The sequence below is a fragment of the Sorghum bicolor genome, chromosome 3 (genome assembly GCF_000003195.3).
Source record: "Sorghum bicolor cultivar BTx623 chromosome 3, Sorghum_bicolor_NCBIv3, whole genome shotgun sequence".
NCBI lineage: Eukaryota > Viridiplantae > Streptophyta > Magnoliopsida > Poales > Poaceae > Sorghum > Sorghum bicolor.
The window spans coordinates 70,277,446-70,347,075 of NC_012872.2; the positions used below are offsets into that span (position 1 = coordinate 70,277,446).

The window sequence follows — 69,630 nt, forward strand, 5'->3', positions numbered from 1 at the left end:
ATCAAGTCCACAGAATCTAGTCCGATGGCTGCAAATGATGGCAGATCATTTAAGCACTTAAACTCTCCCACCAATCCCACGCTAATCTTTTTTTTTTTTTGCAAAACACCGCCAGCAGCCCACCGTCTCCGTTAAGTTGCGACTCTCATTACGTCACGCCGCCCCCGAGCCCCGACTCTTGATCGACGCTCGCCGCCGACTCCCGATCGACGCTCGCCTACGCTCGCGATCTCCACTGGGCGCCCCTCCTCGGACTCTGTCGCGACCTTCACGCAGGGAGCTGATCGACGCCCAGCACATAGGGAGACGATCCCCTGCTGCGATGGACTCGGTGACTGTGATGCTCACCGCTGTAATGATCAAAGTCTGGTAGGCAGAATCAAGAGACGAACGAACATGACTGAACGTAGGTCCTAGAGCCATGAACAGGACCATGCATGTACAATTGCACACAGTCTCCATGCGCCAGCTGCAGTCTCCATGACAGAGGTGTCATAGGTTGGCGCGCGGGGACCAGGAAGCCCTGCTCTGCCTCCTGCGTTGCCTTCCAATGCAGCAGCGACGGTCTCCATGGGGGTGGCGGTGTTGGACACGATCGGGACGAGGGGCTGTGCATGACCATGAGTCCAGTCGCGGGCAGCGACAGGGTCCATGTCGGACAGACTCTAGTCGTGACGATTGACCGTTGACGAGGGGTGGGGCGGGATCGCGACGGAGACGAGGGATGGCAGCGGGTTTTATCACACGAAGAACAACGTGATCTCGGCCACGAGCGAGACAGAACGGAACACCCACGACGGAACGATTGCATGAGTGGGGGGTTTAAGTGTTAAATTACTCCATCTTAACCTCTAGCCATCAGATTAGAAAGATGTGGTCTTGATTGGAGTTTTTATAATTTGCACACAAAGCTAGTTTTTATAGCATACACTGCCAAGTTAAAAATAGTTGACTTCTCAGAAGTTAAGAATTACTGAGGAAGTATACAATTCTTTTCTTGTCATGGCAGACTAGAGGTGGACTTAAAGTAATTCCTATGTATCTCCCCAAATAATGCCAAACTTCTATGAAAAGAAAAGAGTATACATCGTACTAGTTTAATGCCCGTGCTAACGCTACGGCTTCATCTTATGAATGTATCTTAAAACAATAAAATTATTTTTACGTAGTCTAATTTTTATACAATTGTATTTGAGTCTATTTTTAGGCTAAACTCTCTGATTTTTATGTGATTTTAATTGGCTCTAAACTGGTCCACTCTGTCCTTCCAATTCTCAACGTAGTCCACTAGACCATATCAAGTTTATTAAAACCCACATGAATTTGTTGGCACCACATAAATCGGAGCATGGGTGGCTCATCTGCACATCGACAAGTATTAGGTGCTAATGGTATGATGAAAGTTTTTTCCCCCGTATAACCATCTCCTATAAAGCACTAATTACGTATGTTGTTGTAAGATCATGTATTTAAAACTCGGATATCAACAGAGAGGTCGGCATAGCCCTGCTACAACGAGCTTTTTTTTTTGACAAGAAACTTCATTCATTGATTAACAACAAGAAGCTGTTAGAACCATTACAGACTTAATGGTTATATACTGGAGTGCCACAAATAATAGACACTCTTGAACATATTCCGGATTAGAACAAATACCTGATAACAAACAACGAGCTTTGAGTTTGTATCTCGGGTCAGGACGATGAAACATTTCTGCCTTTCTGGTTCTCAAGGTAAAATCGTTGCCAAATGCGTGCTAGCCAATGGTATATTTTTTTAGGGTCCGTTTAGATTTGAAATTTTTTATCTTAAAGATTTTTTTTTTAGAATTGGAGTCTGAGAACTAAACGGAGCTAAAAAAATTTAAGGCCAAAATTTTAGGCTGCAACTGTGCGCGCACTCTCATAAAAGCCCACCAATGACAACTGCAACTGCATGTTGTCATTGGTGGGCTTCTATGGGAGTGCGTGCACAGTTGCAGCACAAAATTTTGGCCCCAAAATTTTTTGGCCCCGTTTAGTTCTCAGGCCCCAATTTCACAAAAAAAAAAATTTTAGACCAAAAAGTTTCAATTCTAAACGGGCCCTTAGATAATGGATAGAAAACATCTGGTCTCTACATCCAAGGATGTATATAGCCAATTATTACAAAGTTTGGGATTAACAAAGGATGGAAAAAGCAAACCATGGTCTCATACAATGACCAGGACTCTGAAGTAAACAGTAAAATATGTTTCCATCTTTTATTAGAAACCTCTAAAGCAATTGTTTCTAATATCCTGCTCATCGAAGATAGGATGTCTTTGAAATGGTGGTGAGTAATGTTGCTGTAATTCTTCTCTTTTTACCACCTGAATCCATACCACCAATCAAACAATTTCATCACGTGAATTTACTTCTCTTAAGGGGGTGTTTGGGACTGCTCTGCTCCACGTTTTTCAGCTTCGCTCCACGTTTTTTAGCCAAACAGTTTCAGCTCCACGCAATCAGTTCGAGAAAAAAGAGTGGAGTTGTGAGAGCACCTAAAGAGGTACTCCACGAACTCTAGTTTTTTGTGAAGCTGCTCCACGGTGGAGTTTATGGAGCAGAGTTCGTGGAGTAGTCCCAAACATCCCCTAAGTAGCAAGTGTCATGATAAATCCAAATCTCAAAAAGTGCATAAGAGCAGGCAGCGTGCTCGCTAGCTGTTCCATGACACGAACGTCGTCTATGGCCTTGTTTAGTTTGCAAAAATTTTTGTTTTTGGCTACTGTAGCATTTTGTTTTTACTTGACAAACATTGTCCAATCACGGAGTAACTAGGCTCAAAAGATTCATCTCACAAATTACAGGTAAACTGTACAGTTAGTTTTTATTTTTATCTATATTTAATGCTTCATGCATGCGACCAAAGATTCGATGTGACGGAGAATCTTGAAAATTTTTGCGAACTACACAAGGCCTATGTCAAGGGTTTATCTGAATCCAGCCTTTAATAAGTGACTCATATGTTTTGTTTATGACGGATGATTGGCAGTCATAACGAGGGGCGCCATCAGCCTATACAGCCGCCGTTTCCTCACGTTAACTGCGTGTTCTAGATATCTGTGAATAATAATATTTGATTGACAGAAGGTTCAAAAAGAAAGAAAAGTGAGAGAAACAGGAAAAGAAATCTTTGTAACGATGATTTTGTTAAAAAAAAGTAATTCTGTTTATTTGGCTCATAATCCACGATAAAAAAGTAATGTTCGCTGACGAAGAGTGGCAGATTCACCTCCTGAGGCCTTGTTTTGATGTGAAATTATTTTAGATTTTACTAGTGTAGCGTTTTCGTTTGTTTGTGATAAATATTATCTAATTATAGACTAATTAGGATTAAAAGATTCATCTCGTGATTTTACAGATAAACTGTGCAATTAGTTTTTATTTTTATCTATATTTAATATTTTATATATGTGCCGCAAGATTCGATGTTTTAAAAAATCTTAAAAACTTTTTGATTTTTGGATATACTATCTAAACAAGGCCTAAACAAGTGAATAGAATTACTCGGACCAGCCCAGGCCCCACCACATCTGCGAGCTGGCGACACTAGTCCCGCCCGGGCCAGGACTGTACTCGGCCACGTCTCGCTGCGTCCTCTTCCCTCCTCCTGGCCCTCCGTTAAAGTACTCACCCTCACCCCCCATCCGGCCATCGTACCCAACTACCCCTCCCATCCCCGGCGGCCCCGGCCACTCCAACTGCGCAGCAGCGCCGCGCCAGCGCCCAGCGCTCCACAACAATTTTCGCACGCCCAATAATCCCAACAATCCCAAACCGATCCGCAGCGTCTCTCCCGCATCCGCCATGGCCGAGCCGTGCCCGCCCGGTGGGATCGACCCGCGCAGCGGCTTCTGCGCCGCGACGCGGACCTTCCACAGCCTGCGCCCGTCCACCGAGCTCCCGCCGGACTCGCTCCCGGCCACCGCGGCCGCCTACGCCTTCTCCAGCCTCTCGTCCCCGCTCCCCGACCGCCCCGCCCTCGTCGACGCCGCCACCGGCATTGCCGTCTCCTACCCCTCCTTCCTCGCCGCCGTCCGCTCCCTCGCGGGGGGCCTCTGGTCCGTCCTCGGCCTTCGCCCCGGGGACGTCGCCCTCGTCGTCTCCCCTTCCCGCATCGACGTCCCCGTCATAGACTTCGCGCTCATGTCCATCGGCGCTGTCGTCTCGCCTGCCAACCCGGCGTCCACCGCCGACGAGTACGCGCACATGGTCGCGCTCTCCAGACCGGTCGTCGCGCTCGCGGCCCCCGAGGTGGCCGCTAAGCTGCCGAGGAACCTCAGGTGTGTCGTCATCGGCTCGGATGAGTACAAGGGCCTCTCCTCCGCCGGCGGCGCGGCGCCTCCCCCGCCGGTGGCGGTGAAGCAGTCCGACACGGCGGCCGTGCTGTACTCGTCGGGCACTACGGGCCGGGTCAAGGCCGCCGCGGTCTCGCACCGCAACCTCATCGCCCTGCTCTGCGCGCACAGGGACATCCGGGCTATGGTGGACAAGGAGGCTGCCGAGGCCGGCGAGGAGCCGCCCCCGCCTACGGTGACGCTGTTCCCTCTCCCGCTCTTCCACGTGTTCGGCTTCATGATGATGCTGAGGTCCGTGGCCATGGGGGAGACCGCCGTCCTCATGGACCGCTTCGACTTCGTCGCCGCGCTGCGCGCCATCGAGCGGTACCGAGTCACCCTGCTGCCCGCGGCGCCCCCGGTGCTGGTGGCCATGATCAAGTCCGAGGAGGCGCGCCGCCGCGACCTCTCCTCCCTCATCGTCATCGGGATCGGCGGCGCGCCACTCGGCCGCGAGGTCGCCGAGCGCTTCGCCGCCATCTTCCCCAACATCGAACTCGTCCAGGTTCAATGCAATCTGCACGATCATAATCAGTTAACGCAGGCCGCACTGCAGATTCCATTCTGAATCTATGTTCTTGTTCCCACTTTCCAGGGCTACGGTCTGACGGAGTCATCTGGCTCCGTGGCTTCGACGGTCGGGCCAGATGAGTGCAAAGCGTACGGTTCGGTCGGGAAGCTGGCATCGCACTTGGAGGCGAAGATCGTCGATCCCTCCACCGGCGAGGCGCTGGGGCCTGGGCAGCGCGGCGAGCTCTGGGTCCGGGGACCAGTTGTCATGAAAGGCAAGTAGAGCAACTGCTTCTTTGACTATCCAGTGGTTAGAAGACCATTGTTACTACGATGATAGCTTTGTTTATTGGCTGAACTTTGCATGCGAAGGTTCTTCCCATGATGCTTCTCGGAGGACTTTCTGTTTCTGTCATATATAGGAGTACTGATCACACGGTTGGATTGTACAGTTTGGTTTTTCTGAGTGATTGAGCTGTCATGTGGAAGTTATGCATTGATCAGGCGAGCTTTCTTAATTCTGAAGCAGCATGGTTTGCCCACCATGTTTTTAATGGGGCTTTTGGTCATGCTGCTTAAACATTTGTCCCAACCAAACACATGTGGTCAGTGCAGTACCTTTAAGGATTAGTTAATAGCTGTAACTACAGATCTGCATCACGGACAATGCATGGCTGCTTGTTCTGTTCCTAATGAATAGCAATGCCTCTCTGCCACTGATATGTTTATTGCAATCGTATCTTACCAGCAAGCCATGTGTTCATGGTGTTTTATATCTGAAAACCAGAGCACCTTACTTATGCTTTCGTGCAACGTAGACTGTTAGCTGGTCTGGAACGATCAACTTGTTTGAAGGTTTGCTAGTAGCAGTCCTTTTCTTGAGGATACTGCCACAATCAGATATCCATGGGAACTCTTATTTGTTCACACTTCATAAAACATAATGAATTGGCACATTTATTTTGAAGGCAAAATATGTTCCCAGAGAATTTTGGTATTTTAGATATTTCCCTTGAATCTTAGAGCATGTCTTTTTTGGGGGGTGCAACAACATGAGCCTTATGATGATTTTTTCAGGTTATGTGGGTGACGACGAGGCTACTGCAGCAACAGTTGATTCAGAAGGCTGGTTGAAAACTGGTGACCTATGCTACTTCAATGAGGATGGGTTTCTCTACATTGTTGATCGGTTGAAAGAGTTGATAAAATACAAGGGATATCAGGTGCTGCACAACCGTTGAAAACTGCATTAACATTAAAATTGGAGAATTTATCTCACGAGTTTTTGTTTGTGTTTGTGTCGTACTGACATATATCTTGCTCCAGGTACCTCCAGCCGAACTGGAGCATATCCTGAATTCTCATCCTGATATCATGGATGCAGCAGTTATTCCGTAAGTACCTTGCTGAAAACCTTGGAAACTAAGGACCATTGATTCAAATTAATGCTGCTGTAAGATTCTCATCCTGATATCTGAAATGTCCCTTCTGTATGCACTATGCAGGTACCCAGACGAAGATGTCGGGCAACTACCAATGGCTTTTATAGTGAGGAAACCAGGCTCAAACCTTACCAAGCAACAAGTCATGGATTTCGTGGCTAAACAGGTACATTGTCATTTGATTGTATTCTGCTCCAATTAATAATTTAATAATCGACTCAATGTGTCCTGTCAGAATCAGTGTCGTTCTACCTTTTCCTAAACAAACTATGCAAGTTGCCAAGTTGAGTTGAAGTTCTTGCTAAACAAACTATTTCAGCATGTTTATTAGTTCCCTGGTTCGTTTGCTGATAAAGATAATGACATCCTTTGCCCAGATGCAAAAGGTAACACTGATATGCTGTTTGGTTGTCATGTAGCATATTGGTGCATATAGCTATGGATAGCAACCTAACTTTCCACTTTCTAATAGCCATGGAAGCATGGCATTGGTCCTTCCCTTTATGCTGGACATTGTTGGCTATTGGTTACTGTAGACTGTAGATTGGGACCTGATTTTATCTTATTTTGTGACAGGTCGCACCGTACAAGAAAGTCCGTCGAGTGGCCTTTGTTTCTGCAATTCCCAAATCGCCTGCTGGGAAGATCTTGCGGCGGGAGCTTGTAGAGCAGGCCGTGTCCATGGTTACCTCCAAGCTTTGAAGTTTATTACTGACTTGGAAATCTAGGGGATTTCTTTTGTATAATACTCGACCCGGGATACTATGCACGTACTATGCTGCGGTGGTTTTCAGATTGCTCAGATATTCAGATCGATGGTTGTACCTCCGCATGCTTCTTTCATGTAACCACGGGATAATTTCTGCGCAGAACAAGCAAGACAGGAAGAAAGTGGCATCCATTGTACAATTAGTTGCGGTCTTGCGGAATACTCACTGTGTGTCTAAAAAAGAATGCAACTATAAGTTGTGTGCCGGTTGACTAAGGTGATCCTCAATGTGGGTTTTATGATCTAGTTTCTAACGCATTCATATTTTATAAACCGTGTAGAAGAGTGTTACATTAGCATATTTAAAATGTCTATAAAACACCATTAAGACTGAACTAAAATTTTATTGAATGGTATCTAGAATTATTGCTCCAAATACATTTCATAATTAATCTAATGGTATTTATTTGACATTAAAAGTATTGATATCTTTTATCTATAATTTGTCAAACTTAATAAAATACTAAGACATGATATAGTGCTAAAATTGTATGCTTTCATGTCTATGGTTGGCGGGTATGGTACTTCTAGTTTAACTGAATGTCGGCGGGCCCTGTTCGCTTCCTAGAGAATGACCCAAGAAACAATTCCGGCCGGATTTGTTAGCTGTTTGGGAGTCCGATGCATACACGCTCGTTGGATTTCTATCAACGCCTCCACCTCCCAATAGCCAACACAGATTCCTCGGCCGGGGATTCCGATCCTCGGACGCACACGCATATCCACCCCAAGCCCCTGCCAAATTCTTTTCGGTTGCTCCACGCGTACGTACCCGTGACACACCCACGCCGGACACACCTGCTGCACGTTCGCGCCGGCCCCGCTGCTACACGTCCTGCCGAGACTACGACGTCCGAGTTCACCTGCTCCTTTTGGATAGCCCAACTTCCTACTCCTTTCGGATAGCCCAACCTCCTACTCCTTTCGGCCCACTAGCTATCAGGACATAACAGGGGGAAAAAAAAAGGAAATTCTCCCTTGGATATGGGATACCTTTGGGTGGATGTGGGTCTTTAGTCTCTGATGATTCATTACTTCGACTAGTTGACTGCAAGCTTATATCTGAATGGTAGTCGAATGGGCAACTTATGTTTGCCTGATGATTTTGTTTATGTTTTGTTTTTGCATTGTAGGTGTTGTGAGTGTCTACGTTGTACCGTGTAATTCTCCAAAAAAAAGTTGGTAATGGTGGGATTATCTTGGTTCTTTTTGAGACGCCATCTGGCTTTGTAATTTTCTCTTATGACGGTGTCATTCTCTCCTCCAGCCAAATGCAATCTAGGTATATATTTGTCTTTACCAATGCATTTGTCTTAATCACATGGTTGCTTGTTTGTTGTAGTCGCCTTTGGCATCGGCCTAATCATACTCTTGCAGGATATCTGGGCAGACTTCACTAGCGGTCGCAAAGCAAAATTAGTTTGTGCCTTTCTCCTTCTGATGGTTGTCTTTATTACATATTTATATATGTTCATGTGTTTGAAAAGTATGAACTGTGTTTACTACCTTGAGAATATGCCAGCCATTCACATCAGCCAATGGTACGGGTTAGTGGATCTATTTGGAGGATCCAATTAGACAACATGCCTTTTCTTTTAAATTCATAACTAAGAGTACTACTGTATTGTATTGTATTGTATTGTATTGTATTGTGCATGCATGTGCACAACGGTTTACTAAAATATATATCAACTATATATAGTTTTGTTTTGTGCATATCCGTGTCTATTGTTTCAAATTGTAAAATACAATAGTTAGGTGAAGGAGTTACCTTAGTTATATGTCATATTGATACGAGACTAGTGACAAGTGAGGCATGTATACCTACTGACCTGTGATTCCCTATTGATTTTGTATTAGATTGCTTCGCTAAGAGAATTTCAAACTTTTGAGGACAAGACCAGCGCCATTAACCATGTTACTGGTGTTAACGAACAACTTGCTAAAATGATCTGGGATAACATCGTTCCTGATCAGAAGCTAGATGTTGGAAGCCTGAATATAAAGAAATCATTGAAGACTGGTCAGTGTTAACCCTCTTGTTTGCTTACTCTGAACAATTTGAGCATTAATTTTTTGATGTGGCTTTCTTCAGGAAATACCATGTCTGTTTGATAGTATTGTAATGGAGTTAATGTGGGGATTGAATAATTGCATACGGTATTTAGTGCCCGGAGAAAAATTGAAGCTGACTAGAGAGGACTGTCTTCAAATGAGTGAAGGAATGGAAATTGTATGTTGAAGTCGAACCAAAGATTGTAAGTTTATCCCCTCCTTCCCAATGTACGTATCTATTATTTTCTACTTTGTTACTATACCTCAGTATATTGTTTTATGCACTGTGTACAGAATCAGTGAAGTGCTAGAGTGCATCAGTATATATGTCTGTATGCACTGTGACTGCTACTTCTGTGCACTGTGACTGCTACTTCTATGCACTGTGTACAGAATTTACCTCTATCAATGTGTGTCAGCTGTTAAGTATTGGGTCAAGATGATATTTATCTCTATGAAATGTTCGTTTTGGCTGCAAATTTCTGTGATCAAGTGTTTGCTGTTTATTATTGCCATATTGGTGATGTTCATCTCAAATATTGCTGTTCAGATTCAGTCAGCGGTAAAGTTGTTGGCAATACCGATGCTTCAGGCTCTATTTTCTTCAGTTCCTTTTGGCTCTGTTCTTTAGTTTTCCATGTTCTCTTCTTCAATTCGTTGCTGCCAATAACCGGGAACAGATGGGGGTGGGGGGGTGGGGGGTGGGGGGCTTCCTGCTTATATACATAGGCGCCTGACGCAGACAAGACCCGTAACAAGTTGATTTGAGACCCAAAATAAAAAGTTTAAGGACTGGAATTGGACTTTACTCTTGTTTTTATGTGTACCAAGTGTCCTTAATTTTAAGTGATCAAAATATTTTGATTCTTTATTTATGAGTTTTTTTTTCAATTTCTACTGTGATGTTGAAATGCTCTCTCTAATTACAGGTCAATCAAGATATTATTGAGGCTGCATCTGATATATATTGTTGTGATCGTGTTGTGGATAGACACTCTGACAACCCTAAGAGCTGCTGGAAAGCATCTTGAGCCAGGCATTGACACTCAGGATTGGAATGTAGTAAAACTTGCGGGTGCTCTCAAGTTAATGTTCTATCATTAAGAGGAGTTTCCTGCTGCTGGATAGGTATATCATGAATACTTCGTTGATTTATTCTTGCCTTTTTTATTTCTTTCAGATTTTTTCAGATGTGTATTCCAGGTTGGTGAAAGATGGGCCTTTATACAAGGGAAAAATCTTCAAAATGCCATGCAAAATAATATTTGATGAAATTTTTTAGGACCGTTGCTTTAGAAATGAGTTAATAAATCTGTTGCATTATGAGGTGAAAGAAGGCAAAAAGAAGCATACATCAGAGGTGACTGCTGAGCTTTGAAGCTGCTAGCTGGATATTAGAATTACTCAGTAATAGATTGCACTAGTCATACTAGCACGTACGTGTTAGCAGGGACGAAGCCAGGAAAAGTGCTATTTAGCTCTACTATAACCTTTCACAATAAAAAAATATATTAGTTTGAAGTAGTCTCATGTTAAAAACATCAATCAATGATAAAATTTACAAAATATATCTAAAAAATAAAGATATCAGCACAAAGAAAAGCACTATAGGAGCTCTACTCATCCAACAGCGGTAGGAGGGGCTGGAGCCCACCGCTGGCTTCGTCTCTACATGTTAGCAGCGTTGAATGACTTTTGTCTGTAAAATAGTACTTACTCTTTGAGCATGTGACTATGAGATGATGCTCAGGCTTTGTTTAGTTCACCCAAAAAATCAAAAGCTGTTCAAAATTTTTCATCACATCGAATCTTGCGGCACATGTATAAAGCATTAGATATAGACGAAAATAAAAACTAAATTGCACAGTTTGCCTGTAAATCGCGAGATGAATCTTTTAAGCCTAGTTAGTCCACGATTGGATATTATTTGTCAAATAAAAACGAAAATGCTACCATATCAAAATTCAAAATATTTTCAGAACTAAACAAGGCCTTACTCTTTGTGGGATGTGACTATGAGATGCTAATGCAGGAAGAGGATGCATGTCACGGACGAACCGTTTTAGGCTTACATTTGCGTGGAACTGTTTCGCTCTCCTTCCCTGAGCACAACGATGCAAATCCTCAGCTTAGGACACGAAACCCAGGTCTGAGTGTCTGACTACTCAAGGGGGCAACCAGAATCGGTATCAGTCTATGCCTGAACTCTGTCATATGCACTAGTAGAATCTCAAATTAGCTAGTTGATGATGAGAACTTGCCGCACCGTACTACCAAATCGGATGTAGTTTTCTGATCAGATAACGACTCTATCCTTAAAGTCCTAACCGATGCGGATTCGTTCTCAGAAGACCCTGTCTCATCTCGTCACCATCTATTTTAATGAGCAGATCCCTAAGCCTATTAGATCATAATCGGCCATATATCACAAGTATATGATATCACAGGAGATCGAGATAGTAAGCATCTACACGATCATGTCACCACAGCACATGTCGCCCATGCTAGACCTGCCCTGCATTGCCTTCCACGATTACGACCACCGCTCCACGGTGCTATTCAGCATCTCCGAGCATAAGCACATCGTCCATGGCGACGCGGACGAGGTTCTAAGGAACAAGATCATCTGCCCGACCGCGCAAGGGCTGCTACTAGTTCGTGACCCTGACACCATGGCCACCTTCCTCTGGAACCCTCTGAGGAGCGACGACGACAAGGTCCAGCTTCCACCCCTGCGAGGAGTCGACGACGCCGTGCTGATCCACAGCCACTGCGCCTCCTCTCCGACGCGCCCGCCGCCTCGAGCTGCGTCGTGATCTTGGTCGAGGGCTGCAACGACACCTTCATCTGGTACTGCCGTCCCGGAGCCGGAGATGACCACTGGGAGAAGTACGAGTACGACATCGGGTCTCACGTACTGCGGTACCCGGACGGAGAAGAGGACCAGATTCAGAAGGACGTAATCTGCTCCATCGCGGCGCACGGCGGAAAATTTTACTTCGACAATGCAGCGTTGACAGAGCTCTGCGTGATCGACTTCGGCACCGGCGCCAGCAGCCCCGAGCCGACGCTCACTACCGTCGCCGTTGACGACACGGTTACGGCCGACGGCGGCGACTACGGGCATGGAAGGCATCGTCCATGCCGAGTGTTCCTCGTCGAGTCCGGCGGCGACCTCTACATGGTGCGCCTGCTCTTTCGCTTGCCCGACCGAGGCGGGGACGAGATCGATAGGTGCTGCGTCAATAGGATGGATTTCTCGACACTGAAGTGGTGCAATGTGCGTGATCTTGGCGGGCGCGCGTTCCTCCTGTCCCGGTTCTACTTCGGAGCATCGTGCTCTGCCGGCGGCGACCATGGCGGGCTGCTGCCGGACCGTGTCTACTTCGTGCTTGATCGGAACAAGACCCTGCAGGTTTTCGACGTGCAAGATGGGAGTTATCAACTTCAGAAACTCGATGGAGATCCGAAAGTGGTGGACAAAGCGTTTTGGTTGCTTCCGATTAATCCGTAGTGGGGATTCTATGTAACAATTTGACGGCGTCTTCTTTGTAACAGTTTCGTTTCTTATTGTTTCACAGTGAACTCTTGTTATTTGTCCCTTTATTATGAGATACTTAATGGGTGTTCAAGGGATGAACGTGCTTTCATGTATTGTGATTCGCAAAAGGGGGAAAAAAAACATGGCTATAACGAGAACCGACAATACAGAGAACGGCGGCGTTACAAAACTTTGTCAATTTAATAATTAAATTATAATTTAACATCGACGCGAATCCCCAATGGAACCGGCAGGAAGCAACCAAAATGCCTTATCAGCTGTCGGAGCTTCATCAAGCTCGCGCAAGCAATTAGTCCCCTCCTTTACATCGAAAATCTGCATCGCCTTCTTCCGCGGGTAGACAATGTAGACGCAGTCCTGTCGCAACCGCTGCTCACCGTCGCTGTCGGTGCCCGGACATGAAGCACCAAAGTAGAACAGGGACAGAAGGAACGTGCGGCCTCCAAGGTCCTCCACGCTGTGCCACCTCAGCTCCGAGAAATCCCACTTGTCGACGAACCCGCCGTCGATCTCACGGCCATACGATGTGGAAGTGGAATACAGCAAAGTAACCTTGTGAAGCTCGTTGCCAGACTCCACCAAGAACACCGCCTCTCCATGATTTACAGCTTCCTCGTCCTCATCCTCGTCCTCCTCCGGCTCATGGCTTCCACCACCGCTCACGTCGTCGTCGTCGTCGTCCACCACAACGATGCTAAACACCGGGTTTGGGCTGAACTCAAGCACGCCCAGCTCTGTTGTGCTGGCGTTGAAGTAGAACTTGCCTCGGCATGCCGCTATGGGGGCAGATCGGTGTCTTCTCGTACCGCTCCTCCTCGTCTGGTTGGGAACATACCTGGGTTCCTATGTCGTAATCGTGCTTGACCCAAGTGTCGTCTCCGGGGCGGCAGTACCATAGGAAGGTGCTATCGCACCCTCCTTCAACCAAGAGCACGACGCATCCGGGGGCGGATGGCTCGTCGGAGAGGAGGCAGTGGCTGTGCATCAGCGCCGCATCTTCGAGCCCTTGGAGCGGCGGGAGGTGGACACGGTCTCCGTCCTGAGGGTTCCACAGGAACGTTGCCAGTGTGCCGGGGTCCCGGACGAGCAGCAGGCCGCGCGCCGTCGGACAGATAGTCTTGTTCTGCAGATGCTTGCCCGTGTCGCCGTCGCCGACGATGAGCTTCTCTTTGGAAGCGCTGAATAGCGCCGTCGAGTGGTCGCGGCAGTGCAGGGCGAGGCAGGGAAGCTCCATCATGCTGTGCGGCGGCAGGCGACTCGACGACACGGCCGCGTTTGGTGCTAGCTTTCTGATCCCGGACGACGGTCGGTACGGCCTGTTGTTCTCTGTGTTCCAAGGTCCTTCGATCCCTCTGTTTTTTTATGTGGATTTGAATTAGGATCCTCCTCTCTTAAATAAACGGAAAAAGTCTACGTAACCCCCAAACTATCTAAGGTGGAATAATTTACCCCCCAAAGTATAAAACCGGATATTTTACCCCCTGAACTTTCAAAACTGGTCAAATAACCCCCTCGAGTGGTTTTAGAGGGTGGTTTTGTATTTTTCTTTTTTATTTATTTCTGCTGAATCTTTGAAAAATCATAATAAATCACAGAAAAATCATAAAATGAAAAGTTCAATTTTGTTGGACTTCTGATGAGTAGATCTACACAATGAATATATAATATGGTATACTTTAGTACAAAGTTTTGGTTGTAGATTTAAATCTATGTTTTTCTATAATTAAAAAGAATAATTCATATATGTAGTTCCAATGGTTCAATTGTGGTAAATTTTTTATGGTGGACTCATTATTGTATGCTTGAACTATGGTAAAAGTTTCGTATCCATTGGATCAAGTAAAATTTAGTTATAGATTTATTTAGCTTTATTCTTGTTAAATCTATGCTTTATCTATAACTAAGTTATATGTGATCCAATGAGTATGAAATTTTTACCATAGTTCAAGCATACAATAATGAGCCTACCATAAAAATTTTACCACAATTGGACCATAGAAACTACATATATGAATTATTCTAATTAATTACAGGAAAACATAGATTTAAAGCTACAGAAAAAACTTTGTACTAAAGTATATCATATTATATATTCACTATGTAGATCTAGTCATCAGGAGTCCAACAAAATTGAATTTTTTATTTTATGATTTTTCTGTGATTTATTATGATTTTTCAAAGAATCAGCGGAAATAAATAAAAAAGAAAAAGACAAAACCACCCTCTAAAACCACTCGAGGGGGTTATTTGACCGGTTTTGAAAGTTCAGGGGTAAAATATCTGGTTTTATACTTTGGGGGGTAAAGTATTCCACCTTAGATAGTTTGGGGGGTTATGTAGACTTTTTCCTTAAATAAACCCATCTGTGAACACAGTCGCAACCGGAATCGGTAGCAAAAAAGAATTTCTGAGAATTCCTTCCTTCCGTACGTATGTGTATGTATACGTGTATCCGAATCCGAGTTCATGCCGTATCGGTACCCCCGGGGTTAGGCACCAGGCACCAGCTGCACAGGACGATGGAGCTGCCCTGCCTCGCCTTCCACCGCTGCGGCCGCTCCACGCAACTTTTCAGCGCATCTGAACACAAGCGCGTCGTCAACGCCGGCGGCGACATCGATATGGACGACATGGACGAGGTTCTGACTGGCAAGATCGTCTGTCCGACCGCGCAGGGTCACCTTCTCGTCCGCGACTGAACTGGCCAAATTGGTGGCGCCTAGGGAGCTTTCAGTATTGTGTTTGTTTGATCAACCATCTCCTTTTTTATGTTGTTGCATGGTCTTCTCAGTTTGCTTCATTGCCATGAGCCCATGAATGGGCATGATAGATTTTCACCCTGTAACCAGAGCTCAAATTAGTGGCGCCTAGCCTAGGTTGTCGCATGACATGTTAGGAGTGATCATCATCGACACAGCCCACCCGATTGGTGTCAGTAAAAACTCTCTTAAGGGAAGAACTGAACTTTCTATTCCTCAAGCCTTGATCAATGGCCCCTTTAACATATGGCAGAATTTGCTTCACAGCCCCACACTGAACATCAATGAATTGAGATTGGAACTGACAAAGGAAATGTCCAGCCGTGTCAAGATTAGATACTGAAGGGCTCTGTGCCTCTGCCAGCACTCCCATACAGAAAAGCATCAGAGTAACTTAGAGCATGACCAAGGTCATGAGACAATTTATCTTCTGTATGTATGCAATGGTGTAGAAAATACAGTAGGCTTAATTATGAGATAAAGCTCCCATCTTCTATTGTGATTATGTTACTGGCAATCTGCTATGAGAAGTGTCTAGACCATTTAGTTGCGCAGTTATTCTGGGTTTGCTTCAGAATTTACACAAAGCATAGTGGAAACTAGAGTAAGATTAATCCTTGTTTCGTACATCATGCAGTATTGATTTTAAATATAAATACTGAAGAAAAAAATTCAGTTCCTCATGGGAAATTAGAGTAAGATTAATCCTTGTTTTGTACAACATGCAGTATGATTTTTAAATATAAATACTGAAGAAAAGGACAGCTCCTCATGGAGTCAATGAATTATGACAACGAATTAGTGGTCACAAATCATCACTGTTCTAATCACATTTTAGATTTCATCAATCATAACCATGACATTATCGAACAAATGTTCTGTACAACAATCCTGTGCACATCACCTTGACATATAATCACCTTCCATCAGAACTTACAACATTCAACAACACTACAGCACCAAGTTGCAAATCTTACCAATATCTAAAGTAGCAGAACACTAGAGAAACTTCTTCTCAAGTCTCCACGAAACAAATGCTACAACATTTCTGCTGCACCTTAGGAGTTCAAACGAATAATTGTCCTGCTGTGGCTATCGTACACCCAAGCAAAGCGCCAGCAATCACCTGGACCAGTTCGGCACCCAAGAAATTAGAAACTCATAAAAATCGTAATTCATAAATGTATGCCACAAGAAGATAGTGGCACTGACGAAGCTGCATGATGTTGATAGTAGATAAGGGCATGCCCAACGCGGGCAGTCAAATTTGTTAGCCCCATGCAAAAGTATCAGTCCATGTAGACTTGAGTAATTTGGGGCTACTATTCACTCAACCCAAGCTATAGTTTATGGTCCTGTGAATCACTATTTTATCTGTCTGTTTCTGACAACCTACACTAGTTTTTTCATTGTCTTTATACGTCACAAGAGTGTGTTTGAGCTTCTCAACACTGGATACAGCGAGTGCCTCAAACTTTTGTCAGATGGGGAAGCTGTAGCCTCTGCAAGCACATATGACATTCTGCGAGGCCATCAATCGCTACGACGTGGATGGTTGACTCCGACGTGGCCTCTGGGGCAGCACGCCAGAGTGTCGCGTTGGGCACGCCCTAAGCATATCTACATATGTTGCCAAGTAAAATGAGGGCATTGTGATGTGGGGTCGGCCAGTTTGAGGTTCACTTGGTATCCACATAACCATAATGCCAATAAGCCATCGCTTTCATTTTGCCAACAACAACAAAATGCACTCTCTTGAAAAAAAACAATAAAAAAGGACATTTGAACAAACCTGGGTTGGTGTATGGCCTAAAAGTTCTCGCAGTGGTCTTGTTTCGGACAAGGGATGTTCAGAAGGAAGTTCACAAACTATTTGATTCAATACCTAAAAATTGGAGAAAACAAAATTAAGTTCAACATAAGCACAACACTAATGTCATCATAATACATACGTAGAGATCTATCACAAGGTAGTAACAATATAGAAAGGCTATTGAACCAACAGTACAGATGGCATGCAAAGAATTATTACATACCGCTGCTTGCTTTCCAGCATGCAATCTGATACCAGAAGCATCATACATTACCTGCCAAGTCACAAAAAAGTACATTCGTGAGACCCTCAAATTTTGGAATTAATCAAAAGGATGTCAGCATATGTGCACAATATGCGCACATGCAACAGAATAACATCCAACCCAAAACTGGAAATTGCATCCAAGCAACAACATTACATTAATATAAATGATCATTTTTCTTCAATCAAGATTCAGAAGTAAGTAAAACCTCTTTAGAAGGAATATGGGTTGGGTTGGAGAACTGATAACCTACCACACTTGCAAATATAGTTGCTGTTGCAAAGAGGGAGCAATTAAAGCCATCTTGGAACCCAATCGCTACTGCTAGTGCTGTAACCGTGGCAGAATGTGATGATGGCATGCCGCCAGAGCCGATAAGCTGCTTGGGATCCCATCTGTTCTCCTTGTACCTTTGTTTAAAAACGAGAACAAATTAAACTTACTGCAGCATGGGAAACTGTATAAACACCTGTTCAGACTTGAACCACAAAATTTATTGCCAATCTTCCAGAAAGTTTATGCTCATGTATCTATCTACATCGAAACTGTGGGGGAAAAAAACGAGAAAGGAAGCAAGAGCCCTTGATGCACAATCCTTCTTTTGCCAAAATAAAGATCCCACTGAGATCCTGAGCCTGGCTTCACTGTTATAAGACAAACCAAATAGGACATTCTCATGTATAAACATAATAAGGACTCTCTGTGTTCATCTCCCTGCCTGGCTTCACTGTCGAAAGAGATCCTTGATCATCTATCCGGAAATCAGATGATTGAACTCAAGGTCCACAATCACTGTGGATAATTTTTTTTTAAAGAAAGTGCCAACCTGTTTCTTCCTGTATGTATTTCTGGTAGAATTATCAAGGTTCTCTGAATGGAACATAAAGTTTAAAATGCGACAGCATCACATGTGAATTCCACAGCCAAAGATCATACTGTTGCCAGGACAGATCAATTGATCAAATGTGGTGTAACCATCAATGATCAATGCATTCCAGTCCAAAGGACACCTCATAAAAAATACACTGGCCCACAATTCTTCCCTAGATTGACCAGATCAAGGCCAATTCCATTTGCTTCCAGCTCAATTCACCAAAACCAGCGAGAAATGAAAGCAAATCCACCATATAGGATGCTATTACATTCCCGGTCTAGTGTCTACCATTCATTCCTCTAGCTGTAAAGGCAAAGATAAAAGGAATAGGAGGGCCAAATTCTTAAGCTCGTTTCGGACGTCCAGGAAACGGAACTGTCGAACAATGTCAAGAGGCAGCTTTGACCGTCGGAACCGCAGGCGGATCCGACCACGCTCGCGCCCGATCCCAGACGGAAACATGACAACGGACGGGGACGCGAGGCGGGTGAAGGCAGGAAGAGAGGAGAAGGGAATCGGGGCACGGGCGAGGCGTGTACCATTACCATGTGACGAAGAACTTGATGGACTGCGCGATGGCGAACCCGAGCAGGGCGGCGACGAGGGGGTAGTTGTGGAAGACGGCGAGGTAGGAGAAGCCCCCGGGCGGCGGCGGCGAGGAGGCGTCGTCAGCACCACCGTCCCCCATGGCCGAACGAAAGTCCCTGGCTCCTGGACGGGCGGTCCGGCCGGCCCTGCCTAATCCTGCCCTGCGCCCCCCTGCAGCACGTCACGTTACCGGACCGGAGCGCGCGCCCTCCGACTATATATACAGCCTCCGCGATCCGCGGCCGCGCTCGCTAAAAAGCTCCCCTCCTTCGCTTCGCTTGCTTCTCGTCTCTCTCTCTCTCTCCCCGGTCCCTGCCTGCGCTGCGTCGCACGGCTCGGGCTCGCACGCACCGCGCCAATGGCGACGGCAACCCGCTGCTGTATTCTATTGCGGGACGCCCCCGGATGTGTTTACTGCTCTGCTCTTGGAGTGAAGGAAAGAGCAGCCGATGCGCCGGCGCGGCCCCTCTCGCGCGGTCGCGGGCTCCCTCTCGGCGCGGGGTACAGATCAGCTGCTGATTGGAGTGGAAGGGGAGGGAAGCCGGAGGCATCAAAAGGGAAGCCTGCTGGCGAATATGCGACTGGCGCCCACGGAGGCACGGGGCGATGCAGGAAGAGGTAAGCGTGCCGTGGACCGTGGGAAGCTTCTGCCAGCGATGCACGGAGACCAGCAAACAGGCATTCTGCAGGGGCCTTGGCCTCTCCAGGTTCATAAAAAAAAAAAACCCAGCAAACAGGCAAATTGTTAGCGTATTGTACGTTTATTCTGGCCGGTAGATCCGGCCGGGCTGTCACGTCCCTCCGCTTTGCGTGATTGCGAAAACAACAAGAAGCAACGGGACCCTCGGCTGACAGTGTCAAAGACGGTGACACTGCTTTGGTGGCTAGCAGGCATGTTGCAGATTGGAGGTTCCGGAGTAGGAGTATCTCTGAATTGCCCATTAGATGCCACCGGATCCTGATACATGGATGCGATGCAACAGCGCAACTGTCTGTCAATCTAGCATGTTGCTGATTGGATACAGTAGGTGCATAGGGGAGGAATGGACAGGGACGTGGAGCTCGGGGGCCATTAATCTCGCGCGGACAAGACATTTGCTGGCACGCAACGTTCATGATACTTGCACAAACACAAAGCTTCACGCATAAAACAGACGAATTGATATCCTAATCGCGACGTGAGAGCGTAGCTCGCCCGCACGGCGTTTGATCAGGTCGCACATCCGGAACGGGGTTCGACTTTCGAGTGCATGGTTAGGTCGACAAGTAGAATGTTAGACCTGGCTGGCTTCTATGCTCTCCGTTCAACCATCGGTCTTTTCTTTGTTTCAGTCCTATATAAACATGAGCTCAAGTTGCAAACCGTCCAAAAATAATTCAGTTAGATTTGTCTTCACTTAGACAAGCTGACTGAAATATTGCTTTAAACGTCTACCAGTGGAAGTTGTCATTGATCAGAGGAACATCACGGTCAAAATTGTCAAATCACAACGTTGAACAGGCAACCAGGCAAACAAGCATGATCTCCAGCTACTATAGTGCTATATGGCCTTTTGGCTGCAACCAGAGCCGACCCAAGCCAGCAAACTCTAATGCTACCAAAATATACATTCACATCTCTTGCCCGCAACCAACAACTACATCTAACCCGTGGACAGCCTAACAATTCATTTCGTGATGTAAAACCGGTTGTGCGGGGCGCGAGGATCGGTCATCTTCTTCAAGTCCAGGTCCATGTCGTCATCATACTCCTCGTCCTCTTGCGGCTCGGACGCCTTCCTCTGCCTTTCCCTCGCCTCAGCCGCTTCCAACCGCAGCTTCTTGCGGACATAGTCATCATACGACATCTCGCACCATTTCTTCGCGTCGCCGACCACCTGTTGGTTGTGGCGCTCCACGTCCCGCTCCACCTTGGTCTTCTCGGTGTTCTTGGGCTCGCCCCAGTAGTCATAGCGGTACATTGGCTTTTCTGGGTCATAATAATCCTTCCCATAGACCTCTGTCTCATCTACGTCATATCGCCCAGGCTCCTCGATAGGAAGACCAAGTGCTTTCCGACTGCAAATCTTTAGGAGTTAGCAAATTGGGCAATAGGTGTGGTAAAATTCGTACAGGTAATAGATGTACCAGCAGATGTCTCTGATAAGAGCTTCCCTTTCTTCAAATGAACGACGCCATTGCATCAGATCATACTCATCCATTTCTTTGTTTCGTCGGAGCTTCTCAACTTTGTATTCCTCTCCTCTTTCCTCGGCTTCCTTTTTCAGCTTTTTTATTAGCTGCACCGACTAAAGTTCAGTATGTAATGGTGAAAGATTAAAGAAATATTGTCAGTGTATGTAAAAAGAGGAACCTGGCGTTCAGCACGAGCAGCATCCAGATCAAGTTCTTTGACGCTTATATTCTAACAAAGAAAAGGTCAGAGCAGGATGCCATTAGGGGATAAATTTACCTACGACTAACAAGCTGCAAAGATCCAGAGACAGTAATCAGGAGCTACAAAGATTACATACCACAACTGTCTTTTTTAGCAGTGTTTCTTTGAAATATCCTTCAGTGTATTCAACTCTCTTTTCTTCATCGATTGAGGATGCATCAACTGTGGACTCATATGTTGTATCCTTGAATTTATCTGGATTTTGTTCCTCGTAGTCTAAAATCATTTGCTCTGCATTATGCCATTCCCAAAGCTGCAAAGCGCGCGCGCGCACACACACACACTTAACTGACAAGAGACAAACCTATTTGATGGGAATGCAAGAAACTAAGATGCAAAAGCCACAACGTGAAGCAAAATAATATATACGAAGCATGAGGCATATGATTGTGATTCATGGAGAATACCGTATCAACAAAAGGATGGTCTGATACCAAAGGTTCCTTTTCCATATCTTTTAAAGGTTTTTTCCTAGGAATGGGGGGCCGTCCAGCTTCACGCTGTCAGTTCATAAAAGGTTTAGATGCAAAAACCAATATAAGATCTAAAAAAATAGCAGAAAACTGAACCAAATAGAAGTTAATCCGCACCCACAACTGCTCTAGGTTAGTATCCTCCTTACGGTGAAAAATTGGTGGGAAGTCGAATCTATTAAATCTGCAGTCAGAAAGGAAATAGCACATTGGAATAAACTTAAGCGCGGATATAGCAACTGACATTCATATTCATATTACCAGAACTGAGCAAGCAGTGATAATAGCGGTACTCACATTAGGTGATCAATGTTAGGATATACAAATCGCATCTCAAGTGGGAAGCGGAAGCGGTAAGGGTCTCGTTTGGCCTGCACAGAAATTGATAGATATTACTAAGGCCGATCTACTTAAGCTGCATAGACTTCCATATGTACAGATTGTTCTCACAAAAAGGAGAGAATGAACAAAAGATGCACTTTAGTCAATGTAAAGGTATTTCCTTTATAATATTGAAACCAGATGTCCTTAAACCACTCAGGCCTTGTTTAGTTCCAAAAAAATTTGCAAAATAAGAATAGTAACACTTTCGTTTGTATTTGACAAATATTGTCCAATCATGAACTAACTAGGCTTAAAAGATTTGTCTCGTCAATTTCGATCAAACTGTGCAATTAGTTTTTATTTTCGTCTATATTTAATACTCTATGCATGCGTCTAAAGATTTGATGTGACGGAGAATCTAAAAAATTTTGCAAAATTTTTTGGGAACTAAACAAGGCCTCACTGTAAATGTGGATTTCTCCAGATCACTTACCAGAATCTCCACATAGACTTTCATACCAGGCCTGATGTGATGTCGGATCCAGTACCAATCATTTCCTTTTATCGGCACCCACCTAAAAGCATCACAAGCTGTAAATTTCAACAAGGTAAATAGCAGATGTTGTCTTGGGAATTATACTAAATTAAAAATCTAGGGTAAAAGACAGAGGACTATCCTACGAGGCTACAAGTGTAAATTAAGGAGCTTGCCAGGGTTGTCTATTGCTGAAAAGTGGAGAGTGCTGATTGATTGGATCTAGATTATGTGTTGAATGTTCTGTACTTCTGTGCTAGTTTCCAAGCGTGCTTAATAATCTGAAGGTGGCAATTTCCAGTACACAACAGAAAAAAGGTATGGTAACAAGAAAACATGACACCCAAATGTCAGACATGTGCATGGGAAGGCACAGTTTATAGTATCACCGTAAACCAAAAAAAAAAAGTGATAGCCTACAGTAAGGAGAGACCATTGGGATAATCCTTCATGGTCTGCCTTTTGCTAAATTAAGTACATTAGGCTCATCGTCATGCAGCAGAATTCAATGTACATACCCCTCATGAACACAACCGATGTTCACAAAGGCTCCCTGATAGAGGTGAACAGTCGTTACTTGCCCGTAACAGATCTGCAAGAGCATCAAACCATTCGAAAAATGGTTAGAATGGAATGGACTAGCTAGGAGAAAAAAAGATGAAGTAGAGATGTTCCAACAGAACCTGTCCAGGATAGTAGAATGGAAGTTCATGCTGCATCAGAGCAAACAATACATCAGTACCTTAAAAAAACGAATCACAAAATGTATGGGACTCATTCAAGAGCTGAACCTACCATATCTTCACTGTAGTCCTTACCTCTTTTTCGTCTGCCAGGGAAGTAATCCTGATCAAACTGCACAATGGAAATAGCCCAGGTTTAACATTACATGATCGCAGAGCAACACTATAAATACTCAATGGATGGCAAGACAAATCCGTTCGCTTGTCTTGTAAGCCGTACTTTTTCACCCAGTCTCTCACAATAAATCAGCAAACACTACTTTCAGGCAACAGGACTTTTAGTAATTCTTTTCAATTATGCGCACACAAATGACAACCAAAACTACCTTCATTATTTGCTAGGTGATTATAAAAAGGATGCTCCCCATTAGAATTAAGCAGTAAGCACTAAACATCGCAATATTACCACTGTAGTTACTCGATTATACCTGGTAGGACTCCTGCTCCAACCGATCTCGGTTTGCCTCCACCCATTCCTTGTACTGCTTCAGGAACATTTTGTACCTGTCTAGCGCCAGATCCTGTGGCGCATCCTCCAGCTTCTCCACGTTGGTCACCCCGGCTGCGGCCGCCGCCTCCATGTCCAGCCTCTCAGAGGCCTCTCTGTGCGCCTCCCTTATGAACTCCAGCTCGTCCGGGTCCACCTCCCAGCCAGGCGGCGGCCAGTCCCGCGGCGGCACGAGCCGCAGCGGGAGCCGGCCGGCCCACGTCGTCTCGAGAGGCTCGGGCGTGTCGCGCGTCGCGAAGAGGCGCTCGAGGTATCCCGGCTCAGCCTCCACCTTCTTCCGGTAGGAAGGCGTGAGCATGCGGAAGGCCTCGAGGGACTCCGGCGACTGAAGCGGCACCTCCTCGCCCTCGTTGAGGCTGTGGCGCGCAAAGGCGACCTCCGGGGTCATGATTTCCTCCCATGGCGCCCATCCGTGCTCCACCCAACTGCGGCGGCGGGCGACCTCCTCGGGCTCAGTGTTCTTGATGCTGATTGAAGGGATAACCGGTGGGTCCGCTGCGGGCGTCTCGTCGGGGGGCGAGGGGTTGATGGACGCGGCGAGGCGGCGGAGGCGGGGTCTGAGAAGTGTCTTGGGCCGGAGGCTGGGAAAGGGGAGGTAATGGTGGAGGAAGGTAGCGGCGGCCGGCGGGGTGGTCGCCATTTTTGTTGGGTTTTGGGAGCTCGGACCGGTGCCCGTGGCGTCGCGGGGTTTAAGTGAGCCGAGGCGCGGGGAGGATAAGGTTCGGGTGGTGGCCCACATGTCGGTGAAGGGCGTGAAATCTTTGTCCTTGGAATATACTCCCTTCGTCCCAAAATTATTAGTCATTTCAAAAATCTGAGTCAAAACATTTTAAGTTTGACCAAATTTATATAGTAGGATAATAAAATTTATAATATCAACTAAGTATCATTAGGTTCTTCATTACTTATATTTTTATAGTATATTTATTTGATGCCACAAAACTTTGTATTTTTTCTATAATTTTGGTCAAACTTGAGATGTTTGGTTCCCTAAATTTTAGCCAGCTAAACGTATCGCTTTAGTAGCTAAACTTCCAAACACAATGACTAAAAAGCATCTAGTCATCTAAGAGTAGCTAAAATAGTTTTAGCTAGCTAAAATTTAGCAAGAGAAATCAAACGGATTCTAAATAGTACTCCTACGTTGCAAACTTACACAGATTATGTTTTGTCAATGTGAATGCTATTTCTCTCAAATTCTATCAACAAATCTGTGAAACAGTTCAAAAAAAATCTGTGAAACCACTAGGATTGGACCGTTCTGTCAAATGAAAAATCGTGAATTCATTCGAATTGGATCTGAGTTGATTGTTCATATAATAATCATTCAATGAATGATGAAGAAGAAGACTTATGGACCGTTTAAAGCAAAACTCTATAAGGATCATGAAGTATGTATTTAGGGCTTTCCCGTCGTTCTATGTTGGTGTGCTACCCCAACCTCCAAATGTACACCAAGATCCTATGTTTTGGTGGTATCCTATATGGTGTTAGAATCCTGCAGAAGAACTATTGGCCTCGGCTGACAACCATGACATGCATGCATCCTTTTCTGCTAGGAGAAGAGCAAGAATACATAGGTGGTGTCTTAACTTTTTGGCAGACGTGGAGCTTACTTTAGTTGAGGCTAACACAGGTGTATGCTTTGGTTGAGCGTGCCCTTAGTTCTACCTAGCCCCTAGGTTCTCCATGTCTCATACTTGGAGGAGTCTACAAGGAGCATGAAGTATGTACTTAGTGCTACCTATCCCTAGGTTCTTCATGCTCTAACGCTAAGTGATACATAAAAACTATATGAAAATTCTATAAAAAATATAAATTATATGATGCAATGACTTGTTTATGTAAAGTTTGAGGTAAAACAAATTATGTGCAAAGAGGAGAGGGGAAAATTACAATGTAAATCGGTGTAATTTGAACATATAATGAACTGTGATCCCTTGTAATACGTTTGTCGGAGGAACACGTGATAATGTGAAGGTTTAGGATATAAAAATATGTATTTATCAGGTGGGATCCCCTCTCCTTGTCGATTTAAAGGCGTAGGGTATATGTCTTCTTATTAATTTACATAGTCTATGAAATTTATTATTTTGTCTCCTGCTACGCTACTTTGACACATTACTGTTTTGGTAGGATTCTACATACAAAGTGATAGTCATAGACGTAGGACACATTTGGTTTAGTACTATACAAGCTTGCCTAACTAGAAATTACTTCAGACCATTAACTTTAAGTTCAAGACTCAGTCGTAAACCAGAGATGCCATGTTTTACTTAGAATGGAATATCGAGTCACTATATTTCCTTAACTATATTGCTTTTTGTGCTGCTGTGACTTTGATTTAGTTGGGCACTTGGACATATAAATAGAATAATATATCTATTATTTAGAAAAGTTACAATTTAAAATGGAGGGAGTTGACTAAGAAGGCGTTTCATAATTCTCATTTTTCCCCGTTTGGAGGATTTGGATGGTTTAGTTTCCTTTTTTTTTGTGAAAGGGATTGTTTAGTTTCTTGTTGAAAGGGAAATGACGACGATTTTCATGAAACGGCTACGCGGACAAAGGTTCCCTCCAAATCCAGCCGTGCACGCGGAAACCACCGGCCAGATCGCGCATATCTTCGTGACCTCCGCTCGCTGAGTCGCTGGCTCAGCCGCTGGTATACCTGGGCAACGGGCCGGCCCGGCCCGGCACGGCACGACAACGGGCCGGCACGGCACGTTACTTAACGGGCCGAGGGGGCACGTCGTGCCCTGCGGGCCGTGCCTTACCGGCCTGCGTGCCTGACCTTCGGCCCAGGCACGGCACGGCGGGCCGTTTTGCGTACCGGGCTGGCCCGACAGGCACGGTAAAAATAGAGGGCCGGGCCAGCCCATAGCCCGTTGAAAGTTAACATCTCAATAAATACATATTTAAAATCAGATTTCAAACATATTCATATTCATCAATCATCAGTTAGATACTTAGATAACAGATTCAAACACAGATGATAGTTGACAGATGTAAATATCAAAATGAGCTGTTTGGTGCAATGCTGCCTCATTAAAAACCTACCTAGGTAAAACTCACCCTTGTGAGAAACCCTAGGCAGGAAAAAAGAGTGCAGCCAGCTCTAAATGTCTTAAGTCTTACTGTCTTAACAATATTACAGACCATTGTTCAAATGTTCAAATGAAAACTAAGTGAGTGAGGGTCACTACCACTCTCAACTCACACAAAAGCACCAACACTCCCAGCAAACAAATGAAATGACCACCCCTCAGCCACCAGTACCCTCATCTGCAACTTCAGGTTCATCCAGGAACAAATTCTCAAAGGCATCTTCGATTTCCTTGTTATCAGCAGCTTGATGTTGCTCCCTCTTCTCTCCTAGCTCCCAGTCCTTCAACAAGGTTAGCATCTCCACATGTTCGGGTTTCAAGCTTCGGCGTCGTTCTTCTAGGATCCTTCCAGATAAACTGAAACAAGACTCTGAAGAACAGGTGGAAACAGGAACTGACATGATATCTCTGGCCATAATAGCCAGGATGGGATAGGTTAGTTTGTGATCACGCCACCATAGGATAATGTCAAAACCATCCTCATAAGAAGTTATGCAGTCGCTGTCCAAATAGCTTGCAAGTTCAGAAGCAGTAGATTGAGAAGAAGAACAGGCAGATGAAGGACCAGGTAGATCTGATCCTCCAAAAATTCTCCCCCAAGCCTGTTTTCTCTTACCAGTGACTGGGGTAGGACCAGCAACTCTTTGATTAGAGGATGCACCATACTTTCTCAAATATTTCTCAAACAATTTATGCAACTCAGTTTTCACATCAGCATAGTAAACAGTGTAATCAGTACCACTACATTCATGAAGTAAATGGAGGACCCTTTGCATACCTCTGAGCTTAGCTCTAGGGTCAAGAATGAATGCAAATGAATATAACATAGGAATGTCCTTCCAATACTTAAGAAACTTACTTTGCATAGGAAACACAAAGGCTCTCAGATTAAGATCTCTTTCACAAGCATGTAAATGAGTTGCAATCTCCAGAACATGGTGCAGAACAAGAGGACTGGTAGGATAATAAACACCAGATAGTGTAACAGTACATTCATAAAAGAGTTCCAGGAACTCCAATATTTTCTCAGCCACATGCCAATGAGCTTGAGACAACAGGGCACTACCATAATTTGAATTTATGAACACAGAAAATACTTCACGATAAGGAACCAAATGTTTGAGCATGAGATAAGTAGCATTCCATCTAACATCCATGTCTAAGCCAAATTTTCTAGGCCTCATACCTTTAGCTTCACAGTAGTTCTTAAACATAGCAACTCTTTGATTAGAGGAGTTCAAGAAATTAATTGCAGTTCTAAAGTCCTCTATATAAGGTTTGATTCTTTTTAGTGCAGATTTAACTATCAAATTAATAATGTGACAAGCACAACGTTGATGCACAAGACTGTAAGATCTATTAATAGGATCATCATCATCAGGTGCAGGGTCAGGACCAAGATAACCAGCAAACATGGGTGTCAAAGTTTCCATTGCCTTAGCATTGGAAGATGCATTATCTAAAGTGATAGAAAAGATCTTATCAATCAAGCCATATTCCTCAACCACAGATGCAATGGCAGCAGAAATGTTTTCACCATTATGCTTAACTTCAATCAACCTAAGACCTATAATCTTCTTTTGCAACTCCCAGTTAGAATTTACATAGTGAGCAACAACACATATGTAATCCTCCTTAGCATTACCAGACCATATGTCAGAAGTCAAAGCAACAGATGATGAAGCATGCACACAGTTCCTAATCATAGCACGACGTTCAGCAAATAACTTATCTAGATCTCTAGTGGTGGTTCTTCTAGATGATCTAACAAATCTTGGATTATGAGCACGAACAATGTATTCTTCAAATGCATCAGTGTCACCAAAACCAAGAGGAAGATCAAGCCTAGCAATCAATCTACACAGTTCAGTTCTAGCAACAGTAGGATCATAGTTCCAATTATGCAAAGCCCCATCAGAACTAAAAGCTAGTCGAGACTGAACCTTATTTTGCTGATCAAGTTTAGCAAGGCAACCTTTAGCGTGCCTAAGAATATGGCCAGTACCAGCAGCAGATCTACCACTCAAAACTTTTTTACAAATCTTACAGATAGCTTTAACACGCACACGATTACCATTTATCATCTCAAAAACCTCATCAAATGTTTCCCAACACTTAGACCGTCGCTTACCACATGTACCAGAGGAAGGAGAAGGAGTAGCATTACCATCACCATTACCATTAACACCAGTGCTCGTGGTGTGGGTGTTGGAGTCCACCGCATCGACGGGATCGACGTCGTTCACGGGAGGCTGTGACCCGCCGCCACCGGATGCGTCGACAAACACATCAAAGGGGTCACGGCCGTCATCGTCCCTCTCCGGGGACAACCCAGCAGCGATGAAGTCGTCATTCCCTGTCCACTCGTCGCACGTCGTCGCCAAGGGGCCCTCGGCCGCGGACGGCTGTCCTCCTCCTCCTCCAGCACCATTCCTCAACGGTGCGTGGCCACGACTTGGCCGCGGTGCCATTGCCCTAGCCCGTCGTCCGTCTACGCCACCAAGGCTAGTTGACGACGAGGCATCGGCAACAGACCTGCAAAAAGAACAGATTTAGGGTTAGATTAGAATGGGGGAAAAGAAAAATTACGAAGAAGACGAGATCTAGGGTTAGATCTTACCTGCGCAACCGGAGCCCGGCGCCGGAGAAGACGAGATTAAGAAGGACGACGAGCGACTACGGAACGGAGACGGGGAGGCGGACTCACATGCTCATGGACAGGATAGAGAAAGAAGGGAGACAGATAGGGAGAGGGAGGCAGGGAGCAGGGAACTCAGGGAGAGAGGCAGAGAGCCGACGGCGACGGCGATGTCACCAGATCGTAGGACGACGGCGGCGAAGAAGTCGAGAGGAGGAGCCGACCTCTCGGATCCGATCTGAGAGAGAGAGTGTGCGAGGCTGCGCCTGCGCTGCGACTGGTGAGTGGTGACTGCGAGTGCGAGGGCGACGGCCGACGACCGACGGTCGATGAGCGACGGCGGCGCGGCTGCGGTGGTGAGTGAGGACGAGCGACGGCGGCGCGGCTGCGGCTGCGGTGGGGATTAGGGTTAGGGTTTCGGGTGGGGAGACTGAGTGAGGCGCGCCGCGGGGGCCGCAGCCGGGCGGAATTTTATATGGAGGGGGGTCGGGGTCGGGGGGAGTGGAAGCCAGGGACAGGGAGGCGCGCGGCGCGCCCTACTGGGCTGGCGGCCTGGCTGCTGGTGCCGGCCGGCCTGGTGGGGGAGCGGGCCGGTATCGGGCCTGCCATTATTTGGCGGGCCGGGCCGTGCCGGCCTGCGGGCCTGAAGTGCGGCCCAAGCACGGCCTGCACCCCCGTGCCGTGCCAGCCCGGGCCCAATGAACTTCGGGCCGTGCCGTGCTTGGGCCGGGCCAAAGTGACGGGCTTTGGGCCGTGCTAACGGGCTCGGGCTGCATGCCCAGGTATGGCCGCTGGCCCGCTGCTGCCGTTCGCTTGTCTCTCTCGCTCTCGCCGCCCACTCCGCCACCACTCGCAAACCTTCTCCCCTCCTCGCCGCCCGCGGTCGGCCCCGAACCTCTAGAACCCTGAACCCATCGGGGCTCCGGGATGGAGCCCAGGAGACGAGAGCGCCGGGTCATCGCCATCGCCGGTGCGGCAGCGCTCGTCGCCGTCGGCCTCAACATCGCCTTCTCCGCCGTCACCGCCCACCGTCGGAGGAAACGACGAGGTGAGCGCCGCAAAACCCTCGGCCTTCGCGTTTGAACTCAAAGCCCATCCGATGCTCTGAAATTGAGCAACCTTGCACTGACCCGTCCAGTGTTTTGGTTCAATCTCGTACCAATGCAGCATATAGATACAGTGATTGGTGTTTGCTTAACACGGTCCGATTGCTTTGCCCTTCAGCGCTACATATACTTGCCCCATGAACTTTGTATTCATGCGTCTATTGTTTGAAATGTTACAATTAATGCTAAACGTTATCTCCTAGGTATGGAATTTTGAAAAGTTATCCATGTGTGTATTTGAATTTTGAGTGGTTGCAGAGCTTCCAGGGTTTACTGCTCAAGTCAACCTGTCAGCAGCTGAGATTAAAAAAATAGCTGACCGTATCATCTCCAAGTCAAAGGAAACATACGATTCTGTGGCCGCAGTGCCCCTAGATAAAGTATGTATGCAACTCTTTATGCCACTGCATTTTACTAATTGCACTGTTTTGTGGAATGTGGCATTTACAGAAACCCATAGAGGGCTTTGGGCTTGTGATTTGGTCTATAGTATTCTATAGTTATAATATTCAGACAACCATGTAGTTGTAGAGAAGTATACATATGTTTGCAGCATGCTGGTTCTTAGAAGAATACAATTTGCAATGAGCATATACAGACCTAAAATCGGGAGAATTTTCTTACAGTTGCATGTTGTATTTTGTAGGTCAGTTTTGCAAATGTCGTTGTACCATTGGCAGAATTAGATGCGCTGCAATTTCCTCTGGTTCAAGCTTGTGTTCTTCCCAGGATGGTATCACCATCTGAGGATGTTCGCAAGGCAAGTGCTGAAGCAGAGAAGCTGTTGGATTCCCACTTTGTGCTGTGCAGGTGCAATGTTGCCACTTATTTCTTATTGTTCACTTGGATGTAGTAGTAATGTATGTTCCCTAACTGATTTAGTGTAGGATTAGGTACCATTGTCAACTAACATGAACTGGTATTGTACAAAACAAAACTATGCGAATAGCTTGTAGCTTGGTATCCTTTCAAAAAAAAAGCTTGTAGCTTGGTATCTGTGTTACTCTTGCTCATATTATTTGCTTGGCCTGGTGAGCACCTGTGACATAATCTCAGTGACCCATCCATCATGTTGTTTTGTAAAATCTATGAAGTAATGCATGTTCTGTAAAGTTTATGAAGTAATGTACTAATGTACCATTTCTTGAGAATAACAATAGGATGTGAGGTTCCCTTTCTTCTATCTCAGCCAATGCAACGATTTTCTGAACATGTATTTCCTGCAAGGTGACCAGGCAGCGTGAAGATGTTTATCGCGTCATAAAAGCGTTCACAGTGAAAGGCGAGAGAATAGGTCCTGAAGCGACAAGATTTCTCCACTCCTTGGTACAGAATTCTTTCGTTACATGTACAATTGAATGTGCTTAGATGTCTAGATACATAGTAAAAACAATGCATCTAGAAAAGCCAAAACGTCTTATAATTTGGAACGGTGAGAGTACATGTGATGATTTGGTGTCAATGCTTTAACCCTGAATACCATTTTCCTAATTGTTGTATCCTTATTTATTTTGAGATGAGCATACATCATGTCGGTATAATCTGGCTCCTGACTGGTCTCGTAACATGCTCATCTACTGCATCTTCTCTTATGCTGACGTGTCTTTGTGTCTGCAGCACCCATTGTCCCATTCTTCTTGAACTTGAATTTCTGATTTATTTGTTAGCATCAAAGCTGAAATTAAACCATAGAATTAATTGATTGTAAAGTTACTGAAAGATATGTGATGTGTCTTGCTATTATATTATTTGCAATTTGTATGAAAACGATTTTGTGAATTGGTTTGGCTAATTAGTGTCGATTTGCTGAATTGTCTAATTATGATTAAACAGGTGAAAGAGTTTGAGCGTAATGGAGTAAAGCTATCTCAAAGCAAGAGAAAGGAAATGGAGAAATTGAAATCTCATATGGATGCATTAAACCTGAAGTATCTACAAAATTTGAATGATTTCACCAAATTCCTTCTTTTAGGTGAGGATGAGCTAGCTGGAATGCCCTTTGAGTTCCTAAAGGTAAGCTAGAGAGTAAGCTTGAATCAAGCATACTTTTCAGAAGTACAATAAGCAATCCTTAGAAGGTTCAATAATCTTTTCTTACTTTGTGCTTGAACAGAAGTTTGAGTGAATGAAAAATATGATATTATTGCTTTCTAATCCTCTTTTACCCAAACTCTTCAACTCAGGATCTGGAAAAGGCTGATGGAAAGTTTAAGGTTCCGTTGACCAGTTACCATGTTACTCCAATTCTTGAGCACTGCAAGGTCAGCTCCCTGTCTTACGCTTTATCACACAACTCCACATTTCATAATTATGATTAATATACACTTGGCTCTTTTATGAGCTTTGTCCACTGATTTGACAGGGATAGCCAGTAATATTGTATGTTGTGGGATACTTTTTTTTCTTCTTATTTTCTTTATGCTAGAAACTATGCTGTTGACCAATTGCAATGTATATTTATGCAATGGAGTTATGTATGAACTGGATGTCAACTAGTTGCATCTTTTCAAGGTTGGCTCTACCAGGAAGCAGATTGCTGTCGCTTATGGACAGAAAGGTGGGAAGGATAATCTAGCCATCCTAGAAAATTTGGTAACCGCAAGTGCCCATATCCACTGTAACTTCATAGCAATTGGTGTTTTCTATCGCTGATTTCACCTTATCTCATAACATCTGTTACATTTGATTATTTTGCAAGGGTTTCAGTGTAGGAAGGAACCCTGGAACTGACATGTTGCAATTTCATCTTCTATGTTTATTCAGGTTCAGCTAAGACACAAGTTTGCTAGATTACTGGGGTACACCAACTATGCTGATTTTGCTATTGAGCCCAGAATGCCAAGAACTTCAAGGAAGGTTTGTGCTTTTTCTGCTAGGAAATCTGCTTGTCTTTCTTTTTAGCTAGATCTGCTTGGTGAAACACGTTTTTCAATATCAAACTTGGTAAAAAAAAATCAATCCTGGTCTATTCATCTTGCTGGCAAAATATTGTTTCATGCTCCTTTCACGCTAGGAAAATAACAGATGTCAAAGTGTTTTCTCCTGCAGGTCTTAGAGTTTTTGGAAGAGATGTCAGAACAATTAAGTGATGTAGCTAATAGAGAGCTCAGCATACTCAAAGACCTTAAGGTTTTATGAAAGCTCCTTTCTGCTCTGCTAATTTTTCCATCAATTCAAATCTTTCATTACTAATCAAATTATTGCTATTGATTTTCTGATTTCAGATCAAGGAGGAAGGAAATGCTTTGTTTGGAATGGAAGATTTATTGTACTACATCAAAAGAGCTGAAGAATTCAAGGTTGATCTTGACATCGGTGAAATTAAACAATACTTCCCTGTTAGCCTGGTCATATCTGGAATGTTGAAGATGTTTCAGGATCTATTTGGTAAAATGATAGCCATTAACTAATGTACTAGCAACCTCTATTTTTATAAGGTATGAGCACAGATATATTTTTCTGCTAATAATAATTCTTTTTTTTTCCTTTCATGAAGCACTACGATTCGATGAAATTAAGGATGTTGAAGTTTGGCATGATACAGTTCGTGTGTTTTCTGTTTGGGATGCAAGTTCAAGTGATCTTTTGGGTTACTTTTTTCTTGATATCTTTGCCAGGTTTGTTCTGAAAGCATGCTAGCGAAGCTTGAATGATTTCAAGGTTTCATGATATGTAAAACATGTTTGATGATTAGATAGAAATGCTCTCGCTGCCTTTTCTTTCACCCTGTTCATCATAATTGACAAAAAATATATTAGGGAATCCAACATTTGCAAGGAGAAAATAGACTCAACAAATGCAGATGCAAGACACATTAAGGAACACCTCATAAGACACCATTCCAGTACACATAAAATACGGTTATTTAATCGGCTACCCTATTTTGCTTCACAGGGAAGGAAAGTATACCCACACTTGTGTTGTGACACTTCAGAATGGATGCTTGTGTTCTAATGGTGCACGCAAGGTAACTCGAAAGTCTCATGCATATTATATAGTGCAATCAGAGTACGAATTTCTTGTTAGAATCACTGTAGTTCAAATGATTAAATTAACATTCTCTTGTAACCACAAGGTTTTGTATTGAAGCAAATTTAACGGGTGATCTAATACAATCAAATTGTTAAATTGTTAAAAGTTCAAAAGTACTTGTTCTCTCACATACTCACGATATTTATAATCTTTGGGAAGTACTTCTGTAGCCTGCTTGAGTGGTTAATTATTCATGGTGTAATTATTGGATGGTTGCTGTGTGCTGACAGGTTCCGGCTGCTGTGATATTATCTCAGTGTCCAAAAGAGCTTGATGGGAATTCAGCATTACTGCGGTTCCCTGAAGTCGTGAGGCTATTCCATGAATTTAGCCATGTGGTATTGATATCAATTTTCTCTATTGGATTCTGACAAAGTATAAATATCCTGGCATTTGTTGACACTAAATGAATAGATTTATTGATTTCATTATCCTGCAGGTCCATCACGTATCCAACAGAGCCACCTTTTCAAGATTTTCAGGTCTTCGACTGGAGGGTGACTTTACTGAAATTCCAAGCCTGCTACTCGAGAATTGGTAGGCATAATTATTTTCATTCAGTAATGTACCAATTACCAACACTTTTTTAATCCATTGGAAGCTGATGTTTCTGATATGTAAAGCAACCTTGTCATCTCAGGTGCTATGAGAGTATTTCTCTGAAAATGATGTCCGGCTTCCATCAGGTGGTGCAAATTTAGCATATGATATTTATGTGTCGGAATTTTTACCCTACCTTGCATATTTTCAACGACAAAAAATAAAGATGTAAGAGAAATGGTCAATAATGTTTGGCCAGTCTAGTAGATGGAACTAATTTCATGAATAAAGCAAAAATATTTGTGACCTTGCATGGGTGAACAATCCTTGGTTACTGAGTAATCAGGATATGATCTGGAGACCAACACTTCTGTTTTTCCATAGAGTGAACCTAATGACACCAAAAACATGTTAATGTTGTATTGCGATAATTATTTGATACTTTGATAAGTTCTTGTGAGCCTTCTGAGACTTGTTTAAATTAGTGCTAAATTTTTTCTGTTTTTATTATTGTAGGACATTACAAAATCCATAACCAGTGAAGCTTGCCAATCTCTGAAAAGAAGGCGTGATTTATTTACTGGCCTGAAAATGAAACAAGAGATCCTTTTGTGTGAGTTATTTTGCTACCTGCCAAATGAAATAGAGTTAGAGTATTGTTCCTCAAATGTTATCTAGCTCTGAAACTCCAACAAAATATAATGACACCAGCCACCTGTATTTGGCTGTCTTTTCTTGTCCTCATCACTTCATTCTCTTACTTTAGTGAACAGTATATATAACTATATGCCCAATCACTGTTCTGCTAGTAGATACTGGTAACACAAATTACTCTTTTTTTCCCACCTGTTCTCTGAAACAAGTTCCTACTGATACGCTGTTAATTTGTTTGGCAAAACCAACCTAATTGGTACTTGTCAATTGTAGACAGCTTGATTTGTATCCTATTGTTAGCTCATGTTTATTAATTAGTAAGAAATTTGAATCCAATGTAGTAAATTATGTATTGTTTCACTTTTACTAGGCCTTGTTGATCAGATAATACATTCAAGTGAGGATGTGGACATTGATGACTTAATCAAGGATCTTCATCCCAAGGTACACTTGGAATGACTGCTTTACTGTCTATGTTACTCCCTCCATTCCAAATTATAGGTGGTTTTAGTTTTTTATGTATCTAGACATAGTGTATATATGGGTGCATAGCAAAAACTATGTACCTAGAAAAGGCAAAACAACTTATAATTTGGGATGAAGTACTTATGATGACCAATTAAGGCAAATGTCCCTTTTCCAGGTAATGCTGGGTATACCTTTATTGGAAGGGACCAGTCCAGCTTCATGTTTTCCTCGTATTGCTTTTGGCTATGATGCTGTGTGCTACAGTTACATATGGAGTGAGGTTTGATCAATACAAATCCTAAGCCATATTGCTTCCATCATATATTTGGAGAGAGTAGAATAACACTATCTGAACTATGCAGGTGTTTGCTGCTGATCTTTTTGTATCAAAATTTAAAGATGACTTGCTCAATCAGCATGCTGGATTGCGGTTCAGAAATAAGGTAACTGCTAATGTGTCCTCCTTGCATGCTCATTTGAATTGTTACAAAATGCTTACATCACTGCAGGTGTTGGCTCTAGGAGGCTCAAAAGATCCCCTGGAGATAATAACCGACTACCTAGGAAGAGAACCATCACTCCAACCTTTTATTCAGAGCAGAACAAGAAATAGTTTGTGAGGGATCATTTATGATGTAACCATTAGAGTTTTTTCTTTTTCGAATGTAGCTATTGAAGGTCAGCTGATTGTCGTGAGTTCTTTCTTTCTTTTTCTAATAAGATAGGCCTTGTTCAGTTCTGATTTTTTTTTTGGTTTTTGGGTACTGTAGTATTTTTGTTTTTATTTGACAAACATTGTCCAATCATGGACTAACTAGACTCAAAAGATTCATCTCGCGATTTACAGTCAAACTGTGCAATTAGTTTTTGTTTTTGTCTATATTTAATGTTCCATGCATGTGCCGCAAGATTTGAAGTGTCACGGAATCTTGAAAAGATTTTGATTTTTTTGGGTGAATTAAACAAGGCCTAAGATTGACAAGTATGATCTATGTGCCATTCTGATTTCAGACATCATTTCTTTGACCCTTAGTTAAGCTGGAATACAAAAGATGTCCCATTCTGCTCGGACCATCTTTTCCTAACCTTACCATACTTTCAAGCTTTCAGCTAATGCCTAAGCACGTGAATTAAGTAAGATTGTACAGGAAGTTAGAAATAAGAACTTGAACTAAGTCTGTTGGTGTAAGCACGAAGCACGTCTTTTACAGGTTTTGCTTTAAGAAGACTGGAACTTAAAGTTGATAATTGGATGAAAACTTGGCATACAGACAAAACTCGCTTTCACTACATTTACGAAGCTTACAAAACGAGGAATAATACCAGACGGGCACACCCATATAGGTAATACCGTAATAAAACCTGATTGAAATGCAGAATTCAGCAAAAAGGATGCACCCTGATATAATATGAACTATATGAACGATCAGGTTACATGTTGTGTGGAGCTCAATGCTCAATGCTTCACAACTGGGCCACTGAGAGTCTGAGACTGATATTTCTTCTCAAAAAATGGTAACCTCAAGCACCAGTTATTCCATAATACACAAAGGGCACAAAAGGAATGAAAGAATTGAGCTCTACAAGGCGAAGAGTATCTTTTGATTACAGTCTACAACTTTGCACACTACATTCAAAAAAATCACTGAAGGATTCAGTACTCACATTAAGCTAACTGGTTACTTGAGTGCAATCCAACATCCCTCTTTCCACCAGTTGAAAAGAACACGTTGATGCTTCCCTGTAAAGGGCCTATTTCACAATGCATGATTTTTGCTACAGCTAATATGAGAACTCATGCCCTCGGAGGGAGATATATTTCTTCATCCATATGGCAATATCCTCAGCACAGGCCTGTGCCTGTGGTGTTTTTAGGAACACATCCAGGGTTGCAAACTCGTGAACTGTATCCTTGTAGTCAAGAACCGGCGAGTCAACATTAACCTTGCGGAGTTCCTCAGAGTAAGCAATTGCTCGATCCCTCATCCAGTCATGCTCGGCAATAACTGTCAAGGTCGGCGGCATGCACTTCAGTGGGGGCCCTCCTCTGCCAGGCGCCAGAGGGTTCGCAGCAGGGTGGTCTAGATTGAACTCTTTCTCTGACAAAAATAATCTCCAAGCAAGTAAACATGTGGACTTGTCATAAAAGTATGAGTTCGCAAGCCTTATTTCCGAGTGTGTCGGAACACTCCCTATGAAAAAGGGATACATCAGTACTTGTGCAACAACCTTAATTGGGTCAAACGGTTTCCCATCTTCAACCACCTTCCGAGTGACATAATCAGCAATATTTGCACCACAGCTTGCACCAAGTAGAACACATCTGCACCAAGAAACACATGATACAGTCAAATTCCTGTAATACCATTATACAACAGTTAGCACAAAAAGGAATTTCTAACAGCTGACTGGATAAAGTAGCTAGCAATGACATAAAGATGACTGAGATGCGCAGGTAACTCATCCCATTGATCCAGAGAAAGCATAATTTAAGGGGTTTGCTCAAGTGAAGCTCCCTTATATATGGTGTTACGCAAACAGAGTCATGGTACTAGAGTCAACAATAAGTCACCATCCATTCCAGTAATTCAAGAGAATTCCATTTTCATGATGGAAGGATTAAATTAAATCACAGGAGACATACAGAACAATCTTCTCCGGTTCTAATTACATGAATACAAGACTTAGTTCTGCAAAAGTTCCAGTCATCTACTCAATACATGCCAAGTAAAGCTTAAATTTGCATCATACATGTGCTGGCGTTATGTTGAAAAGGTTTTTGCATAGTTTGGAGAAGCTTCTTATTTATCCCAGGGGCTTCACACAAAAAATAACAGCTAGAATGCGTGGAAACGGTGTGATATAGCATAATCACATATGACAAGTTGACCAAGCTTAACTCTTAAGCGTTAGACATTTAAATCTTCTCAGGGAACACAAACATGAACAGGTGAATAAGCATCGATGGCCACTAACCATTTTACATGCAACTTCTTCAAGCAATGCAATAAAAGATTCTTACACAAATTCTTTGATTCACGCACTCATTGTCATTTCGGCATTGCAATTTCATAATCCCTACCCTTGCCTCATCAATCAGTAAAGTTTAGCACACATTTATGCAGCTATAAACTGGAGGATCAGTAACATTTACCTAATCAACTAGTAAAGTTTAGCACGCAATCACACATTTGGGAAGCTATAAACAGGAGGATCAGTAACATTTACCTAGCTGGATCACCATGTGCAGCAATCCACGGCTCAACAGTGGATGCACCAAAGGTGTCGACACCACCCCCGACCTTGGTCATCATGGCGAGATTGGCCTGCTTGGCGATCCACTTGAGCACCTTGACCCCGTCCTCGAACGCGGCAGGGTAGCGGCTCTCTGGCGCAAGCCTGTACCCCACTGCGACGACAATGGCATCGCAGAGCTTGGCGACCCTCCTGCAGAAGGCGTCGTTGGCCGCGGCAGTGTTGCTCCCGGTGACGAAGCCGCCGCCGTGGAACTGCACGACGATGGGCAGCCTCCGGCGCGCCGACACGGCGGCGCGCGGCGAGGCGACGGCGTGCGGGAGGTACCCGCGGTACGGCGCGCCGGCTGCGGGCGCGGGGGGAGTCGGTGTGGGGTCGCTGGCGCGGCGCGAGGGCGCGTGCGCGAGGAGGTGCGCGTGCGGGGTCGGCGGCGGGGGCGTGGGTAGGAAGATGCGGACGGAGAGCGAGGAGTTGGGGTCGATGTGGAGGTCCTTGGAGGCGACGCCGTCGGCGGAGGCGGAGAAGGCCGGGTTGGGCGGCGCGGTGGCCTCGTCGGGGCGGCAGGAGACCCCGAAGGCCGCGCTGTCGAGGTTGTCCCCCGCGGCGGCGGCGGCGGCGGCCAGCGACTGGAGGCGGTGGCGGAGGAAGAGCTTGAAGAAGACGCTGTAGATCTTCACGCCGACGCTCGGCATGGCTCGCCCCTCAGCCGGATCCGCGCATCACACGGGACGGAACCCTGGGGGCGGGATCTCGGGCGGCGCCGGTGGGGGGATAGGATCGGATTGGGGTCGGGTGACGCGGGAGGCGGGGACGAGGGGGAGTGGTTGGGGGGAGGGAAAAGCGAGGCGGGCGGAGCGAAATGGCGATTGGCCGGGTGGCCGCCCCCGGATGACGATGGCGTGGCGGCAGCGTGGGGCGGTACTCGGCGGGTATGGGGGAGGAGGAAAGAGGCTGGCTGGCGACGCAAGCAACGAACAATCGAGAGGAAACAGGGGGTGTGGTGATGGTGGTGGGTGAGGAGGAAGGAAGGGTGGAAGGAAAAGACGGGGGGAAGGCAGGTGCTGGTGCGTCGGGCGTCGGCCGCGTCCCTCCCAACGTGACGGTGCCGCCGGTGCTCGCCTGGATTCAATTCAAACCCCGCTCCGCCTCCGCTCCTGTCCTGTGTGCCTGGCTTCAGTTTTTCACTGCCCTGCCGCAGTGCCGCTGCGCTGTCCATTTTTTTTCTTTTTTTTTTTTGGTGCGTGTAGACAGAGGTCTCGTGGTTCAATGCATATAAAATTTGAAACCTTTATCAGTACTTATTACTAGTACTATTTTCATCAATAGCATGGTGACTAGTATTCGGATATGCTATTAAGGCCTTGTTTAGTTTCCCACGGAATTCAAAAAAAAATTCAAAATTAATATTTTACCACATGCATAGAGCATTAAAAATAAATTAAAAAGATAACTATTACATAGTTAAGTTGAAAATCGTAAGAGCAATCTTTTGAGTCTAGTTAACCTATAGTTGGACAATAATTACCAAATACAAACAAAAAGGCTACAGTGTTAAAATCCAAAAAAAAGATCTAAATGATGCCTACGTTATATTTTTTCTGTCAGCCAACAATATTTTTCTCTTATAATAAATCAGCGAACAGTATTTTCAGCCATGACTTTTCAGAGGCGCTGAGAAATCCTCAGTCTGTTCATGACAGCCGGACATTATCCTTCTCGTTTATTCTTGTTGTTGACCTGATCTTATTTGCATCTTCACATACCAATTGAGCGCATACACCGCTGCCTACTCTTTTAGAATGATGATAGAAGTATTTGAAATTTTTGACTATACAAGAGGACGATGATTTCATATAAATCGGAAGTCTTGTGAAGGAAATAAGTGAAAAAGTCTGTCTAATCTATGCTCAGAGTGTTAGAGCATCTAATTTTTTTTCTTTCGTTGTTCTTCCTCCTCCTAACACACCGCCGCCACCCACCGCCCTGTAGCGGTGTGGTAGGATCTTGCCAGAGCTTCGCTAAAACCCTATCGCGCCTGTTACAACCTCCTTCTTTCCCTCCCACCACCGTCGTAGCCATGGGCATCCCTCTCCCCTCCCACCGCCTCCACAGCCATAGAAAACCTAAAGTCATCTTTCCGTTGTCCCTAACATTTGGTCGGTCTACCTCTCTCGAGCCCCTTGTAAACTACTGCACTTGGAGAAGAAGAGAGCAAGAGGCCAGATTTAGAGAAGTGATGAAATCGAGTGTTAGATTGCTCCAAAACATTCGGGGCTCTACAGAATTACCGTAGGTGAAACCCCAGATAGTCTATCGCTTTGCAATGAAATTGAAAAGCTAGACTAGCTATCGCACAATGACCTTGGCATACGTTAAAATTGACTTTTGGAGGCAATATTTGGATATTATTTTTGTCCAAAGCTGTCATGAAAATTTTACGAAGGTATACAACACACATGTATTTGAAACTTACAAGAAGGTCGCATTCGAAAAGTCTCAAAATTACAGTATGGATTTTTTTTATAAAGCTGTATGATCGCCAATCGTGTAATCTGAAACCAGAGGAAGGAAATAAATGGACGAAGTTTCCAAATATCTTGGCGGAATGGTTGAAAGCTCAGCTGAGACTGAGAGTGATGGCGCATGATAAAAGATTCCAACGGTGAGACTGATTTCCGGCTACTATATCTTGTCCCTTTTTTTTTTTATTGATCTACTAGAACCAAGAATTAGCAGCTCGGCAGGTCGCAAGCAACGTGGGTGAGTAAGCACAACGATGTGTCCCGTGTCATGTGCAAGCAGTTGGGACAACCAATCAGTCTCCTGCAAAGTCGCCAACGATCGAACTAATCACACGTTCCCCACGCTGGATCCTTCCCAAGTCCCAACACAACAATTTCAAGCGTTTTCTGCCGCGACTTGTCCCTGAAACTGAAAGCAGCAGTCAAAGCCCGCCCGGCCCGTCGCCTGAGTCTGCGTGATCCAGCTGCCGATTGGCGTGTGGGCGTGACTGGAACCGGGGCGCGCGGGCGCGGCATGCCGGCATCCATCTATCTGACGAGGCACACCGGGCACGCTAGACGTGACTGTGACTCGGTACGCCGGAACGTCCAGTGCGCTTCGTTTGGAACGCTTCAACGGCGTGGGGGTCGTGTGGAGGCAGCAGCGCAGGGCAAACAGCAGCCGCGTCAAACGGCCGTCGGTCAGCGAGTTCGAGATTGACCGTGGTTCCACTCCACGCCGTATTTTCCACCAGAGAACGCCGAAATCGACCGAGGTTTTAGTCAATTTTTTTTTTTAAAAAAAAGGAAATCGACCGAGGCATTTTTCTTTCCCGTCGTGTCCATATTTTTGGCTTTGCCTTTAGCCCAGTCGCGCCAGCTCTTGATTGCGGATTTTTGTCAGCCACTCAGCCGTGCCGCGCAATTTTTCGGCCGGAATGGGCTGTACGTGCCCAATGGGCTATGGCCCAACAGTTTCCATTTCTTGCCCGTGCTTGGGCCCAACTGTTTCTATTTATTGCTCGTGCTCGCGTTGATGTACTCAAAGGAAGTGAATCATCACCACCTCCGTCCTTGACATTTTTTTTAATATATAGGATCAAAGCGCGAAGGTCGTCACGGCCTACAAACCCTAGACCATATGTATGAAAACGATTGGGTATTGAGGAAACACGAATCACCAGCCAGACAGGAGTGATTGAGGAGAACACTAACCTCACCTGTGCTGAGGCTATCCTCCTCCTCGTCTCTTCGTATCCGCCGGCCGCTGCCGCTCGACGTCGAGGGTGAGGGGAAGGTCACCTCGATATCTGAGTTCTATAGGCTACGTAGTGGGCCAAAGTTTTGGGCCGTCGACTTTAGGCCTAATTCTTGCCGTTGGGGATATCCGGCACGCAGCGACGTAGCCTACGTACTGTGGACCGTGGTAGGGGTAGCGCGGCCTACCAATCATATCCGTTTCTCAAAAAAAAAAAGATATCGAGATGACCTGAATTTACTAAGAAAAATATTTACTTCCTCTAAAAAAATAAAAATATTTACTTGTACGTTCTTTAAAAAATACGTCTTTTTTCATGGTCTCTTTTTTTTTAAAAAAAAAACTTACTTATATGGTCCGAAAACGAAAATCTCTTCCTTCTATAGTTTTCCGTCTAATTCAAGCCATGGATGGTGTTAAGTGTGGGGTCTGATGTGAATCTGTTAAGGATCCAAAGGTGTCATGTCCTTATCAGGGTCAAATGGCCATTTTATCCTTAGTGGAAAAAATAAAGTGCAAAGTTTAGTTTATCTATTTTAGAGTTGGAGTAATGTTGGATAAACAAGGTCACACATAGTACATAAATGTGGGGGACTGTTTATATGCAAATTGCCCGTAAAAACTAATTTATTCACTAATTCATATGTAAATGGCTATTTTGGTAAAAGAAAATCTAAGTTTGTTATCCATCAAGTGATGTGGTCCACATAAATAGAACAATAGAATTTTAAAAAGATAAAGGACTCGTACTACGGTTCACGCTAGCTTGTAGCCTGTATAGGGTAAATAAACTGTATTTTTTATTTTATTTTTCTATAAGAAAAAACGACAAGCTGACATGGTTGTGGCACTATGGCCTTGCTCGTCTATTACAGAGCAAGCAGATCACACTGCATGGCATGGCACACGGGTTGGCCAGCACTCGCGTGGTTGTTCTCGCCAACGACTCGCAGCTCTCTTTTTTTCCCACACGTGCTCTTGCCCTCAGTAGAAATAGAGCAAGGGTAACATAGAAATAAGTAATAAGGGCATTTTAGTCATTTCAAGTGTCTAACAGTGAGGAAACTGGCAGCCCCTACATATTGGGCGGAAGGCTATAGAAGGATGGAATTTTTGTTTTCAGGCCATACATGTAAGTTCAAAGGAAAAAAAGGCCATAAAAGGAAGACACTTCATATATATAAACTAAGAGGATTACCCGCGCGTTGCCGCGGGTATGAAGAAGGAATATAAATGGATAAACATGTTGTACATCCCATTATAACGATGGAAAAGCATGACTTGGTGCAATGAGGATTTAATATAGACGTGCGGCGTTTAGATCTCGCATAGATTTGGTCGTTGGAATCAAAGATCGAATACCATATGTATATATATAGAAATCTAAAGTAGTTGAGAGAAAGTCCTAATAAAATGTTTAAACTCAAAATCTACTGACCTTTTTATATTCAGAAAGCAATCAAGCATATCCTAAAGCGCCGACCTGCAGGTCCAGGAGCAGGCAGCAGTATATATCAGAGAGTGTGTATGCTAGTTTTGGTGATTTGGCGGATGAAAGCAATACACACAGTTATTATCATGAACGTGTAATATACCCTTCGGCTTTAAGAGTGATTTGGAGCTTCGCGGGATCGACGATGCCGTGCACCCGGAGGAGACAGGAAAGGGCTACCATCGTCGACTGCGGGAGGCTCTACGCTCTCTCTATGGAGCTGCACCTCCACAACTGTAGCTCGGCTTCATGGGGGTCGCCGCTGTTGTTCGCCAGCAAGAGGCCGGGGATCATCGGATGCCGAGGGAGGCTCTGCACTCCGCCTAAGCATGGAGTTGCGCGTTCACAATTGCGGCCTGCCGGCCTGGCTTGCTTTGCGGTGGTTGCTGCTGACATTCGCCCGCAGGAGGCTGGGGAAGGCCACCATCATGGACTGCCGAGGAAGGCTCTGCGCCCCGCCCGGACCATGGAGACATATATATATATATATAATCATACCTTATGGCTGGCTACAGAATAATATTCTGTAGCCAGATCAAAACTGGCTCGTCCGTCACCAGCGCACCATGCGCGCCCATTCATCCACGGCAGCCGGCAGGTCAGGTGCGTGGCTTTCCCTTCTCACTAATGCATACATGCATGTATATCCCGTAAATTACGTCCACTTTACTAAATTCTTCAGCCGTTGCTTGCCTTAATCGTAAATCAAGGGGTTAAATTGGACCGCATCTCCGATCCCGCTAATCACGTCACTTCCTTCCCGAGGGCAGTCACGAACAAAAAATCGCTCTGCCGCGCCACGGATCCTCCCACAAAAGTGCACGGCATGGCGGCTCCTCATCCCGGTGGCGGCAGCGTCGAGTCCTCTCCAATTCGAGCACGGGCCGCGGCGTCCTTCCCACCTCCCGGTGGCGGCGGTGTACCCGTGGGGGAGTGGGTCTCTCCTCCACCATCGGCGAGGCGCGGGTCACCAACTGGTGATGGCGTCCACCGCCTTCACGTGCTCGGCGAGCAGCGCTCCATCCACGACGGCTCCCGCACTACCCGAATGATGTCCCAGCCACGACGCAGCGGTAGCAACGAGCCAACAACAACACCAGCGATGGCAACCTGCGGCGACACCTTCCTCGGACCGCGGTGGCCTCGGCCTGCACACCGACGGCAGCGGCCGGTCCTCCCATATCCACCCATTGTTCGTGCCTCCTCCTTCCTGACGGGAGTACGGGACACGTGGGACCAGCGGCATCCCCAACGCCCGGCCCTTCTCTCGTTGCTCAGGCGAGGGCTGCTGCGGAGATGCTGAGCAAGCGCGACCTCCCTGTCTGCATCCTTCCGACACGGCCGCCCTCCGTCAGCCGTCTGCATGCATTCTTCTTGGTAAGTATTCCCTTTCTTGGCGCACTTTTTACCATTTCTCACCAATCCTTCATTTAGATTGATAATAATCCATTTATTCTTGCAGATCTGTTGGGCAAATGAGTTTGTGATTCACAGCAGCAGCAAAGATACGTGGTTCACTTCGTGTTGCCAGACATTTCATAGTAGAAACATATGTACCAAATTTTGCATTTCTTCATAGAGATATTATAGTCAGTTGCCAACACCATTCTCGTAAACATATTATTTCATAGTTCATTGTCTGCACCATTCTCGTAAAAAGAAACATGTGGATCTTCTTGAGATGATATCGCAAGCACACGTGCGGTGGTTAGTAATTCATTCGATGTGTTACTAGTAAATAATTCTCCAAAAAAAATAGTAAAAATATTATCGTAACTACACTTGGCGCAGAAAGGCATATATTTCTAGTAAATAATTATGTAAAAATCTAGTAAAGATTACTGTAAAAATATAGTAAAATTTACTGTAAAAATCAAGTAATGATGCCTCTAACTAGTAAGGGTAGAAAGGCATAGTATAGATTCTAGTAACTATTTGTAAGTCTAGTAAATTGATTACCGTAAAAGAGGCAGCATAGATTTTAGTGAAGCATTGTTCTATAAAAAGGATTCTAGTAAACCATTTAAAATTTATCATAAAACGTAATTGAGATCTGGAATAGCCCAGTTACTATAATTAGAGAACATGCATATGTTGACAATCACGTGAACATTGGGTGTCCGGCAGGATAATAATTAGCGATAGTAAATGTTGATGTGCATGCAGCTCCATCGGCCAAGCTTCAAAACAGACGTCCGGCCGGGCGCATGACTGGCCTGGCTACAAAATAAAGTATTCTGTAGCTAGCTACAGAGTATACTCTCCCTATATATATATATATACACACACACCCCATGGGAAGGCTAAAGGCCTTATTTGATTCAACTTCTCACACGACGGTAAAATGACTATTGATGGCCTAGTATGGTACAGTGGGCTGCTGGTGGTGTTTTTATTTTAGCACTATGATGATCAGTTAGCAATAGGGTGGAAGCTAAAGAGGATGACCGAGATGACTGAGTGACTCAAAGGAAGTGGATGACGTGGCTTAAGGAGATGCTAGAGAAATATGTTAGTGGGGTTTTGCTTTATAGGAGTATAAGATATCTCATCTCATTTACTATAAGCAGTAAGGACCTGGGCACCTCGCTAACTCCATATAGGTAAATATCTTTTTTTCTGAAGTGCAAAGAGGTGAAGAGGGCGTGGCGCGAGCTGAATCTTAGAGAGGTGCGATGCGGCCTTGCTGCTGCCCAAAGTGCTCGAGCGATGATGGAAAAAGTCGCGGAAGGACCTCTAGCCTAATGGTTAGAGCACCTGAGTAGCATCCATTAGGTCTGGGTTCGACTCCCCTTATGAGTGAATTTAAATAGAGCTGGTAAAAAATGATGAAAAATGTCCTCAAACTGAAGCCGGATGTGCAAAGCGTGGTGGTGCTGCTAACTTCGGTAAAAAAATGATGGAAAAAGTCCTCAAACTGAAGCGGATGTGCAAAGGGTGGTGGTGCTGCTACTCTACATCTGGTGAGAAGGAAAGAAATAAATGGCGTCAAGAAGGGAGGAAGCGGACGGCAGCTGAAGTGGCATATGTAACTAGTACTGTACTGCTCAGGCAGATAGACAAAAGGAGCAATCACCTGGGAGGCTATTGTCGGATTTCCGTCAGAAGAAGAAATGGCAAAGACCCGCTCAGGGGGTGATCAAAATTAACTCCGACGGAGCTTTCTTTAGTTCCAGTGGCGATGGCGGATGGGGTTTTGTTCTCAGAGATGAAACCGGTGCTGTGGTGAAGGCTGGGGCCGGTAGAGAAGACCATCTCCAAGCCACGCTGAGCTAACGGGGCTGTACGACAGGGCTAAGAGCAGCAGCTGCTATGGGGATTGCTGTCATCCAGCTCGAGACTGATGCCTCCCAGGTAAAAACGGCAATTGAAGGTGATGACTACCGTTTATCTGCTATGGGAGGAGTGATCACAGAAATCAAGCATTTGTTAGCTTCTGAATTTACTAGCTATATGTTGAGTTTAAATCCACGTTCCGTGTTGCTCACGAGCTTGCTGTGTTGGGATGTAAGATGCCCGGTGGCTGTCAAACCACTTGGGAAGATGTACCGTGTCAACTGTTGTCTCTGGTGTCCAGCGATTGAATGAGTAACATGAAGTGCTTCGTTCAAATAAGAAAAAAAAACTCTAGTCTAGGACTAAGCACTAAAAAGGACCCTGATCAGCAGACTCCAAGCCTACACACATTCATAGATGACGATACTAACATCTACCGTACAGCAGCATAATAAAAAAAAGCTAAAAGCACAATGGACTTGGAGCATCATCATATACATTAGTGCGAAAGCAAGTAAATTAGCACTTCTTCATCTATATAACTGTCTTCTTAGAACAGATACAATGAACGTGGATCCTAATACAAACCAGAGTTTAAAAATTAACTAATACATGCTGATAAACAAGTGAATTCGTACAATCATCATCTTCTCATTAAAGAGATCATCTTGTATCTGACAAGATCGACCAAGTAACTTTAACTTGCATCCTGTGGCCACCACAAGTAATCTCAGTCTTGTCTGCGCCTTTAATTAGTGGAGCGAATTCAAAGATTTTTGGATTCCAATCACCACTGTGGGGATATATATGGAATATCAACATCTGATCTACCGAGACTGCAACAACACGACGCAGCAACTCGAGAACTCTGTCATTACCCATGGTATTTGCATCATGAACATCACTGTCATACAACAGAATATGACTTCGAACATCAGTGGTGCAAACAGTTACTTTTCCATAAAAAGCACTGGAACCTGACAAGATTCTTATCTCAATGGTGCCCCCTCCAATGCTTTCTTCACATATGCAAATATCAGATCCATCTCGCTGAGCCTGCTAACAATAGTTTGCCTTTTAACCCTGTAGTCAACTCTTGCCCTATCCACGTCAAACAATGTTTTACTAAATTGTCTGTCCTCACTCTCTTTGTCCTGCTTGATCTTCAGATTTATCTCAAAATAAGCATCACAGCAAAAAACAATGCCTCTGGTTGGGCCAGTCAGAATCAAAGATTCACCCTACAAGCAAGTTCACAGAAAATGTCAACAATATATCCCTTGTACTATCTTAGTATGCAGAAAGTCATGCCTCATTGATTTTGCGTAGGTTAAAGTTAGCATGCTGATACGCTGGAATAAGAAAAATGACACTGCAGAGTCAGTGACACCTCCTATTTTAAAGACAAAGTGGAAGTGTCTTCATGATAGTCAATGGGCACCTACATGGAGAGCGTACCATGCCAACATGCTATAAAACATTAACTGACAGTTTTATTAGTCGACATTTAAAAGAATATACATTACTGTTTATTGACCGGAAATCCAGATTAAAATCAAGATCTTTCCTCTGGAATTAATTTAAAAAATTACTAAGTATTGCTAAAATTCAAGTAAAATAATCAGCAACCTAATCAAAAGTGTTACACCCATGCCAATGTAATATCCAAAAAAGATATGCCAAAGGGATAAACCGATAAAGTACAAATTGCAAATATAGGAACTAGTGAAATAGCACATTTTTTTTGCATCAGAATGATAGAATATTGCAGTCTTTTAACCGTAAAATTCTAGTATTAAAGACTGATAAAACAATTATTTGCATAAACCAAAAGGAGAAAAATATAACTCACAACTACATTCTTTAAAGTTCTTTAAAATACCTCTGACTCAACAAGTTGGCAATTGTTCCTGTTGCGCCGGAAGATATAGTTGCATTTCATATCCAAACGATCTCTGACTATCACAGTCCCATACACATTGATAGGGTAACCAACATCCGAAGACCTTATCTTCAGACAAAGAACATTTAAAGAGTCAATCACCTCATCGTTATCTTTGATAAGTGAATCTGTAAAGCGCATCGGTCCATATTGTGCTGAGGAAAAGGAAATAATGTTATTTTACAACTAGAGAAGAATAGTATGGTACAAAAAGTAAAATACTGATAATCTATATGGTCCAGTTAGTTTTATGTTTTCATAGCTTCATGTCAGGATTCTGTTCGAACAACAAGATTATTTACATTGCATAGAGCTAATCGGTGAAATGAAGAAAAGTCAATTAACATCAAACTAAAAGGAATAGGAATAACAGTCAAAATGCTGCACGTGTTCAGATAAAGCATGCATTTCACACCACAGGTAAGCTAAAATGACCGAACATGAGAAACGGAAGGTGTGGCGGAAATTCTGGGAAGATGCCAAAGGGCCTCTAGCTCAGTTGGTTAGAGAAACCAAGCGGCACTCCTTAGGTCTTGGGTTCGACCTCCCCGTGGGAGCGAATTTTCAGGCTAAGGTTAAAAGAATCCCCTCGTCTGTCCCATGCCAAAACACAGGTCTGGGGCAGGGGTTCGGGGTTTTTCTCGACCTGCGTGAGAAGGTCTTCTTCTTAATGCAATGCCTGGGGGTTGTCTTACCCCCCGCAGGTCGAGTTTTTTATTAGCTTCCCACACGGAATCACTTCATACAGTTTATCCTAAAGAATGTTTTTCGGTCACAGAATCACTTCACACAAAGAATTAGGGGGAGTTCTACCAAATAGGCCCTAAGCATCAGCAGAAAATGTCCTGCACACTCAAGACATGTTTGGTAAAACTATATTTGGTACATTGTGGTGTATGTAATCACCTCCATGTTCTAGTAGAGGCCTCATGTTTCTAGTAGAGGAAGGGAGGTGAAAATATTTCATTTTTGTTTGCCATACCAGCTTGTGCAATTCTACATTCCCTAATGCAACCATATCTAGCCCTTCTAGCTATTGCTACATTCCTGCTTGAGCATTGTGCAAGTCTGCATAAGAGGTTCTGCGGGCAACCAAACACAGGGAGAATGCTCTGCACAATCAAGTTAATGCAGGTAACCAAACTGGCCCTGTGAGAACTAGTGCAAGAGAATTTTCTTTCAATCCGTAAAATTAAGCATAGATGGAATCATGCGTTGCAGAATTTTCTTTCTTGACGTACACTTTCACAAAGTCCTTAACTATCCCCAACAAACAGAATCATTTACAAATTCTCAATGAACAGACTCATTACCTGGTCCTGCGTAACCATATAAATCTGACTGGAAGGAACCCACTATTCTATAAATAAAAACATACAGGGGTGACAATGTGTATGCGTCTCATGCATATGATTACATCACAACATTCACAAGCTCTGCAAGATGTTATACCACATGCTTTTGGGATTTACTATTCTGTACAGCAAAGTTCTATACTTCTATGTATCATTAACAAAAAAATGAGCACAAATAGAAAAAAAGGTAGGCTTTTGTATGCATGTCGTCGTGTCATCCTGTGTTCAGTGGTATACTCGTACAAGAAATATAATCATGTTATTTTTTTTTTTTTTGGGCAGTGAAACAGAGCACTCCATGCAATAGGCTCCTTTATTTACATAAATATTAGTATGTCTTCTTGTAAAAATTACTCATGTTTGTTTCTCACGAATCTAAACATCTTTATTTTTCCTCTCAAACAAGCATTAGTTGATCCCCACTAAAGGGGAACTAGATTACACATGGTAGTGGTAGGCCACATCCACTCTAATATTTTTTTAAGCTGTATAATAAACTGGGTAGCTTGTGATTGTCACAATCACTATGCTGTCAGTGCCACTAGGAGTACAGATTGAATGGGAGTGATTCGGTGTGAGACAGACTACACAGGTTAAGCACCTGCAGGACCTGACCCACTCAACGAAAACGCCGATGACCCGTTTTCTTTTCTTTTCTTTTCTTTTTTCATTAAAGATTACCAGATTTGCCCAGAATATACCCAAATAGTCAGTACTGCAATTCGAGACTACTTGAAATTGTATCTTCAAATGCGAATGGTCATTACCCCCAAAAAAAAAGGACGAAGGTGAGGAGTGACGGATTAGGATTACTTTCATCATCAAGGTTGAAGGTGCTGAAGTCGACGAACCAAACTTGGGTGTAGGAGCCGGATCCCTTCTTAGGGTCAAACTCGAAAAGCTTGTCCATCATGGCCCCTCTGAGCTCCCTTCTCGCCTTTTCCTCCGCCGTTTCGATCTCCCACGGTTGTTAAACGGCGGTTTCTGGCTCTGCTGCCGACGCTTCTGCTTCTCCGCTGCTGCCTCCTCTTCATCCTCCTCGATGTACATGGGCAGCCCGTCGCAATCTTCGGCTGCCATCAGCCCTGGAACGGCAGAGGATCAAAGCGCGAAAGTCATCACGGCCTACAAACCCTAGACCATATGAAAACGATTGGGTATTGAGGAAACACGAATCACCAGCCAGACAGGAGTGAGTGAGTGAGTGACTGAGGAGAACGAAGCATTAACCTCACCTGTGCAATCCTCCTACTCGTCTCTTCGTATCCGCCGACCGCCGGCCGACGTCGAGGCCTCGAGGGTGGATACGATTGTTTTTTTTTCGAGAAACGGATATGATTGGTAGGCGGCGCTACGTACTACTACCACGGTACGTAGGCCGCGTCCCTGCGTGCCGGACCAGCCTATGATGAATCACCAACGGCCAGAATTAGGCCTCAAATCGACGGACCAAAAGATTGACCCACTACGTAGCCCATAGAACTCAGATATCAAGGTGACCCGAATTTACTCTGGATTTCTTATAGGTTCCATAATAACATTTTTATTTTTATGAAATACGACGAGAGATAATATCTATATCTATCCTCCCTAATAATAAAGAGGCAAAATTTCAACCTCTTTCTTGGTATGGATTTTTTTAGATCTGGCTATTTATATCGATATGGTGAAAATCGGATAAAAAATTGCTTTGGACGCAACATAGACGAGAAAGAGAACTCCTCTTCAAAATCAGACTTGAAATCACAGCCAACCAATCCAACCAATTCCAAATCGAAATCAAATTAAAGGAAAAAACATCTAACCAAATTGAATCCACCATGGACAACTAGATGGAATTGGCAAAAATTCTAGCTAAATTTTCGTCAGGATCTTTTTGTCTAGCTTTGATCCTCTTCTTTTTCCCTTTCACGACTCCCTCCGTGATGGACTCAAGCATTGTCTTTAATTTCCAAACTCTCCACGGGTCACAAGATAAAAAGTTGGGTACAATATAATAAACCAATTAAAGATGTCATGAAGCAACAATAACTTGCAAGGTAGCAAAGATCATAAGAGGCGGAAGGATTCAAGATAAAAGAAAATCAAGATGAAAAAGAACTCTAAAAAGTTCCCCTACAAAACAGATCACACCCATCCTTACAAGTCCTGAACACGAGTCATCGACGAGGTGGAGGAAGGTCGTGGACAGCGCCATGCAGATTTGGCACGTAGCAATGTCACGGGGCGTGTCGACACGGCGGCGGAGATCGGCTCGCTTGCAGCTACCCCGTGTGAAGCAGCAAGCCACGCACCTAATGGACGGCACCGCTGGACGCGCGCCGCTGCCGTCGCGTGCACTCGGGAAGCTGGCACACATGCGTTCAGGCAACCGCGCGCAAAGCCTGCACCCTGGCATGAGAGCCATCATGGCCATGCATTTTCTCCCTAGATGCTATGGTGGTGCGTCGCTTTCCTGTGTAGAGTGAGTAGCACGAGAGGCGGCTGGAGCAAGGGAGATAGAAGTGAGACAGTGAGAACCGAGATGGGATTAAGTTTTCATCCCTTTTATATGATCCTCTTTTGGTCTACTAAGATCCTAGCCGTTCATCATGTATCAACGACTGAAATCACTTGGTAGATTTTGCAACTGGGCCTTGAAGTGGACAAAGGCATGGGCTGGACGCCTGGACGCAGGCCTGCATGCATGCTGGTAGGTAATAAGCTTTTGGCTCTATAAATATTCATTAGCGTTGGCTTAAAATATATTTAGTTTATCAAAAAAAATTCCCCAGCATCTCAGTTTTCAGATTTAAGTGACCGCTAACTATTTATTTCAATTAAATTTGACAATTTATTTAATTATAAGATATAGTTATTAATTAACAAGACGTCTACAACAATTTATTTATTTGATTCAAGCCAATATTACCAGCATGGTCGCCATAATTAAAGGATCAGCTATATTTCATGTGTGAGTTTATTTGCTTTAAGCCACACTAGCATGTAGCCATAGACACGACATGGCCACAAGGTCGCTAATATAGATTTAAAGGATCTGCTATATTTCAGGTGTTTGAAATATAGTAATTGTATAGAACTTGGAGAAGGATCATGGAATCACATGTCGCTTGCACAAAAGAAGAATTTCAACGATTTATACACATAGGAAAGGTGTAGAATTAAACACACGATTAATACATGTTCAACTACAATATGGAAAAAACTATACAACTAATTAAAATGTATGATATTGTTGTTAAATCTCTGAGCTAAAAATTACTTTTAATTTAACCGCACGACATGTATTTCTCGTTGTAACGCACGGGCATGTTTTGCTAGTCTATATCTAATAATACAGAGGTAAACTTTTAGCTAATTTTTTCGTCATTTTTGGCCTGTCTCCCTCTAACTACCGAACAGTGCCCCCAACACATGTATAAATATTAATATTTATAGCACAAAAAAATTAATTTCACCTTTTTGTTAAAAATGTGATGAATTTATTAAGAAATAGTGTAACTTTTTTAAAAAATTCTTCAAATATATAATTATGTATATTTGATCATACTAAAAAATATGATCATATTTGTTCGGTTTCTTTTAATCAAAATCGCTGATTTCGCCACAGGTTGAATGCATCGTTGGAGTTTAGATCTTGTTTAGCTCGAGACCAAAAAGCTTTTGGATGTCACGTGAATGTCATATGGAGGTGTCGATCCGGCCCTGGGGGTGGAGCAGTGCCACCGAACAGGGCTCTGGATGCTAAGGCCAGTTTCAATGGACAATGTCACTGTACGGTTTTACATACCAACACGTTATCAAGATTAAAATGAAACTATCTATGAAATAACCCCAGCAATGAAGCATTTCACTTTGTTGTTTTCAAGGCTAAGCAAAACATTTAATTGCTGCAAAATGATTGGATCACATGCAAGATGGTGAAACGATCTGGCCCTCAGTGGGGATTTCATCCCGTTTCACCACGTGGGAAACAACGCCCGCGGAGTTTCACCACGGTGAAACTATTTCCTTCTCTCTCCTCTTCGTTTCATACAAAAAGTACAGTTTTGCTGATATGATGCTCTAATAAATGTGCATGACATGCTGATGAAACCCCCACTGAGACTAGCCTAAGAGGCCTGACCCTACGTACCCACCCAACAAAAATACCACTCGCATCCCAAGAACGTGAAGGGTTGCACATTTGGGCGCTCTACTAAGGCCAGTCTCAATGGACAGTGTCACTGCACGGTTTCATATGCCAACACGTCATCGAGATTGAAATGAAACCATCTATGAAATAGCCTCAACAATGGAGCATTTCACTTTATTGTTTTCAAGGCTAAGCAAAGCATTTAATTGCTGCAAAATGATTGAAACACATGCAAGATGGTGAAACGAACGATTTGGCCCTCAGTGGGGATTTCATCCCGTTTCACCGCGTGGAAAACAACACTCGTGAAGTTTCACCATGGTGAAACTACTTTCTTCTCTTTTCTCTTCGTTTCATGCAAAAAGTACAGTTTTGCTAACATAGCGCTCTAATAAATATGTAAGACATCCTGGTAAACCCTAACCGAGACTGGCGTAGGTCCTCTGCCGGGGCAAAACCTCCTGAATACACCCCCGAGAGGAGGACGGCAGCGCGAGCGACTAGACCCCTGCATCGTCAGACGTCACACGTCAGGTTCCACGCGGAGTGGCTGCATGAGGGTGTCGTGTTCAGGATCGTGAACGTTGGGGCACTTGCGGAAGGCGAGGTTCAGGAACACCTTCGAGTGGGGCGTCCTGCGTCTCAGCTTCCTCGATCAATCGGTAGGTAATAAATCAGCAACAAATAAAAGCAGGAGTCAAAAGTTAGCATCCAGGCCTCCACAGCATAATTAAGGATATTAATTCTTAATTAATTAATTCATAAATAAACAGGGTTTTAAACTTGAAATAATCCTAGAGTATATATAGTCACAGATAGAGTTTTCAGTTTTGAGTACCATATATGATGCATCCCAGCCGTTGAACGCCAAATCCTGGACAAGAGCAATCATAGTCGGCCGCACCGCACCAATGCAAGCTGGAGACGATGATGGGGGCCGGGAACGGAAACCAAGAGTTGGGGAAGAAGTCCGAGGGTGGGCATTCGGTTTCAATTTCAACTGAGGCCTTGTTTAGTTCATCCTGAAAACCAAAAAGTTTTCAAAATTTCTCGTCATATCGAATCTTGTGTCACATGCATGAAACATTAAATATAGACGAAAACAAAAACTAATTACACAGTTTAGCTGTAAATTACAAGACGAATCTTTTGATCCTAATTAGTCTATGATTAGATAATATTTGTCACAAACAAACGAAAGTGTTACAGTTCCGAAAAGTTTTCACTTTTCACAACTAAACAAGGCCTGAATCTCAGTTCGGTTTCCTCGGTTGCTACAAACTTTGGCTTCTTGCAGACATCATTTACCCGATCGGTTTGCTATAAAACAAGAAACCGACAGGTTTGATTTTCATTTCGTCGGCTCGATTTTTCTCGGTTGCACCGAATCAACCGAAACTACAAACTAGACACAGACAATAAATTGGAAAGAAGAACAGAGGAGAATATGTCGCCGCCCGCAGCCGCGACGCCTGCTCGGCGCTCGTGCTCGCGCAGCAGCTCTGGTGGCCATGGCCTCATGCTCCGCTCAGCTCCAAACCATTCTTCTCAAATATTACATATAGTCAAGTTGTTTGATCTTTCTTGTAACATAGCTAACCTCAAATTTTAATTTTCCAAGCGCCCAACAATGCTTCTTAGGCAACTTCTAACGAACCAAAATAAATACATTGAACTATAACTTTTTTGTTAACCCTACCTCTGTATAAGTACAGCGAAGAATTAATCAAACAAGAAAAAAAAAGGCTTCAATACGGTGATGTCCCTAGCGCTAGCTTCCAGCAATCAAAGTCAAAAATTGGAAATTAGAAAATACTAATCTGTCATGGGTGCTGGCATGTTGGTGTTGCTTACTGTGATCTCATCTGTTGTTTTCCGTCCTTACAAGCAATTGCAGCTCGTGTCGTCACGACGCGGCACCATAGCAGTGTGCCGGCGAGTCGGCCACCAGCGTCGAGTGAGCCGGCGTCTCCTCGCGAGAATAGTGCATCCGCGTCGATGAGCAAGAATAGGAAGCAGCGGCACTGGCGGAAAACGAAACGCTATCTTCTTGTTCGATCCATGACAAAAGACTTATGCCAATTGCCAAAATAGGAAATATATCTACTAATTACCTATATGTTCTTGGGGCCCTAGCTCCATGGGCCCCCGGCGGTCACATCGGCTGCCCTCCCCCTAGAGCAGGCCTATAAGCAGGCGTCCGAGGTGCCAATCATGATCGCGGGCGAGTGCTCACCAGAACGACCTGGATCGTTCTTGTTGGTTTGATCTCCTACCAATATGGCCCAACAACCCTATTGGGCCTTGACTCGCGCCCTGATTGGGGCGCCCATCCCATCTATGGCTGGAGGGCTCCTGTCACACTGTGCTATAAATATAGGTGAGGACCGGCGGCTCTCAGTACGAGGTTCACCATGAGCCGCACTCCCCACCGAAAACCCTAAACCCGATCTAAGAAGGGCGCAGCGCAGCCAGTGACGGGAAGTCCCTAGCGCCGCCACTGCACTGCACCACCTTCTTCCCCGGCGGTCGCCACTACTTCACCAGATCTACACCACCCGTCGCAGCCCGTGCGCAGATCTACATCGATGAACCAGTGATGGCCGCCTCCGGATCCAACTCAACTGCACCGACATCCAATGATGGTTTGCACCCCGCCACTCTTCTCTCTCAAGTTAGTAGATTGTATCCTAGTACTATGTCCTTTGTTTATTCCGAAATACAAAGTCTATCCCGTCTAAATCTAGACTAGTTGATCCTAAGGTTTAACAGTTCTCATTCGAGGCGTCACCGAGCTCAAGCTTATTATTAGGGTGGTGCATGCGTGACTATTTCGAGTTGCAAGGAGCCAGAGCCCAGATGCGAGACCGTACCACTGGCGCCGGCCGGCCCATTGCACGACTATCCATCCTGGCTTCGCCGAAGTCCAAGCATGATATGTATACCATGCATGTGATGGAATGAGATCGTCTAACTTCACCTTAAATGACCGCGCTGTGCAGTCACAATATCTATGCCGTCAACTAAGAATCGAACGTCTGTACACGTTGTGCGTTGGTCTTTCAGCCACGGTCGTTCGCAATCTGGGCCGTGGCCCAAAACCAACTCTGTCGCTCCCTTTGTTGTTACCGTTGTTTTCCTTTTTAGCGCCAGTTCGTCTGTTTTTCCCGCGGTTGCGAGGCGGCGAGGGTGAGGCATCGGCGACGATCTGGTGGTGCTTGTGTTGGTCGCCAAGAACATGTTCACAGGTCTGCATCTTCATCTCTTCACATTTGTTTAGTTCGGCTGGTGCATGTGTTGGCCGCAAGAACATGTTAGCATCTCTGTCTCTTCACATTTATTTAGTTTGCATCGATATTCTTCTGATTTGTTTGTCGTCCTCTACTCCATCAGCTCATGTTGGACTTAATTAAAGAAACATCAACTTGTGTTCATCACATAATCGAATCAGGATATATGAGATGGAAGCAAAGAGGTGTGTAACCCAAGCGGTCAGACATATTTTAGTTGCTTATTATATGACCACCAAATTAAATATTTTATTTTCTATAGGGATGGGTTTTCTCCTAGTTTCTTACCTCAAGTTGGCATGGAATTCAGTAGTACAGAGGAAGCTTGGATGTTTTGGCTTAGCTATGGAGGTCAAAAAGGTTTTGAGGTTAGAAAAAGGTACTCAAACAAAAGAAAATATGATGGAAAGGTTAGGTCATGTAGATTTGTTTGTGCGAATGAGGGTCACAAATTGAAAGATAAAAAGGATCATTTAATAAAGTGTCCGAGAGCTGAAACAAGAACTGATTGTCAAGTTCGTATGGGTCTCTGACCAAGAGAAGGAAAATTATAAAGTCACTGAGCTAATTTTGGAACACAATCACACCCTTCAGTTGCCACAAACCTCACATTTATTGGTCTCTCAAAGGAAAATTTTAGAGTTACAAGGTTTTGAAATTGAGACGGCTGATGATGCAGGAATTGGACCTAAAGTTGCACATGAGTTGGCTTCCATCTAAGTTGGTGGTTCACTTAATCTTAGTTGCACTCTTCGAGACCATAAGAACTATTTAAGGGCCAAGCGCCAATGTGAGATGGCATACGGTCAAGCTGGAAGCATGCTCATGTATTTTCAAGAAAAAATTGCCGAGAACCCATCATTCCAATATGCATTGCAAATGGACCAAGAAGAACAAATAGCTAACATTTTTTGGGTTGATGCTAAAATGCTCACTTACTATGCATATTTTGGTGATGTTATCAGTTTTGATACTACTTTTGGAACAAACAAGGAGAGTCGGCCTTTTGGAGTATTTGTTGGCTTCATTTATTTTAGGAAAACTGTGGTTTTTGATGCTGTTCTCATGTATGATGAGACATTTGAGTCTTTCAAATGGCTATTTGAGACCTTCCTAAAAGCACATAATGGCAAACAACCTAAAACAATCTATACTGATCAAGATATAGCAATGGGAAAGGCTGTTAAGGAGGTCTTTTTAGAAGCTTGGCATGGTCCGTGCACTTTTCATATTATGTAGAATGCTATTAAGCACCTAGCTGAAGCTGACGATGAAGAATCATGTACTCCTCCAAAAAGAAAGGGTGAAGACAACAAGGAAAAACCAAGTATTCTCGCAGATTTTAGTGCATGTATGTATGAGTATGAAGATGAAGCAACATTTCAAGAAACATTTAACATCATGAGGACAAAGGCCAGCAAACAATCTTGGTTGGATAGTATATATAAGGTAAAAAAAGTGGGCTGAATGTTATATGACTAATGTGTGCACACTAGGGATGAGGAATACACAATTGAGTGAGAGTCTAAATAGTGACTTGGAGTGACATTTCAAATCAGATTTTAATATCATTTGATTCCTTAAGCATTTTGAAAGGGTTGTGGAATATAAAAGAAATAATGAATTGCATGCTGAATTTGAATCAATAAAGAAATTACCAAGACTAAAAATGAGGACACCTATGTTAATCCAAGCTAGCAAGCTGTACACACCAATTATTTTTGAAGCTTTCCAATGTGAATATGAGAGGTCCATGGGAGCATGCACCACGCCATTAGAAGGCAAAAATGAATATCTTGTAGCAATTGGGAGTCTTGATGAAAAATTTACCCTTGAGAAGGAGTACAAAGTTACCGGTGATCCTGCAGACCAAACAAGCATATGCAGCTGTGGGCAATTTAATAGAATCAGAATATTGCGTGCACATGCTCTAAAAGTTCTTGATTTGATGAATATCAAGTCAATCCCGAAGCAATATATATTGAAGCGATGGACTCGAGAAGCACGTAGTGGGACAGTACAAGACAACCAAGGCCGAAACATAATAGAGGATCCAAAATTTGATGCCATACTTTGCTAAAAAAACATGACTCGCAAATTCCTCAATTTGGCACACCGAGCAGCGAGTCATCCACGGTGTGTCCTATTAGTAAACGAGGCACTTGACATGGTTAGCAAGCAAGTCGAAGAAGAAATAATGGGTTTTCCTAGTGCAGTGAATCCAATCAATGTTTCCATAAATGATTCTCCACCAATTGATTTGTTGAGCAACACAAGCCTAAAGAAAAAGGAGGTGGAAACTAAAACCTCAAAGCGCGGAAGAACTTGGCTTCACAAGAGACGCAAATTTACAAAAAAGGGAGATAAGAAAAAGGAAAATAATTCAAAGGTATGTGATAATACAAAATATATTTGATTCTCTTTCACTGTATTTAGTAGGAACCTGTTCAGTTTTATTTTATTTTATTTGAAGGAAGAAGAAACTGCAAAGAAAGGAGGTAAGAAAAAGAAAAAAGAAGTAGCAGTACAAGAAACAACAGCAGCACAAGACACTGTAGCAGTGCAAAAATATTTATCCTAGTACTTCTTTGCCCATGGAAGAAATGTCTGAACCATATATGGCCATCAGTACATTCTCTCAGATATTGACGGTAATATTTCAAACTAATACACTATATTTTTAAAACATACTTGGCCATCAATATATTCTCTCAAATGTTTTTCTAAACCTTTTTTTTGCAGGGGGCAACCACAGATGATATTATTGCTGATTTCTAGTAGCATGGACATTTGCTGCAACCTGAATGTCTTTTTGCAAATTTGTTGCTTCCTGAAACATAGATTGTTTAGGAGAGTAGCTTTTGAAGAATAGCCTCATGAAACATTTGTCATTGAAGTGTCAAGTTCAGAAATTGCATCTCTGAACTTGCATTCAGGGAACTGCATCTCTGAACAATAGAGCCTTTTGTGCACCTCTGAACTTGCAACAATCACCATTACCTTTTATTCAATTTCAGGATAATTTGCAACACAAAGCTATACAATTTGAATGATTTTCCTGCTTTGGATACAATCACAAGTTACACAGTCTTGCTAGCTCTTGCACAAGCGAGCCATAGAAATTAGAAAGGGGAAAAAGCTCCTGGAACAGCAGCCATGTCTGGAGCTTGCCGAGGTCGAGCTCTACACGGGCGGAAGACGCGCAGAAGGTGGGAAATACGGAAATGATGCAGGCCGGCGATGGCAACAACGACGGCGGCGCGGTCGACAAGGACGGCCGCTCGGCGAGGACAGCAACAGAGCGGCACTCGGCGATGACGGCACAACACAGCTCTTGGCGAGGACAGCAACGGAGCGCAGCTCTTGGCGAGGACGACCGCTCGGCGAGGATACCAACGGTGCGGCGCAGCTCTCGGCGAGGACGGCGACGGCGCACACGGAAGCTCTCGGCGTCGGCAAGACCTTTGTGGGCTACGATGGGCCTTGCCATTTGTGCAGCCCATGACACTTTAGCGTGGCTATCGTCCTATTCTCAGCTGACGGCGTAGATACCGTGACTGCACAGCGCAGTCATTTGAGGTGAAGTTAGACGATCTCATTCCGCATATGATATGGTCACTTTCCTAGCCATAAACTCTGGCTGACGGTTTAGAGCAAATAGGCGAGGCAAGGAAGCAGGCAGCGGGCAGTCGGGGAAGGCCGTTTAATTTTCTATTCGACCAGCTCAGGTCGGGTCTGGTCCAACGTGGGTCGTTGTTTGATTTTAGGCCTGGTTTAGTTTCTTGAAAATTTTCAAGATTTCTCATCACATCAAATCTTGCGGCACATGTATAGTGCAATAAATATACATGAAAACAAAAACTAATTACACAGTTCATCCGTAAACGCGAGACGAATCTTTTAAGCCTAGTTACTTCATGATTAGACAATGTTTGTCAAATAAAAACGAAAATGCTACAGTGTCAAAATCTAAAAAAAATTTGCGAACTGAACCAGGCTAGAGTTATGGGTGTGCAGGGAAGTCAACTCAGTGTTTGGTTTAAAAGATTCGTCTCGCGATTTTCAACCAAACCGTATAATTAGTTTATTTTTTTATGTACATTTAATGTTCCATACATGTGTCCAAAGATTCGATGGGATAGATGAAAAATTTTGGGTGGCAAACTAAACAGGCCCTATGTCTGTGTTTGGTTGTTGGGGCTAGCTGCTGCCGAGTGTACTCCAGTCTTTAATTAATAGAAAGCTCTTTGTTGCTAAAAAAACGTGGATTGTTGTGCCTATAGTATGCTCCATGTTAGCACTGACTTGCACGCAAGCAGCAGAAGCTAAAACAGCTGAATTTCTATTATTAGGCCTTGTTTAGTCCGTCAAAAAAGTTTTTTTTACTGTCTATAGTATATTTGTAACTATAGTAATTAGTGTTCAATCATAAACTAATTAGACTAAAAATATCATCTCGTAAATAAAATATAAGTTGTAAAATTAATTATATTTTTAATCTATATTTAATGCTCTTTGCATGTGTCAAACATTTGAGTGACGGGGTAAAAAGTTTTTAAATAGGACTAAACAGGGTACTCGATTGCCACGACAAACAGTCTGTCGAAGGAAGCGTTCATAGATCTAGATGAGGAGAGATAAAAAAAGCAAAAGAACACAAGTGGTGAAGAATTGAATTTAGGCTTAACCCTTTAGAACAAGTGAATGTCTAGTTATCAATTGACATATTTTATATGGTTAAAATATGTCGTATTTTTTTAATATAAATATGACTCAATAGATAGTTGTAGCATCAATCAAGCACAATCAAACGTGTAGAAATCTAAAAGATTTAGTAAAAAAACATTCGTAAACAAACAAAATATATAGCAAAAGGCCTTAGGGTCTGTTTGGGAACCTCACTAAATTTTAGTCACTTTAGAGCATCTCCAGAAGTTTGATATAATTTTAATTGCTAAACTAATAGATCTAGCAAGTTAATAAAAGAAATAGCAATTTTAAATTTTGTTCTTCTCCAACAGTAACATATAATAGCTTTCTAAAATTTAAAAATTTATATTAGGGTCCACATCTATTTGTTATTTTTTGGTTTACTAGAGCCGATCATATCTTTTACTAGAGAAATAGAGAGTTCTATCCATTTTACAAACTTATGGGTTAAGGAGAATATTTGATCTTTTTATTTTTAAGCACCACTTTTACTAAATTGACGGAGGAAACTTTTTTATTTTTTTACTAAAAAATCAAGATAGGAAGTTGTTTTATCACATTCCTGGAGATGCTTTAGTAGATAAACTTTTTAAACACACTGACTAAAAAAAAGCTAAAATAGTTTAGTCCCACTAGTAAATTAGTAATTCAAAAATAGTTAAAATAATTTTAGCTAGCTAAAATTTAGCAATGAAAACCAAATAAAACCTTAGAATAATTGAGACGTGCAAATATACAAATACCCCGCCAAATAAGCTTCAGAAGCTTGATTGAATTGAATCAAAGTGTGTCTCTCTTATTGATCTATAGCATTACATTGACAATACAATATTTTAACACCGTGCTTAGTTAACTAAAATATTTGGCGTACCGATCCAATAAGCTAAGGATAGCTATTTGACGTTATTTGAAAAATGTCGTCCAGAAAGTATATTGTTTCACTCCTTCTATATTTCATTCGTCTGAATTTTAAAATAATTTTGGATAAGCACTTTTGTACCACCAACTAACTAGTATAAAGTCAATTATTTTTCTATAATTTGTTATTTATCTTTGTATCATAACATATTAAATTTTTGTTCCTATCTACCAATAGAAATAATTGTAAATTGTTATTTGTATTTGTGACAATACAATTAGATTTTTTCATGTTTGTTGTTTTGTCTAACAAGTTTTTTTTTGTTCTTGCTACCAAAAGTTACAGATTGCACCTACAAAAGTAGCAACGAAACGAAATCTATAATTTTAATATAAACTATACTCCTTCTATACCTATAAAGAAAGTTTTTTAGGACAACGACATAGTCTTTAAAGGTAACTTTGACTTCTTATTTTTATAAAAATATTTATCAAAAAATGATATATTTATTTATTTATTTATGAAAGTATTTTTTAAGACCATTCATATGGTTTTCACATTTTCAAATTCAACAACTTAAAATTTATTCATGATTTATATTCTTAATGTTTAACCTAATTTGTTTAAAACGACTTTCTTTATGATATGGAGGGAGTATGCAATAAGCATCGAAGCAAGTCCCATAATGTTTAACACAATTTGTCAAAATGAGTCATTGGAATCCGGTTAAAAAGTTGGACGAAATTAGGAAAAGAAAATAACTAAAAAGAGTGGGCTCTGTGCTCTGGGCTTGACGGCCTGCTCACTGCTACAGAAGGGGTACGCCGTTCGCCACGTGACCGGAGATATAGAACACTGAGAAACAGAGGCCGCGCACGTGACCGGGACATGGAACACTGAAACAGGGGCCGCGCTGGGGCGCCACGCCGCCGCACCGCCGCGCCGCCGCTGAACAACCGGCACCCGATCCGATCCGGTTAGTGTTTCCTGTACTTCCTCGATGAAATGCTGTTCCGCGCTCGTCGATTTGGGATTTCGTGCACTTTTTGCGGCCGATTGAGAATAGCCTGCTGCATCGCGCGCCAGGTGTTCGCTAATTAGCCCCGAACGTTTGCCGCGTGTCCCGTGCTCCTGACTCCTGAGGATGCGCAATAGACAAACTGATGGCAGTCGATGAAATGCTGGAGTAGTACTCGCGCAGAGTATTTCTTCTACTACCGCGCATGCATGCATGCATGCATGCATGCATGCACGGAATATATGATTAATTAGGAAACCAGTCAATCGTGAAGCACATCCTGGTATGCGAGAGCTGCAGTTAACCGCGTACACGGCCTTCCACACTGGTCTTAATTTCAGTTTGAAGCCACTCGTACATGTGTTAGATCAGCTAGCATGCTTCTGCCTTTTCAGTTTTGAAGGCTTCTGCTTAGTGGCCCTCACTTGCTAGAAATATTTCTTGTTAATTTCAGTTGCAGTATGTATTTGCTTGTTAATAATTTGCTGGTTGGCCAAAACAACCAAATAGTCACTGACTTGTAACATGCTGTTTAGGAGAAACAATAGTCACTTTTAACTTGCTTTAACCTGTAGCTTGCTGTTCAGGAGTAAATTGCTGGTGCAGGAATATAAATGCACCATGTTCTATACGTAGAAGATATTCAGAGTAGTTGCCATTTTAATATATTGCAAGGCTGCAACTATTTTGCCTGGTTGGCCTTAGACTGGTTCATGAGAAGACAGATTTAATATATTGCAAGGCTGCAACTATTTTGCCTGGTTGGTTCGGAGTATTGTTAGGCTGGTTCATGAGAAGATATACAATTAATATATTGCCTGCAACTACTTTGCCTGGTTAATGAGATGACATCCATTTTACTGTCCCTCTGATGCATGCTGATTTAATCAATCCAGTTATATAGTAAACTTCTGTGAGAAAATTGTCAGGTTGCACATGCATAGATTGATGCATCCTGTTCTTTTTCTCGGTAGTAGTTTTGATGCACCTTGCTGTTCTTAATCCAATCTGATGATGTGTACCTCTTTCTTGTTTGCAGATGATGGATCGCTTTAACTTTCCGGTCACTATGTCTCCTGGGAGAAAGACAAGTCTGACTTATGCATCTGTCACTGGAAGCATCATTAAGAAAATCAAGGAAGCTGGACACGGTGAATTTTACGGGAAACCAGTTTGTCCTCCTCCGGGTGGTCAATTCCAAATCATCCTCAGCCCTCATGATTGTGGATTGGGAGAAGGAAAAGTCAGGTTACTATTCTCCTATCCTAATCTGTATCTAGAAGCCTTCAGTGCCGGCGAGAATTGGTATAGATTCAAGGACACACCCGAACAAAATGTCCCAGGTCGTGTAAGCCAACAATTGCCATTCGGGTCCGGGTACACCAACCGTGGCATGAATGCCGACTTCACGTCCATTAGATTTGGGAAGAACACCATCGTGGAGATCTACAAGGTGTTGTCTACTTACCCAAACAATTCAGGTGGTGTTGCTGAGATCAAAGAAGTGTTGGCCAAGGTTTGTGTTCTTTTTCCAGAAGCCATAAGATTCCCAAAGCTCCGTTATTTGTTGGTGTATATCTTGAAGTGCATAGCCACGCAGACAGTTGAGAAATTCGCAGCGAACTTGCAAGACTGGGGGTCATTATGTCGGGCTATAAGGGGTGGAACAGAAAACTTTGATGCCAGATTGTTCAATGCCATTAATACCTTCGAGGAGTTGTTGTCTTGGGTCAGCGTGCTTCTACACGAAGTTTGATGGAGGATATGGGCCATAGTAATCTGTGAGGCAGTGTAGTTCAGTGATGAGGGCTATATGGTACTGATATGGACTGATTTACCACGTCTCTTACAGCAGCAGTTCGTGTGTATTACAGAATGCACCTTGGGTGTGGGTATACTTGATTAGTGTGATGCGTAACTGGTTCCATGAGTTTGTGGCGGAATGTTCTGTCAGGCTATGATTGGCGCCTTTATACAACTATATAGGAGTATGTAGTATATACATGTATGATGTGTCTCCTGCTTGTTTCATCTGTTTTGCCTGTCCCCCAACTCTTTATGGATGCATTTTTGCCCCCCGGCCGCATACTGTTCAAACTTGTTCTGGAGCAAGCTCCACGGTTCAAATATTGAAATAAATAGGTTTGGTACAATGTTGTCAGTACATGTACTTTTGTCATCATCAATATAATGCCTTTTCTTCCATTTTTTTTTGATCTTGTGCAGCGACGTCCTTATTATAGCTAACTTTCATAATGCACATGCGCATCAAATGAGTACATTGTCATGCATGAACCGCTAGTCCGGTACCGCTAGTGTAGTACGACGACGACGACGTTCTAAGCTGCGCCGCGCCGCGGCTGATCGAGGGTGACACGACACGACCCCATGCAACTTGATCCGTACGTTTACGTACGGCCGGTCGATCCGATCAGCGTCAGCTCGGCAAAGAAGAAAGCGATGGAAGCGGGGGCATGGGCGGTGCTGGTGGCGGCCGTGGCCCTGTACGTACATGGCGTGGTTCTGCCGGATCGGATCGGATGTCGTTGCGCGGTCTCTGCGGGCCGGCAGTGTTAGAATGATTCATGTGTTAACGTGTAGTTAGAATGATTTAATGTTAGTACGTGGTGTTAGAGTGTATTCAGGTGCATGTGTTAGATCACTGATTTATCTCCGTGCGGACGCAGGAAATATTGCCCCGGCGATGGTAAAACAGCATCATTGATTAGTGATTTATCTCCTGCATTTTCTGTGAGATCAACAGTACTTGGCAGAATATTAGTAGTTACAGGTGGAGATGTATATTGATCACGAAAAAATGCATCTGACATCCTGACACGGGCAGGAATGCGCAACTGCAAACCTGTTGATACTCCATCATCCACTTCGGAAAAACTCAGTCTCACAGATGGTGAACCACTTGGTGCAGATGACTCAACTAATTATCGAAGTATGGTTGGTGCCTTACAGTACCTTACACTCACTCGTCCAGACATCTGTTTTGCTGTCAATAAGGTCTGTCAATTTCTCTATGCTCCCACCACATGCTAACATTGAATCATTCTAACCACACGTTAACACATGAATCATTCTAACAGGCCGCAGGTCGATCGGCAACCTCCCGGGACTCTTGCAGCACGCCGAGGTCAGAGCAACCTCAATGTATATGGACCAAGTAGTCCATATACATGGGGCCTACATAAGTAATCCATAGCTATTATTTTTTACTCACAATGTTCAACCAACAAAGTAGTCCATAAGGTAGGATCCACTAGAGATTAAAAATTATTATTTCCAACCATCTCATCTTTCATGACACAAGAGAGAGAGCATGGAGAGAGAAAATAACATTTCTTTATTGCTTATGGGTAGTCCATAGGGCTATGGGTAGCTTTTGTTATAGACTGTTATATGGACTACCTCCACAATGTTTCAGTTAGCTGATAGAGAGTATTTTATTTCTTATGGACTACTTTCTCTGAACATTGTGGTTGCCCTCATGCTCATGCACGTGTGGATCGCCACCAACCTGCGCCGCGCGAGGGGCACGTACCAGACCTGCTGCATTTCGCCGTGGCCGGCGGGGTGGCGCACCGGGCGGCCGGGGTGGGCTGGTCACCTTGACCTTGACGTGCGGCCCGCGCGCGGAACCTGGAGCACGTCCTCAAGCAGGCACGCTTCGACAACAATTCAACCCCAAGGGCCCCCTTCTGGCACGGCGTCTTCCTGGACCTGCTCGGGCCTCGGGGACGGCATCTTCAACTCCGACGGCGAGACGTGGGTGGCCGCGCTCGAGTTCACCACGTGCACGCTGCGCACCGCGCGCCATGTCCCGCGCTCCATCGACCTGCAGGACCTCCTGCTCCGCCTCACCTTGGACAACATCTGCGGCCTCGCGTTCGGGAAGGACCCCGAGACGCTCGCCAGGGGCCTCCCCGAGAACGCCTTTGCCTCCGCGTTCGACCGCGCCACGGAGA

General features: G+C 43.9%; 7 protein-coding genes across 8 annotated transcripts in view; 3 read left to right on the top strand and 4 right to left on the bottom strand.

The window, feature by feature from the left end:
* LOC8056122 (4-coumarate--CoA ligase-like 5) lies at positions 3,668 to 7,323 on the top strand. The gene is made up of 6 exons (XM_002456748.2): positions 3,668 to 4,865; positions 4,956 to 5,145; positions 5,948 to 6,093; positions 6,197 to 6,264; positions 6,376 to 6,478; positions 6,889 to 7,323. Exons 1-6 carry the CDS (start codon positions 3,831 to 3,833, stop codon positions 7,012 to 7,014), a joined length of 1,668 nt encoding a protein of 555 aa, XP_002456793.1. The 5' UTR covers positions 3,668 to 3,830; the 3' UTR covers positions 7,015 to 7,323.
* On the bottom strand, positions 16,260 to 19,669 carry LOC8056123 (uncharacterized membrane protein YuiD). Its single transcript, XM_002458888.2, has 5 exons — positions 18,955 to 19,669; positions 17,789 to 17,945; positions 17,494 to 17,544; positions 17,250 to 17,342; positions 16,260 to 16,583 (listed from the first exon to the last, which is right to left on the bottom strand). Exons 1-5 carry the CDS (start codon positions 19,095 to 19,097, stop codon positions 16,524 to 16,526), a joined length of 504 nt encoding a protein of 167 aa, XP_002458933.1. The 5' UTR covers positions 19,098 to 19,669; the 3' UTR covers positions 16,260 to 16,523.
* LOC8056124 (protein PLASTID TRANSCRIPTIONALLY ACTIVE 10) lies at positions 20,409 to 24,704 on the bottom strand. Its single transcript, XM_021455289.1, has 12 exons — positions 23,938 to 24,704; positions 23,562 to 23,621; positions 23,450 to 23,479; positions 23,285 to 23,358; positions 22,725 to 22,806; positions 22,205 to 22,278; positions 22,025 to 22,091; positions 21,842 to 21,934; positions 21,511 to 21,687; positions 21,351 to 21,401; positions 21,125 to 21,276; positions 20,409 to 21,055 (listed from the first exon to the last, which is right to left on the bottom strand). Exons 1-12 carry the CDS (start codon positions 24,655 to 24,657, stop codon positions 20,665 to 20,667), a joined length of 1,971 nt encoding a protein of 656 aa, XP_021310964.1. The 5' UTR covers positions 24,658 to 24,704; the 3' UTR covers positions 20,409 to 20,664.
* On the top strand, positions 30,564 to 37,321 carry LOC8056125 (probable thimet oligopeptidase). The gene is made up of 20 exons (XM_021455575.1): positions 30,564 to 30,810; positions 31,127 to 31,248; positions 31,515 to 31,678; positions 32,104 to 32,194; positions 32,702 to 32,881; positions 33,052 to 33,129; positions 33,380 to 33,460; positions 33,632 to 33,724; positions 33,917 to 33,997; positions 34,093 to 34,255; positions 34,365 to 34,485; positions 34,763 to 34,835; positions 35,131 to 35,238; positions 35,340 to 35,437; positions 35,541 to 35,586; positions 35,957 to 36,053; positions 36,465 to 36,538; positions 36,738 to 36,842; positions 36,925 to 37,005; positions 37,072 to 37,321. Exons 1-20 carry the CDS (start codon positions 30,690 to 30,692, stop codon positions 37,180 to 37,182), a joined length of 2,088 nt encoding a protein of 695 aa, XP_021311250.1. The 5' UTR covers positions 30,564 to 30,689; the 3' UTR covers positions 37,183 to 37,321.
* On the bottom strand, positions 37,942 to 40,894 carry LOC8078688 (probable carboxylesterase 16). Its single transcript, XM_002458890.2, has 2 exons — positions 39,791 to 40,894; positions 37,942 to 38,885 (listed from the first exon to the last, which is right to left on the bottom strand). Exons 1-2 carry the CDS (start codon positions 40,507 to 40,509, stop codon positions 38,345 to 38,347), a joined length of 1,260 nt encoding a protein of 419 aa, XP_002458935.1. The 5' UTR covers positions 40,510 to 40,894; the 3' UTR covers positions 37,942 to 38,344.
* On the bottom strand, positions 48,879 to 52,952 carry LOC8056126. 2 transcript variants are annotated; one of them, XM_021457779.1, is made up of 4 exons: positions 52,877 to 52,952; positions 52,455 to 52,726; positions 50,227 to 50,441; positions 48,879 to 49,585 (listed from the first exon to the last, which is right to left on the bottom strand). In XM_021457779.1, exons 2-4 carry the CDS (start codon positions 52,552 to 52,554, stop codon positions 49,334 to 49,336), a joined length of 567 nt encoding a protein of 188 aa, XP_021313454.1. In that variant the 5' UTR covers positions 52,555 to 52,726; positions 52,877 to 52,952; the 3' UTR covers positions 48,879 to 49,333. The 2 variants fall into 2 exon arrangements, with proteins under 2 accessions (XP_021313454.1, XP_002458936.1); XM_002458891.2 differs by lacking the exon at positions 52,877 to 52,952 and having other exon boundaries at positions 52,455 to 52,773.
* The window catches only part of LOC8078691 (cytochrome P450 86A2), a 1,744-nt gene continuing 155 nt past the window's right edge, over positions 68,042 to 69,630 (top strand). Inside the window, exons 1-3 of the mRNA XM_002456754.2 lie at positions 68,042 to 68,157; positions 68,341 to 68,404; positions 69,090 to 69,630. The exon at positions 69,090 to 69,630 is cut by the window's right edge and continues 155 nt beyond it. Coding sequence (XP_002456799.2) covers positions 68,042 to 68,157; positions 68,341 to 68,404; positions 69,090 to 69,630 — 721 coding nt within the window. The remainder of the gene's footprint in view (positions 68,158 to 68,340; positions 68,405 to 69,089) is intronic.

Bases quoted from the DNA above. Each gene is read 5' to 3' on its own strand.
- LOC8056123 (XM_002458888.2), bottom strand. From the start codon at position 19,097: ATGGGGGACGGTGGTGCTGACGACGCCTCCTCGCCGCCGCCGCCCGGG. The intron at 17,946-18,954 runs GTAATGGTACAC...TTTTAAACAAAG, and splicing joins ATCAAGTTCTTCGTCACATG to GTACAAGGAGAACAGATGGG. The intron at 17,343-17,493 runs GTATGTAATAAT...TCCAATTTTTAG, and splicing joins ATGCTGGAAAGCAAGCAGCG to GTATTGAATCAAATAGTTTG.
- LOC8056126 (XM_021457779.1), bottom strand. From the start codon at position 52,554: ATGATGGACAAGCTTTTCGAGTTTGACCCTAAGAAGGGATCCGGCTCC. The intron at 50,442-52,454 runs GTAATCCTAATC...CCTTTTCCTCAG, and splicing joins CTTCAACCTTGATGATGAAA to CACAATATGGACCGATGCGC. The intron at 49,586-50,226 runs GTATTTTAAAGA...ACTTGCTTGTAG, and splicing joins GCCAACTTGTTGAGTCAGAG to GGTGAATCTTTGATTCTGAC.
- LOC8078688 (XM_002458890.2), bottom strand. From the start codon at position 40,509: ATGCCGAGCGTCGGCGTGAAGATCTACAGCGTCTTCTTCAAGCTCTTC. The intron at 38,886-39,790 runs GTAAATGTTACT...TTCTTGGTGCAG, and splicing joins GCACATGGTGATCCAGCTAG to ATGTGTTCTACTTGGTGCAA.
- LOC8056124 (XM_021455289.1), bottom strand. From the start codon at position 24,657: ATGGCGACCACCCCGCCGGCCGCCGCTACCTTCCTCCACCATTACCTC. The intron at 23,622-23,937 runs GTATAATCGAGT...TCCATTGTGCAG, and splicing joins TGGAGCAGGAGTCCTACCAG to TTTGATCAGGATTACTTCCC. The intron at 21,402-21,510 runs GTATGTAATCTT...TTTCTTTGTTAG, and splicing joins TGCTAAAAAAGACAGTTGTG to AATATAAGCGTCAAAGAACT.
- LOC8056122 (XM_002456748.2), top strand. From the start codon at position 3,831: ATGGCCGAGCCGTGCCCGCCCGGTGGGATCGACCCGCGCAGCGGCTTC. The intron at 6,265-6,375 runs GTAAGTACCTTG...TGCACTATGCAG, and splicing joins ATGGATGCAGCAGTTATTCC to GTACCCAGACGAAGATGTCG. The intron at 6,479-6,888 runs GTACATTGTCAT...ATTTTGTGACAG, and splicing joins TGGATTTCGTGGCTAAACAG to GTCGCACCGTACAAGAAAGT.
- LOC8056125 (XM_021455575.1), top strand. From the start codon at position 30,690: ATGGAGCCCAGGAGACGAGAGCGCCGGGTCATCGCCATCGCCGGTGCG. The intron at 33,461-33,631 runs GTAACCGCAAGT...ATGTTTATTCAG, and splicing joins TAGCCATCCTAGAAAATTTG to GTTCAGCTAAGACACAAGTT. The intron at 36,539-36,737 runs GTACACTTGGAA...TCCCTTTTCCAG, and splicing joins TCAAGGATCTTCATCCCAAG to GTAATGCTGGGTATACCTTT.